The sequence below is a fragment of the Taurulus bubalis genome, assembly GCF_910589615.1.
Source record: "Taurulus bubalis genome assembly, chromosome: 16".
NCBI lineage: Eukaryota > Metazoa > Chordata > Actinopteri > Perciformes > Cottidae > Taurulus > Taurulus bubalis.
Genome location: NC_136604.1, coordinates 10,219,747 through 10,291,835, shown reverse-complemented (window position 1 = coordinate 10,291,835; position 72,089 = coordinate 10,219,747). Strand labels below are relative to the sequence as shown.

General features: G+C 40.8%; 1 protein-coding gene across 1 annotated transcript; it reads right to left on the bottom strand.

Moving 5' to 3' along the window:
• Positions 1–32,804: 32,804 nt before the first annotated feature.
• LOC306749062 (teashirt homolog 1-like) lies at positions 32,805–59,249 on the bottom strand (the record flags this gene model as incomplete). The annotated part of the gene is made up of 2 exons (XM_079232306.1): positions 32,805–36,148; positions 59,210–59,249. The coding sequence occupies 2 exons, from the start codon at positions 59,247–59,249 to the stop codon at positions 32,805–32,807; spliced, it is 3,384 nt and encodes a 1,127-aa protein (XP_079088432.1).
• Between the last annotated feature and the right edge of the window lie 12,840 nt (positions 59,250–72,089).

Below are 72,089 nucleotides of genomic sequence, written 5' to 3'. Positions count from 1 at the left end.
CTTTAACATGTTGTCACTGATGTGAATACGTTGCTTGATTGATGCCAACACATTCAACTTGTGAATGCGGAGATATTTACAGTTTTCTGTTCTGACATATTGAGGATCCATCAGAGAATAATGTCTGTTCCCTTAAATCAACAATATCATTTAGCATGTACAATGTGCTGGAGCATGAATGGAAATATGTTCATTTAGGCATTAATTCTCATGCGTTTATGCTACTTACGTAATCAATGAATTGTTCAAATATCCACTGGTATGATGCAGTGAAATAGACACATTTACAGTTGGCAGGAGAAGATCTTTCTGCTCTGCCGTTGACAAATGCTGATTGGCTTGTTGGCTTGCACCTGTTTTTCTGACATAGCCAATAATGTGAATTCAAAATTGAGCCCGGATAATGGAAGCAAAGTATGTATCATCATGCATCAACAGTTCAAGTCCAGTGGTGTCAAACTTTAGCTGGCATATTTTGCAGTAGTTGATGGAAAGAAAGAGCAGCCGTCTCCACAATCTTCCAAACAACTCCATCTGAGCTGCAGATCTCTCACCACTGCAGAGGGCAATAACATGCTGAAAATATTAGATTACATTATGTTTCTTTGGCAGATACTTCTGTATGGAGACAAACTCTGGGGACAATTTGGGATTTGGGGTATTTCTTAAAGACTCTTTGATACAAAAGGACACAATGGACACAGGAAGAGCCTTTCCAAACTGAGTTACAACCACCACAGTTTTATATTTAAAGTTTAAAGTAAGAGCCCAATGAAAGGAAACCAAGCTCAAGGATGAAAATATTCAATGAGTCACACATTTTGAACTGTAGATCATAACGTAAAATAACTTTCTAAAATTAAAATTGTCTCCTGTCGACTTTATCGTGGACAGAAAAGGTGTTTTGGTTGCTATCACGCCCATGTGGGTCACGTTGTTAGTTTGGTGTAGAGCTGAAAAGAATTGATGAAGGAAATGTAATTGGCAACGATTTGCTATACTTTCAATCATTTATATATATATTTTTTCTGTCAAGTAATATTTGATGATTTAGAGTTTGGAACTAGATCACATTATACATTTTACCATGGACTCTAGAAAACTGGGATAAACAAATTATTATATTTTCTGACATTTTATAGACTATGAATTGAGGAAATAACCTGCAGTTTAAAAGATAATGAACACAATTGTTGGTTGCTGCCTTAGTTTGTTGTGCTTTTATTTTGTCAGTCACACCTACAGAGAGTAGTAGGGTTTGGAACACACTTTGCTCTGAAAGTGTATTGAATCTTCCTTCTATAACTGGCATATCATATTTGACCTGGTAAGATGTCAGGCTGCTCTTCAAGGAGAACAGAGAGGCCTCCAGTATCCTGAACAATGAGGTTGGTAGAAGTTTTTAAATTATATAAACTCTATAAATAATATAGCTTTTTTGGCATGCATCTATGAAAACCCAAACACAGATTTTAAAAAGCCATTTACTGTAATAATGTTTTCAGCTACTTTATGTTCCAGTTATTAAATACATTGAAATGTTTAAAGTAAATGGTGCACGCCATACATCTTGTAGCAGGTATTCTGTTGGAATGTAGAGGAAAACCTAATACGACATGGACATCCCTGTGAGAAAATAAAATCAAGCTGTTTTCACAGTTTGTAGAAAAAAACACATCATGTGCCTGCAGATTGTAGCTCATTGCCTGAGCCACAAAACAAATCTATTTTCACCTCAGTTGTTTGGCTTAGTCGTATTCACATGAGAATCAAAAGCCAGGTGGTGATTGTGGTGGCGACTGACTCAACTGTGCAGAAAAGTGGAGAGTGAGAAATGGGGAAGATGAAAGGAAGTATTGTGGCAGTAAAGGAAATCCCTGGGGAATAACGCTAAGCAGACACAAATCAAAATGGACACTGAGACTGTGCATGATACTTGGGCCTCAGTAATATAAATATCACCTGAAAACTCCTGCTCGCTGCAATGTGAAATCTACCTAAAATGCAACACTTTCCCCCCAAACAACATTAAATTAAAAGTCTCCTCTCAAATCCGTCACTGCGACTGCTGTAAACCACCTTCTACTCTAAGAAATCAAATTCTACAGTTAACTGTGGGAGCCACACGGAGAGAAGTTGGCATTCAAGTGCAACATGCTCAGATGTGATTTTAAGTTGGCACACACTAAGCAGACGCACTGAGTCTGATTGAACTAATAAGCTCATGCCTGAAACCTTAAGTGACACTCTAAAATAGCAACAGTGTCAAGTCTCAAATGGGCGATGCCACACCAAGGCAATGATGACACGAGTATTGTATATAGGAGGTGAAAAGTATGGTAATGTTGTCAGTGCACCCCGAGGCCTTGGAGCCATCATACAGCAAAACAAGAAGCTCTGCGGTTCGCTGTCTCGTTACCGGCTGGCACATATTCTGTCAGTCTTCCTAATGCCAGACTGTTGCTCTGATTACTTCCTCTCCACTTCCTGCATCCCTCCCAGACTGCTCGACCTTTTGTAATTACGTAAAATTATATTTATTTTTTGCTCTTTCTGGAGGGTAAATCTCAAAAACATGGAAACTTGTGATCATGATAGCTGGAGTCTCATGTGATCATCCGAGCTACAGTCTCTCGTGAGTATGTTTGCTAGTGTGTTGATAGCTAAAGGCAGCTTGTTTTCTTGGAGATAACGGAGTCGGAGGAGTTTGATTCTCAGCCTGGAGGAGTGGACTTAAAGAGACAGGCGGCTATGCTGCCGTCTGCAAACCACAAGAAAATGTAAGATGGGGTCACATTACATCTTTTGTTTTTAGCTTTTGTGTCAATGACAAAATTGGGTTCTTTGGCAGAATATTTATTTTAAAGACAAAAAGAAATACATGATTTATAATGGCCCTCCAAAACGACACATTTTTCTGACCGGATACCTCCATTGGCAGGACGAAATCATGTGACCGTTCCTGAGAACATTCTTACAAATCATATGGAAAATGCAAAATGTATGATCGTATACAGCCAAGGTGCGTTTAGCTTTGGGCAAAAAAAAAAACCCCACCACTCTCTCTTAGTTCTAGAGAGTGAAATTGATCTCATAAATATTAAGCGATTTAAGCACATGTAAAATAGTTTTAAAAATGGACACATCAAAATTTGAATAAATATTAATATTTTAAAGACAGGTTTTTATATAAACTTCACAGATCTGATAATTTCCCCCTTCAAAAAGCTTCCTGTGTACACACATGTCTATGTATGTCTTCTCATCGAGAGGTGAGGCGTTATTCGCGCTCTCCTCTGGTTCTGGATCTGTCTGGAGCTGGAGACTGAAGGCCACATACAAATGAAACCTGATGCATGCATATCAAGCAATCCTTGCAAGTTTAGAAATCTGTACTAATTATAAAAAATGATGAAGTTAAAAATCTGTATGTCAAATATTTATATTTCTTCAGGTTGTAATGTGAGAATTTGCAAAACAAAAAAGTTCAAATTGCTTGATATCTGTGTGTAGATTTGAACATACATTTATGAATACCTAAAAATACACACTAATTGTTTGTAAATCTTATTTTTTTATTTGTAGATTATGTAATACACATCGGTCACCATTTTGAGATCAATTCACTCCATATAGTTTCTCCTTTCTTCCCCCATATTTGGTAACATTTGCAAACCAAGAGCAGCATTGTCACTTCTGGTTTCACAGTAAAGGCCTAACTGTAGCTTTCACTCATTACTGGTCAGTGACCCACCATGACATAACTAATATAACTTATGGTGGATACACATTGCTGCATTTTACAACACTGACACAAAAATCCCTGCATTCAGTGTGTGTCATATATTTTAGCCAATACCTGACCTGCTTAATAAGGTCAGAATCTGCATAGATACCGATCCCAACCTCATGCTAATCCACTATTTGATTAATGTACACTCAGTGGAGGAGATAATATTCAACATACAGAAAAATTCAGCTACTTCATCTCTCAGGCTCCCACTCACAAAAGCTGGATTTTCATTTTTAACTATCTGCTGTAATAAAGTAACATCTGTACATTTTCAGTCTCTAAAATAAATCCCTCCCACACACACACATGCAGGAACACAGAAGAAATCTGCCATGAAACTTAATCACAAAAGGTCATGTTGGCGAGTGAAGAACAGATTAAATTAGCATAGTATTAGATATGGAAAATGATTTCTGTCAAATCAAACTGTAGCACAATTATAATATGTTAATTACTTATTTCATTACGGAAGTTGATTGCAGTTCACAGATGAAATCATGCGGGCAGAGACACCTGGAAAGAGGTGATGAAGCTTGAAACCCGTCCCTCGTTTCCTCCCAGTGTCCTCGTCATCGTGTCTCATCTATTCTCGCTTTGGCTTTTCACGTACGCATTAATTGCCTGAGCGTGCTGCACAAAAATGCTTCAAAGGGCGCAGGACTTTTCATTTGTTCATCAAAGGGAAGATGATGAGTAGTGAGAGATCATATGACCTAACTGTAATATGCTCCTCAGGGGAACCGAGGAGTCAGGATCAAGTGTGTGAGGCAACCAGTAAAAACATGGAAAAAATGTTTGTTATAGCAGAAAATATGATCTGTGTTTGTGTGTCTATCTCTGAGAGTGAAGTTTAAAGCCTGCACTGCACATTTGTCTTTTGGGATGTCTAATCTCGGGATATGACCTGCCAACAATTCTTCACTTTTGTGACAACATTTAAACAGTTAACAGGCAGCTGCCAACTGCTTTTGTTTTCAAAAGATTGATGAAACATGTGAGGATTGTTGACGACTTCATTGTTTGGTTTGGTTTTTCGAGGCGACATACTGAACATTTAGTTCTTTGTGGTTAGAGTGGATGAGATTGATTGAACTGGCCATTCGCTATATAATTATACTGTAAAATTAAAGGAAGCAATACATCAGTGAAACACATACAGCTTCAATTTTACAGTTTGAGGCTGTTTTTCAACTCACATTGAACACATATTATGTCCAAAGTTTATATTTGCACATGTAATATTTCCCTCCTAACTCACTACAAATACAGCAAGCTCAGCACAGCAGGGATTGAAAGAGTGACCATAGTAAAGCACTGAATACCTCATTAAATACAGAGGCCAACATCAACTATTATACTACAGTATCTATCCAGCCGCCATGTGGCTATTATCCAACAAAGCACCGCCAACTATTGATGGGAATATATGTCTAGTAAATTGAGTAGGAAAAATCTTGACCTGGTACGCAGCAGCAGCTGAAGACATGTAAATAATGTAGCAGACAATTATGAACATAATAAATTCAAAATAAGCATCAGATGACCGGTATGCATGGATGTACTGTATGCTTAAACATTGGAAATGAGTGCAGCGGTGTTTAGCAGCAGCATGAAGCATACTGTAGATCAGGAACTCATCAGTTAGATGCATCTAAAAATAATAAAGCAAACTGACATATTACCCCATGCTTTGAGTTTAAATGTGTAATGCTTCACTGAACATGAGATTTGAGGAAATGGGTAAAGTATGGAAAGTGACAAAATAACAATAAAGTACTAGTTTCACATGAAACCAGTATCAGGGGAAAAAATGCTGCAAAAACATTATTTATATTTGCCACCAATTCAACCCATTAAATATGGATACTCAATTATGAAAACTCAAATGGGAGTTTTCATTTTTTCAGAATCTAGAGCATGGAGGCAACACATTGCAGGTAGCAAATAACAACCAGGAAAATAACCATAGATGCCAAGGGAAAAAATGCCAATGAAAATATTGCACAAACTGCAGCAGCCGCATAAGAGCAGAAATACACAGCAGAGACAACACAGTCACATGTTCAGGAGAGGACACCAGCTTCAAGTTACTGCATTCAAACAACTCATAATATGCATGTTAGTATGAGCAGTACACACGGACGAAGAGACACTGGAGCCTAAACAACCATTGGATGACGTATTGTAATCACAGGGCTGGAAAAACAAAGCTCCACTTCCGGTTTTAGGTGTTCAGGCAAACCTTCAGCCAATTTCAGAACCAGAAGTAAACAGGGACGTTTCCTTAACAAGGCCGTCCTGAAGTGACATGTTTACACTGTGTGCAGGAACGCGTCCCTTATAAACGCTGCAGCAAGATTTAGCACACCTGTTGTCCTGCAGGTGAACGAGTGGGCGGGGCTTCGGGGTTTAAATAGACCTCCTCCAGCAGAGGGTGCGCTGGATATTCAGTATGTTACAGCCAGGAGAGTTTGTCAATTGAGTGTTGAAGCGCATTGTGGTTGTCAGTCTGAACCTGTTCAAAAATATTCAAATTTCCATACACGTGCATGTTGTGTATCTCGGGACGATGTAGAGATGTTGAGATGTTTAACGAGATTTGTTTCACAATGTGCTCCCTGTTGTTATGCGTAGGTGAAGGTGTGGTGTTGGATGAGCATAACAAGGATTGTTCACAATCAGAGCAACAATCAGGGAATAGCTGACACAATAATCCCACCTCACGGTCCATTTAGTAGCTGTTCTGGTGCTTTCATACCACATCACATGGTCTTCATCAGCAGATCGTCCAAGTGGGCTTAAAAGTTGAGTTTCATTTTTTACCTTAAAACAAGAGATGACAGCGTGGTGATGCACATTGCTTTTTACAGTATAGCCCGGTGAGCACACAGGATGCTCAGTAGTATGCATGCTGCTTATTATATCTGTGTGGAGAAGTTCGTCGGTGCTTGAGGATGTGTAAACTATATATCCACAACTCTCGAGCTATAAATCATTCTACAAAGCCTTCATATTTTTGCCAAATTGGATACATTTCTGGCATAATTTATTATCTAATCAATGGCCAGAAAAGTTTAAGCTGATCTGAAACCTCTTTGCCTGATTGAAAGACTGACTCGTCTTCTATGAGTTACTGAAAGGCTGAAATACTGTGAGATGATGGCAACGCTAAATGACACTTGCCTCTGACAAGTGGCAAATGGAGAGGATTAACATGAGCCAATGAGCTACAGAATGAATATATGTTCAAACCTCATTTGAAGTGGCATCTGTGACATTGCCATGCCAATTTAGAGAGAATTCAATCTGCCGGCATCAACTCTCTAAAACTGTGATTGGACTTGTGAAGAGACCAATTTGTTTCTAAATGTGTGCAGCCAGGCCTCTTTGTGATTATGATACGATATCTGTATTTATTCTTGAGCTTCAGCTGTATTCTCAACTCCATCAGCACTCAAATTAGCCTTTCTTATCAAGTATTTGAGGGAAGATTAGAACATAATACAGCCTATCATTTTGAGAGGCAGGGTTAATGTTTGCTCGGATGTTTGAGAGGTTATCAGCTGTCAGAACAAATTGCTAGAAAGTTGATGAAGCCTGTGTTTCATTTGTGACCAGCAGTTAATCCAATGTACTAGATTTGTATTCTGGGATGAATTTTTTTTTATGGGCCGGCCATCCCTTTTCTTGTCATTTTCATGCATGTTTATACGGTCTATAAATGTAACTGTCACTGTCAGGGTTTTTGCCATTTTTTTTTCAATGTTGCCTATACCATCAAGTTTTGCTCTATAAATATACAGTATATGCATCTTTTACAAATACAATGGTACCTTGTTTTCACACAATGCAAACTCTCAGCAAGAAAGCAAATAAGATAATTTCCAAAAATGTCTCTAACAAATATGTCTTTACAATATGTTGTCTTCTTCCAAAGATAAGATAAGATAATCCTTTATTAGTCCCGCAGTGGGGAAATTACAGCATCGCTCACAAGTGAATAAAAGAATAATAAAAATAGAAAATCAAGTAAAATAAATAAACAGTAATAGAAACAGTAACAGTAAAGAAGAATATTAAATATACAGACTGAATAGAAAAAGTATATAAAAAAAGTACTTAAACTTACATATTTGTGAATGGTTGCGAACAGGCCATGCAAATGCTATGAAAGACAGAAGGAAAGAAAAGGTTACAAATAACAATATGTATCATTTTATTTGAAATTCCTCCACAATCAAACCACAGCTTTATGTTATGTACATTCTTAACCTATAAAAGTACTTTTTTTCTTTTAAGTCAGATGTTGCAGGAAGCTGCATGAAATCCGGAGTGTCTCATGGTTTGATTATTGTGATGAATGATTATCATCTTTCTTGCTCTCACAGGGCAGCAGAGTATAGGAATGACCAGTTTCTTAGACTATTATCTCTCATCTGTGTGTGCAAACGGCACTTTAATGCTTCAGAGGAGATGTGTCTGAATAAAATTAGAATAACTGGATGTGAAAGAGGAGGCTCACTCTGGTGGGGCCTGGTGTTAAAACAAATTGTGTGTGCTTGAGTGTGTGCGTATGTGTAGCGAGAGACATGAGTCCTGTGTGTGTGTGTGTGTGTGTGTGTGTGTGTGTGTGTGTGTGTGTGTGTGTGTGTGTGTGTGTGTGTGTGTGTGTGTGTGTGTGTGTGTGTGTGTGTGTGTGTGTGTGCAGGAGAGCTTGTGTATGCCTTGTCATATGATAAATGTTCTCTCTCTTATAATCTATGTGCTTCAAAATATGATGTATGTGAGGATGAACTTTGAATTATAACCTAAAGAGTGACTCATTAATCTTCTGACTTTGGTGGGGAGTGGACCGGTGGAATCCATTTTGCGTGTTTATGTTTTATGAATAATGCAATATTGCGACTGGCCAGCTGGATCTGGATGTTCAGATGTACAGAAGTCAACATACAAGCAAAGAGCTCTGTTTGCTGGAATGAAAAGGAAGTGAATACATGTTAGCATTCACAAGGAAGGTCTACAGACCTTTAGGGTTTCACTTTGTGCCACCAAACTTGAGCATTCTGAGACCAGAGTGATGCTTTATTTCCGGGTCTATTTTATCAGTTCAGAATACACTGAAGTGATAAAATAAAATAGGCTCACTTAGACAGCAGAGCAAAAGAAAGGTGTAGTTTCCTTATCTCCCCGAAATCGCTGCAGCCAAAAAAAGCTGCATTTAAGAGCCTGTATGTATAAAGTTGTTTACAGGCTTTCAAATGGGAACTGCAACTTCTTAAATCTCATTTAAGTAAAAATCAGTTAAGTCTCCATCACTGAAGGAGATAACACAATGGTGATTGAGCCCAATGATGAACGTATTGCCATATGTATATGTGTTTAGTCTTGCTATCTGGGTATCTGTGGCGACATTCCAGTGGAAATAAACCTGCAGTATAGTTTTTCTCCATTTTATACTCACAGAAAAATGGAGTTGTGTTGAAAACTTGAAGCTCATGTATCAAGAAAAAGATTCCTGAAGACTACTAAACGAAACGAAACTGCGACTCTGAACAAGCACCTATTGTTTTCTGTCAAATACATATTTAAAATACACCAGGATTGAAACCTTCAGTATTGGCACTCTATTGACCTGCCAGTTTATAAACTAATGGCGTTCCCATTGGCTTCAGTTCTACTTTGTGTTTTTCGCTCATTAGCAAATGTTTGCATGCTGACAAGCAAAAGCTGCTTTGCCGTCACCAAAGGCTCATCACCTGTAACCTAACCTGCCAGCAAGAGGCATCTGAAGAAAACATATTAAAGATGTGTACTTGAAATATAATGTTTGCCCTAATGTCATTTATTCAAAATCAACATATAGAAATATAAACACAGCCAATCTTATTTTATTGGAAATATTTTTTCTAATCAATTAATCTGCCAATTCATCTTGATTAATACATGTATCTAGATACATTGTGAGGACATAGTGAAATAGATAGATCTTCTTATACTATTAGCATTACTATTAGCATTTATAGCAATGTTTTTTTTGTATTCTTAATTATAATTCTAATCTTGTTTTTCTTCTTTTTTTTACCTTAAGTTTATTGTAATTCTGTGTGTAAGGAGGAAAATATAAAATAAGCAAAATAAGCTTTTCATCGTACAGTATGTACGTACAGTATGTACAGATAACTGTCTGTTATCTGTACATATGACAACAAAAGTATCATGAATCTTGAATCTTGAATAGAGGAATTTCCCAGAGGCTGAGGTGACGCCCAGCGAGAAGTCCAAAAATGTTTATCATGACAAAAGAGAAGCTGAAACCGGCAAAGTTTGAAATGTGACAATTAATTTTCGTTTGATCATCCGATGGATTAAAAGACTAATTATTTCAGCTCTGCCTCTTACAATAAGACTCAAGATTTAAAGATGTGTTTTATTTTGACACAGTGAAATACATTTGTACATCTGTTTAGATCATTAAAAAAAAAAATCCCTTGTAACAATTTTACAGTCATCTTCTGGTTTATTGTTTTCCAAAGGGAGTGCAAAAAAAGATGCACAATTGTCTGCGCTGCAATTTTAAATAGTCATTATGGGTCCCGAGGACCCAGTGGTGTCCTCAACCTGAGTGACAAAATCCTTTTCAAAGGGAAATGTAGAAACCTACCAAGTTATCAGGTGAGCCCAGACACAATGTAAGAGGTGATTTACTCTGAGCGGGCTACATGTCACCAGGGCTTTCTTTGTTTCCCTGAGGTCTGATTTGAACCTAAATTGCTTCTGTGAAGACTCGGCTTGGCTTCTCATTATTTTGCCCCTCCTTCTGCTCAAACATTAAGGAGCCTGATGCACTGTGCTGTACTGTATCCCCACATGGTAATGCCCTCATTCGTTACCACTATGCAACCATCTGTCAAACTGTTGAGAAGTCTTATACGTCTTATATCCCAGGTCACCTCAAAGAGATGCACAATGTTTTAAATTTTATAAAAATGTCTTCATTTAGGGAGGAAATACATTTTAAACATCATGTAGATGACATGATAATAAAATGTGATCATTCTCATTTCATGAACAAATAAACCTGCTGAAGAATCCTCCAAACTAGCATTGACACAGTAACAGGCTAACATTTTACATACATATTGAATGTCTGGTAAATTATATGAACTTGCAGATTCTATAATCTTTGCAGTAAGTGTCTGCAATCATTCTCTTGTTCAGCCATTCACTACGCCTACTCCCTATATTTAAAAGACACTCAGTGAGCATGAATTATGTGTTAACTTGTGAGCTTTGGAGATGCTGGTAAAAAAATGTCGTACCTTACAGAGCCAGGCTAGCTGCATATGCATATGAGCACAATGCACACATATGTCACTTGTTGTTTTCTCATTATTGATGTGCTGGAATTACAAAAAGAAATGTAAAATCTGGAACCTTCTTCACAATTTTAATTTCTATACATTTATTTTATTTCATTCATCATCCTCTGGTCATATGCCTACCCTGTCAAAGGACAAAAGTGACCATCAGACAGCTTCCATATTTATCATTATTAGTATTCCCAATATTCAGTTATTGGAGATGACACACACACATCTGTACACTCCCACTATCACAACCGTGCAGCTGGCCGACCAACCACGATCATCTCAAACAAGATAGAGAAGGATCTAGTAGGCAGGAAAGTATACATTAACAAACTTGTAACTGCTAGCCTCTCACCCTTCCTGTGTGCAGCCAGGCAGCCATAACCAGATGCATCAAGCACACATTACATCCCTATACCCTGAGTATTTACTCTGCCATCCAGCCAGAGAGATTAGTTTAGCTGGAGAGTTGATTTATGGACGACAGAAAGTAATCCCTTCTTGTCCTGCGTGCTGTAGTGGTGCCTCCTCCTTTGCCACCGCGGCGAGCTTACACAGTCTGAAAGCCCTTGATACCGTGTTCGCCCTAAGGTGTAATGTTTGATAATATAACTACTGCTTCTGTCACCAGGACCCCCCACCCCATCTGCACCCACAGCCCAGCCACCAGCCCCCACAAATACATTACAGCCCCACAATGCTTTGAGATTTATGAGGGAGTAGTGGCATAGGAAAGAGAGAGAGAGGGAGAATATGCATTGATTGAAAGCCCCAGATAGTCCCATCCAATCCCGCCCCGAAGAACATCAGTTATTTTGCATCCTGACACAGCGATTGATAACTCGTAAATGTGTGTGGGGATGACAAATGCAGATGGAAACTGACTCTGACAAAAATGATAACGGCATCGGTCTCGAGGGGGTGACGGAGGTGGAGGCGGTGGATGCTGCTTAAAATATTTAATAATTGATACGGAGGCAGTGAGATGTTGTTTGACCCTGGAGGAGTGTGAATGTCATCCGAAAATTGCCAAGACTTTGAAGTGAAATACATTAATGATGCGTGTTTGAGTGTGTGTGTGTGTGTGTGTCTGTGTGTGTGTGTGTGTGCATATGAGCATTTGTGTGTATTTGCAGAGGAGGCCAAGAGGTTATGGCCTCGGCTAATGGCTTCTAAATTATATCAGCACTACAGTCAGTATTTGTCTTCGGGATTTAACATATAATGTTTAACTTCTCAGGACAGGGAGTGTTGTAAAAATGTTGTATCGAGCAGTACAACAAATCAGTTGTGTTTTGAGGCTTTAGGGGAGATAGGGAAGGTTGGGAAAAGATCTTGTTCTTGGTTTAATACAGAAAAAGTATGCAGTACATTGAGACACAACATGTTTGTTACATCAAACTGAAACCACACTCTTTCCCCAACCTTCACCAAAGTACTTTTGTTGCCTAAACACTCAAAAATGTTGCCTCGGAAAAAAATACATGCAGCGATGATATCTTTCATCGCAACGCAATTGGGGAAACAATTTTGGACTGTATCAACATAATTCCTAAGTGACAGGTTTGCAGAATTTCCTGGGTAGTTTCCTGGAAAGATTTGGCACTAATAACTACTAAAATAGCAATGCATTTAAAAGAAAAGCTCCACTTACACCCAAGTAAATATGAATTAATTCAAATTTCTTTCTTTCTGTCTAGGATACGTCATGGAAAATAATAATAAAGTATTCCGAAATTCCTGCCCCATAAATGAAAGTGTTAGTGAGACTTACAAGAGGAGAGGTTTAGTAGTGTGGCTTTAATGGAGTTTCTTATACAGTACAAATTAAACGTGAATGAACCCAGGTTATCCTTGCAGCTATACTCTTAATACACTATGTGTATCTGGATGATACTGTGATGTACTTTGGATTAAAGCAGCATCCAAATGTCTCATGTTAAAACATCTGAACACCTCTCCATATGGTACGTTGTGCACCCCTGTGGTGGACACAGTGGGAGGCTGACAGTTCTAACCCCATAACCCCTCATACCTTCAGCTAGACAGCCCTCAACTCTTTCAGCTGTCTAGTGTGGTTTTAAGACAAATCAGTTTCAAAAGTACAGTATGTGAAGCCTTTCAATCCTCTTACACAAGTCTGATGTCTGAAAAGAAACAGACAACGAAGAAGCTCCAATTAACAAAGTGCATGAGATTAAGGTTCACTGTTTAATAAGTCCATTATGTCGCCTCGGGGAGGAAACAGAGACAGGTAAATAACGTTATAGTTCTATTTTAAAGCTTCATTAGTATTATAGAAAATTAAACCTTGAAATTGTTCTTTTGCAGAGTTTCATCATAGAGCAATCTAATCCTTTCCAAAGCTTCTTACTGCAATGAGTATTTCACGGAAGTATTATAACTGGAAACAGATAGAAGATTGTAATAGCCAAACAAAAGCCATTATTACACCCCTACACAATGAGCCTCAATCATGGAAATTGTGATACATCTTTGGCTGCATTGCATCAAAGCAATGCTAGGCCTACATCTAGAAATGATGCTGTGCGTCTCAAGCAGCAGGCCCATGGATGGATTTCTGAACCTACCAGGTACAAGCCTATGGGACCCAACGTGTCTGGCCCCCTGGCCTTTACCTGCAAAATGTCACTCGAAGAGACACATACAAACCAGGAAGAGAAGCAAAATGACCACAAAACATCATAAAAAGACTACAACTGAGAGACACAAAACAACTACAAAGCGACATGAAATGACCACATAGAGACACAAAATGACCACAAAGAGACAAAAACACAGTGATGTGTGATGCAAAATAACATACAAAAAAAGAGGCAAAGCATCACAAAGTCTGTGTCTTGCTTCTACAGTATGGAGGAGAGATGATGAGCCTTTTGCATGTCTGTGCCCAGAGGCCCATTGTCTCATTCAGCCCCATGCCTGGCTAAATGGATGTTAGCGGGATGGATACAATACTGTACGTGCCTGCTTCTTACAGATGAGGACTGGGAATGATTGGGTTTGTCCTCCTTGGGAATGCAAAAACAGGTGCAGAGCAGGATGTTACAAATGCCATCACTTTAATAAATGAACTTTGCTTAAAAAAGCTGCACTAAAATTCTGATTAAAGCTCGACTGATGTTCCTCAGAAGTTAGTTCAAACTTACTTTTTTTTAATATATATATATATATGTTTGATAACGCCTACCTCCAGAAAGAGGGATGAGCAGCCTGAAGAAGCAAAGTAGAGGGAGACGACAGGAGCCGAATGTGAAAAGACATTAAAACATTTCAAATGAAAGGTGCGTCAGAAGAGCTTGTCAGTGCATTACCGCCAAGATTAAAGGGGTCTCTGTGTCTTCTGTCGGGTTCAAGGGAGACTGCATGAGGATTTGGCTCAGACTCTTAAATACCTCTGTCGACTAAGATTCAAACAAACACTTCCACAATAATTACAAGTTGACTTTTCTTCATTGCTGGAGAAGAAGGTAAAGCATTTTCAAATGAAACCCCTACAATGTCAGCATAAGCACCCAGAGCTGTTTATTCAAGTTGATATATTTTTGTTGAGACTATTGTTCGCTGATTATGGCACATGGCATAGAAAACATAATGCTAGCACATTTACAAGCCTTTGGAGTTCAAGAGAAATGAGGTACTTAGTTCAGGTATTAGTTTGGAAATGAATGTGCCATTGGTTGTCAAAATTATTTCTTTAAGGTATCCTGCTTATAACGTTGACATTTTGTGCTCAATTGCAGTTTTTAGCTCTTTCGTGGGCTTAACACACACACACACACACACGCACACGCACACGCACACGCACACACACACACACACACACACACACACACACACACACACACACACACACACACACACACACACACACACAAATGCACTAAAAGTCACTTTTGACTGTACCATATCTGAAGCAGCTGGTGTTTCGCTTTCTTCTTCTTTTTCTTGCTGTTTGCTCTTTTAGCAAACAAAATTCCTCATCCAGCCATGACCTTTAACCTCGCTGCAGATAGGCAATTATTATTTGATTATTTCTGCACTCAAGTTTCATGTTTAAGACTTTAAAGCTGAGGAGTTTAGAAGGAAAACATACTCACAAAGTGTGTTCTTTAAACCAGTCAGTAGCACAGTGGGAAGCCGCAGACTGCTGGCGTCCTTAATAGCAGAAGCTGTCAACACTGTCAGGGTGGCTGAACTCTAGATGGGCCTGTCAGACGTCCAAGCAGCTGTGACCGGTGCTGCTGAATGCAAACATGAGTGGCCATTTGTATGAACTTGGCAGGCTGAGAGGTGACTGTCAAAACCTGGTTTGAGGAGAGAGAGACGCACATACGGTGGAGAAAAGTTCTTCAGGGGGAAAAAGCGGACAAATAGCGACATCAATTTGCAGTGTTTTGACATTATCTTGACTTCTGAAACAACGGTCTGACAAAACAATCTCAAAAGGTCCACTTCAGCCATATCACAAGATCTGAGCAAACTCCATCTGTTGATGAAAGCTCTAGAACTAGATCGTTAGGCCTTGAAATTGTCTGTAAAATAGCAGAGACTACTACTTCCTGTCACAAAAAATTAGCATTGCATGTAAATTACGAGATGTAATTCCAATACTGGACCGGTATTTTAGACAGTACAGAACCACAAATAATACTGATCGAGTTGCTTGCATTCAATGGTTGCACATTTTAACTGCTAAGATATATGAAAGCATGACTTATGTCCAAACAATTTGTGCATAATGCATCTACTGTATATGTAGAATTCAATGGTTGTTGGAACTGGATACTGTGACAGACAGCAAGGCTTATTTTTCTTCAAACATATCAGAATAATTAAGGAGATCCTCCAGTATAACCACATTAAAGCATTCTTGTCGACCCAATCATTCCTTCAGACATTTCCCAGAAAGACTTATGTAATTTGTTCCTAATTATGGGGAAAATACAGACACTGTTCAATTAAGTCAACCAAACACACAGAAATATGATAATAGGAATAACATTTTCATAAAGAATTTCCCTGAATTCATTGGACTTAGGGGATTCTTTCAAAGTAATTGAAAAAATGAAACATTTTTGATTTTCTTACTTGATCATTTAATTGCTGACACCATAATTCATAAGGAATACAAAAACAACAACATGCATTATGATTTTGAAGACAAATGTCCTCATGGATGCGTTGACAGTTTTGATCGGATCAACACTAAATCTTTTCGTCTGATATCTACAGTATGCATATTCATGCATTTCACATACTATATTTAAATAATTTACACACACACTAAAATATTATGCCTCAAACACATTTTTAGACAAAGCAATTCAATGGTTTGAGCAGATAATTTACAGTCCGTACAGTTTCAAAAATGTAAATTATTCCTCCACCACTAATAACAGATGGCATATTTCTGCCTCTAATGTATAGAGATGAGAGGCAATTGAATTATATCTGGTTTGACTTTCTTGTCAGCCACAAGTACACAACACACCCTGTTTTGTTTGAGGTTAATAAAGCAGAGTGCTTCATGTATACTCACCACAACATTTCACTGAAGAGGCATTAATTCAAATGCTTTAATAAGAAAGACAACTGAATATTCCACACGTCAATGTTTTGGAAAGCCATCCAAAACAAATGGACGTATCAGTAATGAAAAATGGCAGCATTTAATAACCCAGGGTGATGCTAAGCTACTTAATGTAAATTCTGCCCTGGAGAAGAAAACTGTGCTCTCTTTAGTTGACCGGTACAAGGACGTACACACACCACAACAATGAAGACAAAAAGAAGCTGCGCAGACTGAAACAGAAGTGGCTGAAAATTGATTTCAAGTTCTGTCAGTGATGGTGAACAAAACAACTGCACACACAAAAAAACAACATCTCTCACAGACTGCCTGGAGAAAACAAATCTGTGCCATTAAAAATATAATAGGATTATCGTTTCTGTTTGTTTGTCACGGTGGATCAAGAAAATTACAGTTAAGAGAAGAGCTTAGAGCCACATTGTTATCACCACTTCAGAAAACGAGGCGCAGACACAGGTCATTTGCATATTCATTTACTGCTTTTGAAATGCACCTTTTTAATTAGTCTGCATGTAACAATCACTTAATATCTGCAAACACCTTGACACCGAGAGCTGCCACAAACACGTCCTCAGCCGCCGCGCACTTAACACGGGTTCATTAAGCAGCGGGGAAGTTACACAACACTGCTGTGTGCGGGAGTGATGTCTGAGTGGGAGGAATAGGACGACAAAAAGAAACATGATGGAGGCTAACAGTCACTCACAAGGTTGTGGGAGCTCTGTTTGTTTGTTTGTTAGAGTAAGAGACAACAAAAAATAACAAGACAAAAGTTACAAAACAGGACGCTGCTGCAAGAAGCCCGGATTCAGATCATCTCATTGTTTTGTTTGTTGCTTTTTGTTTATTTTCTACTAGATGTTAGCTTCAGAGGGTGACAAGGAAGACTTTTGGTCCCCTCCTGCCACCGCACTGGACCGCCCCTCCCTTTCCCCGTGTTTTCCCCGTCATATTCATCCTGGAGGGATGGGGATGGGGGTCTGCGGATCAAACCGTGGGCCCAGGCAGGCTCGTGGCGCCGAGGAAAAGATGTTTCTAATTATGTGAAGTTAGCAGGAAGAATTCATTTTTCTTCCAACACCTTGATTTCAAGTGAACAGTACATTTTTCCACCATATAGCTGCAGCAGCTTGAAGAAACACATAGGAAACACATATTGTGCTATATTCCCATTACACTTCCACATACACTTACAGTATACTTGTTTAAAGTTATGTTATCTGTTTGTGCACTTTAGTTTATATTTTATATTCTATTGTAAATGTATTATGTTTCTATTTCTTGCACTGTGTCGACTGTTGTTTATTGTCTAATGTATGCAACACCCGCCAAGACAAATTCCTTGTATGTGAAACATACCTGGTAATAAACGATCTCTGATTCTGATATGTATGTGTCTGTGTGTGTGTGTGTGTGTGTGTGTGTGTGTGTGTGTGTGTGTGTGTGTGTGTGTGTGTGTGTGTGTGTGAATACTGTTTACATTTAGAATGTGATATGAGTGTATTCGGCCTAATGTTTCCTACATAAAAGATCCTACAATAACACTGATGAAACCGTCTGCAATAAACTACCAACAGAAACATGATGAGAGCTCTGATATTGCCTTTCCTCTCTGGTAAATGTCCCAACTTGTGTACTCCTTGGATGTTACTCCCTCTGACAAATCTGCACCTGTTCTTTCTGCAAAAAGTGCATCTCAGCTCAAACCAGCAGCAGTCCCGTGCAGTGCAGTTAGAAAAGTATACTGAAATAGTTGCTTTCCTTTTCCCTGTTATCCTCTAGTGGGAAATATGTGTTCTATTTAAACCCCATTAACTATTCCACATTTCATTGGATAAAGACTTTCAGAGTTCATAAAGGTCAATTTTAGATGTTGAACAAGGTGCAGATGATAATATCAGTGGGGTAATAATATAACATTGGCACAAAATAATAAGCTGACAGCAGAAATTGTGCCAGAAGGGCTGAATGAAAACTGTATGATATCAAAGGTTAAAGGAAATAAGAAAACAACTGTGTGTTCAAATGTTGTAAATAATGCGCTTTGTGTGTTTGTGATTGAGCATCATTTCTGTTTGAATCTCATTCATGTTACTCAAAGTTTACATCTTAAAATTGAAATAAAGGATTGCTTACAGGTTTAGTTTTGCTGTGTAGATTTGGCCATTTTTATTCAAAGGATTTTGATGTAGAAATGACCGCTTGATTCACTGGTGTTGACTGACAACACATGTTACATGAAAATAAGAAGTGAAAACTGACAATCTTGCTTCTGCTATCAGGTTTTATTACTGGTTTAACTTTTGTTTGAGGTTTTATGTATGATTAAATTTGATAAAAGATGTTATCTCTCCTTGCACTTGATTTTGTTACACACATATTTGGTATGCAGAATGCATTAAATTAGTACATTTTAAAAGATCAAATTAAATTGAATTGTCATTTCCACCATAAAACAAACGAATGTTGAGATTGAGGCACAGTGTGGATCCAATCATTAGATACTTCTGGTCTTTTATTCATTGACTAAACCACTTTACAGTGATGTGACTTGTGTGTTACGACCAGTCAGTATTATTCCACTTCAGGTGTCGTTTTGGGTTGACAGCTGTCACTCAGGCCTCTCTGATGTCTATCTGAGCTCCAGAGTCATTCTCCAGCTCCAGTGGCAGTTCCTGTTATAATGATCATCAGCAGTGACAGATGTGCAGCTAATGAACAGCAGCAGCTCACAAATACATATACAGCATGGAGCACGCTGGAGTATCTTTTGATGTCATCATTGGTTTCAATAAAGCGCCGCAGTGTGACGGTGGACACTTCACATGTTGATACCCACACACAAACAAGGACGGCAAATTATGTGAAGCTAGAGACTCAATGTTTTACAGCTGGTTGATGCTTCCTGTTGCTACCACCAGCACGTGAACACAGCGAAACCCAACAAATCTAACCAAACCTTTTCAGCACAACATACAGGACTAAATATGTTAGACACATGAATCAATATTTGTATCATGAGTTTGAGGACTATTGTAGAATCTTCTGTATTTACTAACCCTATTGAGTGAGTTTGTAATACATATCCATATAAATTAATAATCAAGTGAGCCTTGTTTTGGGTCCTTACCTAATTTTGCATACACAAAAATATTACATCTGTCAATTTGAAAAAGAAAATGTAGGTCACTTTATGTGCAGCAGCTGCTTAACATTAGATAAAATAAACTCAGATTAAAGCTTATCAAAAATAATATTACTTAAATATCCAAAATATTTGTATTAAGTGAGGCAATTTCCGACCACCAATATATATATATATATATATATATATATATATATATATATATATATATATATATACATATATATATATGTATATATATATATATATATATATATATATATATATATATATATATATATATATATATATATATATATATATATAAATAAATAATACTCGGCACCTCTGTTTGGACTGAGAACAATAATCGGATCCATTGAATTGAACTCCGTCAGACTTTCCTGTCTGTGTTCGCTCTATGTTGTAATCAAACTCCTGCAGCTTTTTAAGTTACTATTTGAATTGTTGGATTACACACTGTGTCCTAAACAGGGCACACGTACAAGTGTTTTAATGTGACTCACTTCAGTAAGAAAGCTGCACCTAAAGGATTCATGGGAGTTGATTTCTGGTCATAGTGGCACATAAATAATGCTCAACACCAAAAGGATTTTTTCAATTGCATTAAAAGTACTTTTCTTCAGTCTGCCTCTCTGGGCTTTTCTCGGGGGTATCCCTGCAGTATTGGCAGGATGCGCAGCCAATTCACTGTGCAACCAAACTTGTTTTATTCTTGGGGTTTGGTACGTAGCACCTTCTGACATGTTTGATGTGTTTGCGCGTCTCGGTGTGATTTGGTGTACATAAATAACACACCTCTGAATATCTGTGTGCGTGTGTGTACAGTAGGCTAAGGAGGGAGACATGCGAATGTTCTTTCTGCAGCGCTGTCTTGTTGCCGCATTTCTTGCTGACAGGTCTGATCAGAAAGTGATGACAGCCTATGATTGTCAAAATGCCTGTCGTTGAGTGGCAGCTCGGCTTTGGCGCTTCCTTATTTTCCACTTCTCTTCCCAGGGGTTTTGTCACATCTCTTTCCCAGCGGTGGGGTTGGCTTAGCTCGGAGTGAAGGTAAGAGGAGACGCGTAGAGGCGGAATGAGGAACTCAATCTCGGCGTGTTGTGTTAAGGCCATTGTAGATGTCACACGTTAATATTCTCTTGGCGGTGGAGAAGCGAGCCAGATAGTGACAGTGTGGGAGTTAAACCAGGAGTTGGAGAGCCGAGTTTGGTGAGTGTCTTGACAAACAAAGCAGAGCTTCTCCTTGCATTGTGTGCTGGACAGGTATGACAAGAGCAATATGTGTAGTTCCACTAGAAGGATGCTCCAACCAAAAGCCTCCAATGGTGCACCAACAGATACATTTCACAATAAAGTTCCTTTTGATTTAAAGGATCGAGTGTTTTTGAGACTATTAGATGTCCTATGAAGGATTTAAACAGATCTTACAGGTTTTAAGAGAAACCATGTATTTGTTACTGCAATTAGCATGTTTAGGACGTAGTCTTCTGAATAAATCATCTTCTATCCTTTCATCCAGCATAGTTTTAGAACAAAGTATGGAATTAAAGTGCATTTTTCAATGAACGTCCTGCCAAAGGTCAAGGAATTCATCCACTTTTGAGAAGATACATTAGGAATTTCAGAGTGTGGCTCTGAATTTGAGTGTCCCACGTTGCATTGAACAAAGTTGTCAAAAGAGCTTCAAATTACCTTTTCCTTTCATTCATCAAATTACATACGGCTGCAATGTCGGGGATATAAAGATCTGGGCAGGTCATGATTTAAGAAACTGACTAAACTTCACTGATTTTTTTTACAGTTTTACATCCAAATGTAGCACAAAGCAAAATCTTATTATTAGGAGTTTATAACAGTAGCAGTTTGTGGCACTAGATCTGCCCGCTGCATCTTTTGTCTCTCCAGTGAAGCATACACTTCAGTGGATGTTTCAGTCACATTCAGTATGTCAGTCATGATTTAACCGCTTAGTCTGTTTTCAATTTGTTTTTATCAATACCTCAACTCTACCTCAGCTAAGCATACAAACTTATTTGTGATATTTTACGCTTTGTAAAAACAGGTAAATGGAAATGAAATTGTTGCAGCTATGCCCAAGTGCACAGCTATGCAGTGAGATAAACACACGTCCAATAAAGCCTGGAGACAGGAGCTGTCCTTTAGGGAGTCTTCAATGGAAGCATTTGTGCAACACATTCACTGATATTGATTACATATCATAAAAAGACGAGATACCATGAACATGAGGTGCTTTACAATGAGTGCTGTCAAATTAGTAGCATTGTCTCTCATGCGAAGGAGAAAGAAATCACCAGTGAAAGATTAAGATGAATTTCCCATAGAAAGTACAACACAGCCATTAATCTGGTCCACATACACCCTCAGTTGTCACTTCTCATTCTGTAATAAAGCAGAGTTATTATTTTAAGTCACAAGATAAACATCTCAAATTCAGTCTCTTAGCTAAATTGTAATGGACTGAGATTAGATCTACCCAGATGCAAATGAAAATGAGATGAAAACATCTGTTTGGGTGTGTTTAGCTCATCAAACTAACTCATCATATTAATACGGTTTAGTACAAAGTGCACACTTGTCACCGTGCTGCCGCTCCTCCACCGCCCTCCTGTCATTGCTCTGTCACGCTATTCCGACTGTCATCGTGATTGTTGGATAACTGTTAATTAAAGAGATGACTAACTCCCTGCTAATGATAGTGACTTAATTTGGGGCTATAAAATAGTGCCTTTACGAGGCTGGCTTGACTTTGCGGGAAGTTGATTGTGCTGTGGATCCAGGACACAACTTACCCTCAGTGGAGATGTTAGGCAAGGCACAAGTGACAGGCCAACATCCATCCGCCTCCTCAAGTTGTCTATTTATATGTATATTCATATTCATGAGCTATTGGACCATGCGCTGTTGGCGATGCATTAAGCGTTATTGGAAAAACTGAATCTCAGTCCTTCCCCTTGGCAACTGACAGAGAAAGATTGCTGTGCCCAAGTGACAAAGGACTGGCAGGGCCTGGTACTAAATCATTGTACTGACGTGGGCAATGAAAGAAGAATCTCATCTATGGACTTGCAAAACTGACTCTACCCTTCACTTAGGGCATTAAAAGGAGTGTTGGTTCTTCTATTAACACATCTTTAAAGACGCATTGGGCGTCAGTTTGAAGCCAGGCGAAAGAGGAGCAGAGATGACGTGATAATTTGCCCCTCATTTGCTTCATAACTCTTTCAAACTTTTTCCTACGTAAGTATTTTGATGAGCATCATATGGGATGGCAGTTGACCTTAAAGTAAAACAACAAAGGTGAAGAGTCTTTGTAATTATGAGCGTCTACTGCAACAAAGGCAGCCTCACTTCTGTGACACTGAGCACATATTCAATGCTCTTTTACAAATGTACTCATTGGTCAGATTATATTTCAGAAAGCAATGCTCTTTGTGAGTCAACAGTAGGAAAATATCCAAATATAGTATGTATAGTATGTAGCAGCCTTAAACTGTACATTGAAATAGAAAGGAGCGTTTAAGGGACAGTGTTTGCACATTGTGCCGTGACATACAAAAGATGAAAACATATATATTCTTCTGTATATATGTGGATTAGTTGGAAATGGTGCATTTTGCAGTGCATAGTTTAAGACACTTAAGGTGCAGCACAGGGCACACTTTAATCAAAGTACCTTCTATTTCATTTTACTTCTGTTTCTCTGATCATAGGAAATCAATAGTTGGCCGTATTAGGGGTGGAAGAAGTATTCGGATATTTAATATTTAATTAAAAGTAAAAACACTACAGTGTAAAAAATACTCCGCCGTAAGTAAAAGTCTTGCGTTAAAAATGTCACTCAAGAGCAAAAGTATTTGCATCAAAACATACTCAAAGTACAAAAAGTAAAAGTACTAATTATGCAGATTGGTCCATTTGAGAATAATTGATATATTATATAACTGGTTTATAATTATTGATGGATGTATGTGTTCATGCAGCTGGTGAATGTGGAACACATTTTTAATCATACTGCTGGGGAAGCTATACCTAACACAATATATCATAATTTACATGTTGATTTATATTTTATATTTATAATACAAATCTGCAAAGTACCGCAGAACTAAATCTTTCAATGAAATAGTGGAGTTTAAATGGTCTTAAATGGAAACATTCAACTAAAGTACCATCAAACGTGACTTACGTACACTTTAGTAAATGTACATTCCACAACTTTCATACGCAATGATATTAGAAACTATTCAAAGGAAAACTCAAATTGATGGTGGTAAATATTAATAAGTCACAACCACATATGTTTAGATTTGCAGTAAGAAAGGTAATATTTATCTGCTGAAGAGATAGATACGTATCAAAGAAGACCACAGTGTGTACTGGAAGCAGTTCAATAAGATTTCTCAGTATCAAACACTAAAGCCACAAAATACCAAATCCACACACTTTGGTGAGAGCATCAGGCGCCCTGTAGTCCGATGCTAATGTTGCTGCTGCACTGCAGCACTAGATCATCACTGACACGTGTCCTACTGTGCCTCTAACTTGAACACAGTCCAATTCAGAGTGAGTCATCAAACTGCCAGTAGGCACAGGTGAGAAAAAAACTAAACCTATTGTCATGATAAAAATGCCACAAACGCCTCTCACTGCGACATCATAAAACCTCAGACTAATATTGAGTTAAAACATCTTGTGTTCTCTAAAACAGCAATATATTTGAGACAATGAGGATAGCTAAATCCATGTGCAGTTTAAATAAATATAATTCCAGAATAAATTGTCATTTTTGTTTCAGGGAATTCAAGGATAATTATGTTATGTATATACATATATATATATATATATATATATATATATATATATATATATATATATATATATATATTAGAATTAGAAACAAGTGCAATGATCTCTGCCGATTTTTCATTTATTTAAAAAATATGACTTTGCAGCGCCTAATTATTACTTAAAACAGATTCCTTCACTTCTCTCATTGATTTCTAGCTTCCCTCTCTCCATGTCTGTTCCTCCCGCCCCTCTCTCTCCCCCCAGGCCCCTGCACTTCCTTCCTCAGTTCTTCCTTCAAGCCTCTGACAGTAGTGCTGCACATAAAGACACTGCTACCTTTGCATAATGCGGATGCACCTTCTGTAGGTCGAATGAAGCTCCTTCGACATGTGTCAGAAGCTTGCCGTGTAGGCTTGGACTAATGATGGCACAACGGCCAGCCCACTGCCCCTCAGCATATGCCCACTCTCACAGATGAGTGTGAGTGTGAGAGTTTGTGTGTGTGTGTGCGCAGGGGGTGGCAGGGTTCGTCATGCTGATTAAAAGCAACCCCCCCTCACAAAGCCCCTCAGAAAAAGACAGCAGGGAACATGAACCACTGTCAGGTTGGCCCAGATGAGGACACAGGATCCGTGTCACCTGAATTTACCGGCCTAATATGACAGCCAAGTTGTGATCCCTTGTCTGGGACGTGTCACGTTTGCAGAGTTTGGGCTTATTCTCATGCAAATGATGTCAGGTTTGGACAGAATGTGAATGAGACTCGTCACACTGTCCAAGGGTCTAAACCCAACCACATGACAGTGGTTTCTCCCACAGCTCAAGATGAAATAAATACGACATTTGACATTCAAACCTGGCAACCAATACCAGGAATAGTTCAAAATAATGAGGGATTTGTGAGAGGAAGCACAGCACCACGAACGTAACCTATTTACCGTTTCTTAGGTACTAAATAGCACATATCCAAAGTTTAAAATGAACATGCAGAGTCTGTATTTAAATACCAACGCATATACACACACACACACACACACACACACACACACACACACACACACACTGCTATTGGTGGCAAACTATTTGTTTTCCAGTTTAGAGTCACTCCTACATTAAATTTAAAAAATTTGTATGGTATGATCCAATTGTATGGATATGCGTAATATAACACTGACAGGGACCAATCAGCATAATGAGTACTTTTACTTTGATACTTTAAGTACATTGTGTTGCTAAGATTCTGGACATTAACATTCTAATGGAATACTTCAACTTCAGTAAACTACTTGAATGCTCTTTTCTCAAGCGCCTTCTTATTGTGTGCTAATTTTTTTTGCAGTAGACCCACTCCCCATCGATTGAATAAATGAAATAATATAATGGTGAACTCATTGTTTATATTTACATCTACTTATTTATATATGAATGTCTTCAAACATATTTCAGATACCTGACGGCTCTTCACATCACACCTGTGGGCTTTCCAGCCATGGAGAAGGGCTTTGATAGATCCTGAAAGACTCTCCATCCATTCAGCAGGCTGGCAGCCGTCATTATTCTCGAAAGAATCGACTTTGTCACTTCTCCATTCTTCAAGAGCCTCTCCCTCGGCCTGATGAATTATGTCATCTGTATCTTCCAAAACAAGGCTCATTCCTGACAGGTACACAACACTTAACAAGATGGTTTTGACTGCCTGCAGATCTCAACGGGGACAAACGTGGCAGCAAACAATAGGATTGAACTCTCTGTCCATGATGAGATGTCTCGGGTGATTTTAAACCTTCAGCTTCTCTTCAAATCCTGCGTTGAGGCTTAATGTTTTTACAAACATTTAAGGTGCTATATTGTTTCGCTGTCAGAGCGGCTGCAGCAGAAAGAAATGAGTCTGCCACTTCACTTTCACTTTATTTGTTCTGCGAGAAACAAGTGAGTTCACTTCTGATTGATGTCTTACAACTTCCGACACCATCAAGGTGGAGTCATCATCTGGGATGAGGTGCTTCATACTCATAATCAAAGATGTGAACAGTCAAAAACACCTGCATATTCTTTAGCATCTGACTATTTTTAGGGAAGCAACCAACCCAAGTAAGAACAATGAACACTCACAATACATTATTGGATACAAATTTATTCAGAATGAAATGTGGAAAGAATTGTTGTAGCTGAATGGAGTTGAGTCATGTTTCAGACTGTTGTCATTCACTCTTCGTTCTTCTACCAAGAAGAGTCCATGTGGGGGAAGCTAGGAGTAGATGAATATAATAATAAGGTCATATAGGTGGCTTTTGATTATTACCGTACACTTATAGCAATACGCCTTATTACAGCAGTGACCAGGGAGCCTTGTCTTATCTGCTAGGGCCATCGGCAGCTTGAAATCTTCTCTGCATGGTTTTTACATTGTATAAAATATATATTTATGTATTGATTCAAAGGTAATATTTTCCTTAGAATACAGTCATTGACATATGATTTCTGTTTTCCGTCCCCCTGCTTTTGAAATTAAACCGACCTAAAATGAACTAGAAGAACAGAAATGTGGTTCCAGTAACTGTTCTACATCCAAAGCTGCTTTCATGAATGCATGTTATTCAGCAGCATGTTCTCCACATCCCCAAAGAGGAGAGGGCTTTTTCTAGAGATTCTTCTCTCCAGAGAGAAAACGTGTTTTGAAAGCGATTTCTTGTCGTACAGAGCTGTGATCAACAGAAGGTTGCCCAGAAAGCAGCGAGGGGAGACAAGAGAGCACAAGGTTAATTCACCAAATCCTTGCTGTCGGCATGAGTACGCATGATATGCATGTCACAAGGATTCACTGCTCCCACCATCGTGTGCATCCTGCTGACGCGTAATACTTCATGCATGTACAGATGTTAGCACTCAGTTGCAGAGCAGCTTATACTGCGACTCAAAGCTCTCCATTGTAATTATTATAAATGGATAACAGGCTGCATCACGACACCGCTTGTCATAAACACCCTTTTGTTTAACATCAGATTTGTGCTGCTGTCTCGTGAGATCTCTGCTCACCTGGTAATGGTGATGACACGAAGACAATATATTTTGTGTTTGCTTGAAAGAAAACAAGAGTCACGAGAGAACAAACAAAGCATTGACTGCCTGACAAAGTCATACGTGGAGCTTTTGTATTTGCTGTGACAAGACAAAGACGGCTTATTTTAGAGACCATGTATGAGACATCGACAACATCTTAACAAATGCAATGATCCTGAATGTGGATACTCTCTTTTTGTGCCTTATTATAAAGGCAAAATAGACTTACCGCCTCACGGTTGTAGGCCTTCACCAACCAGTCAAGTTGCAGTTTACATCCATGTCCACCAACATCAGATCAGTACATCCTTGAGTCCAGTTGGACGTCTGAACTCAATTAGAAGAAATTTGTGTTCACAACAATGGGACTGACCAACGGACAACCCAAAAACATAACACCTGTGGCTGACGGCCGCGTGGAGACAATAAAAAGAGGTGTCAATTCATGATTCTTTTGAAAAATGATTAATCAATGACTTTCATGACACAGTAAATTCCTTAGTTTAAAGATAGAAATTGTGACGACTTTCTGTACATTAGCTCCTGCATGCTGCCGTCTATTCTATTGTATGTCACTCTCAGTATTTCTCACTCCTGCTTCTTATGTTTCCCCGCCACACAGAGCACGCAGCGAGGAACTGGAACTCTATTGTTTCTTGGGGAAAATGCCTCAGGCTAGTGTTCAAGAGCTGCGTGGGGTGGGAGCATGTCGACTTAAATACCTTCAGTGGAGACATGCCATGGCCTCTTTTATCAGGTGTCTCACTAGCTGAACTATAAAGCTTAGCTCAATGTTAAACCACAAAGTCAAATCCTGTTTTTTTTATGACTGTTTTATTCACTTTTTCCCCCTAAAAGGGATTATGTCTCTATTTGAAATAGCTCATACGCATTTCCTGATTTGGGCTCATCGAGGCGTCTGAATTGAAAAACCTCACACTCATTCATCGCAAAATGAAATGTTTCATGCTAACAAGATGCCATGTAGCTAAATAAATATGCAAAAGACACTCAAAGTTGTGCTCACAAGCCACCAGACTTCATTCGAAAATGTGTGCTGAATTTTAACTCGGTAAACAGGGAATATTTTACCATCATCCTACCAGCCAGTTGAACCAGACCTTTTGCTCTACCCTTAAATAGAAAAGCCAAAATTGAAACATTTTGCTTATTTATTACTGCTACAAGCAATGACTGCTTCATAAACTTGCAACATTGGCTTTCTTCTCGTAACACCTTTCTCGTACATTACTGTAACTGGATCCGGTTAACATAAAGCAGCTACCAAAGACATTTTGAGAAATACATTTATTAGCTTTCTTTCTGACAGTTAGATAAGAAGATGGATACCACTCATGTATACACGGTAAGTATGAACCTACAGCTTCTGGTTAGCTTTGCTTTGTATAAACACTGGAATTCCTGGCTCTGTCCGATAACAAAAAATCCAAAGCTTCCTAATTAACACATTAATCTGCACAAAAACTCTGGTGCACTGCAAGTTGTAGTTTTACAAGGTGTTATGTGACGGACTACTTCTTAGCTGGCCCGGCATACACTGTAACAACAGGACTCCAGGAAGTTCCCGTGTCTCGACAAATAAAAGGTCAGCACACACTTTCATTAAAACCGCTTCTTTCCGCCTTATTTTAGGTGTAAGTTACGTTTGTTTTTTAAAAGTAAAGGTTATGCATATTTAAAGTGTTAAAGTTGAATTACCCAGCAAACCAACCCATTCTCATTCCCTCTTTCAACCTGTTCTCATTCCCAACTCGTCACATACGGACACTTGGTTAGGACACCTTGGTGTCACTCAAAAAAAATAATTGGTTAGATTTTGTAAATCAGCGTGGGTTGGGTTCAAATAAGCGTGATTTTTACGTAGCCTACATTACTTACATGACTTTAGTTAAGTACATGACTTTCGTTAAGTACATACTTTAACATACTTGCATAGCTTGAAATAACTTGACATCTCCTGCGTGAAATTGATGCTTTTTTGACCCATCCAAACATCCTAACCTCCACCCGACATGACTTTGTCGCTCTAACACGCCACTTGACTTCAGGAGTATTTGCTCTTTGCATTATGTTCCATGAGTGTCGGTAGCAGACGCAGAGGGCGGTAACACAACTGTATGTCTGGTAAATTACTTGGAAAGTTAACTGGAAGATAGTTCCTGTAAGCTTCTCAAAAAAAAAATCGAGGCCTAAGATAAATGGATCTGTGTCAAATTTTGGTCAAGATTTAAACACTACATAATTATGGATAAGGCCTCTTCTAGTGTTGTTAATTGTATCTGTCCAAAGGACGAGGAACATTCTTTGGAGCTCTGAGCTGGCTCACCTTTCTCCCTCCTCAGCTTTGAGTCAACGACACAGCAGCGGACCTAAACCCTGCAAACTGTTTCCCCTGTTCAGCCTCCTGCTATTCCTTAAAAAGTAATGAGGGAGTGCAGTCTGGAAGGATCTACCATCATCCTCACCCAAGAGACTCAAGCTCTGTCTGGTACCTGAGGAGAATGACCTTGAAGCCATGTCAGTCAGAGAGGGTGATCTTTGAATCTTGTTGCAGGGCACACACACTTTCAAACACACTTCAGTTATTATGGAAGATCCTCAGAGTAAGAAGAGCTGTGGCTCACAGTGGGAAAGCTGCTGTTCCCTCAGTGTGACCTGGAGATGGTCCAGCGAGTGCTGCAGCAAACCCCCTTTGTAGGACAAAAAATATGAGGATTTGATATGACTGTCTCTGTGTTTGTCTGAATAAAGCCAGCCAAGAAGGAGGCTTGGTTGGTAAAACCTGCCACAAAAATGGGAGGGGCTGAATGCCGGATTTGAACCGAGTGTTCTTCCCTTGAAGTGCCCCGAGTTGTTCAAACCTGACGCCCTTTGAGCCCTCTAGAACAGTTCATTTATACATACATCCAGAAAAGTGACAGCTGACTGTCTGCTTAAAGCCGGAGCTCCGTGTCTGCAAGAGCGCTGTCAAAATCCAGGCTGTCACACTGCGTTGTATTTATGATCTTGAGTAGATGATTGGATGGACATTTCACTGCGATCTGAAATAGGGGAACGCTCTACCTGTAGTGTGGTGACCATCTAAGTGAAATACAGGATTCACTTTATTCTGTCCAGCAGCTGGCATCCTCAAATCAGAGCTTAGTCAGTTTCAAAAATAGAAGCTCCACACATCCATATTATAGTGAACTGGAGGGTATTTCCCGAAATTTGTGTTTTGTCATCCACTGTAACTAATGCAAAACTATCCTTTAATCAAAGAATATCTGGGTTAGGAGGTTAAGTAACAACTTATATATTAATAAACTTCAGCTTCACATCATTTACTTTCGAGAAAGAGGTGGCTGAAGCTCAAGAGGTAGAGCGGGTCATCCTTTAATCTCAAGGTTGCCGGTTGGCTCCTCCTGTATGCATGTTTAAATGTCATTGAGCAAGACATTGAACAGAGTTGCTCCAAACAGCCTTGTATGGCAGCTGTATTGGCATATGAGTGTGTGTGTGTGTGTGTGTGTGAATAGGTGAATGAAAGGCAAATTGTAATGCACTTCATCCGATAAGGTAGAAAAATACACTATATGAATGTTGTCTATCTACCGTAAAGTTTTTCTTAAAATATATAAATGCAGCAGATAAAGACCGTTAAATGTCATTATAAAGAAGGACAACACAATACACATTATTTAAAAAAAGAGTTAGCGGTCAGATTTTTTGTTTCAGGTTCAGTCTGTCTGGATTTCACACTCTCCCAAAAACAATCAAGCAACACCACAATTTAATCCATGACATGGAGTTTATTTTACAACTGAGGATAAAAGAATGCCATTCTGAATAATCGGGGTGATGATAAAACCTGAAAATCTATCATTGGGTGAGAATTTATTTCTTCAATGTTATGTACAGGAACATGCATCAGAGCAGATGCCAGTACAAGTTATTTTATGTAAACCTCATCAAAGGACCTACTTTTCACTGAAAAAGGACATTGTGGTGAGACAATATTCTGTAGTTTTATACATTTCCCCCCATATTTGTCTAGAAAAAAACATTATAAAAATGCACACAGTACAAATAATGTTGAACTGTAAAAAGCAAGATATGCTGACATACATGTATACATACTTGCTGATTATTCATACAATAACTTTTAACTTCATTAATTTTACAACTGTAGCTTCACTATAATAAAATTGGTAGCCTACTAATGCAAATACTGTACATGTTGAAACAACCAGGAAATCATATTTTACTAGAGAAACCAATATTCTAAATATTTTTGTAAGAATTTCTGTGATTTAATGACAAATAAAAAACAATATTATAGTTAGTCCCTCACATTGCAATGTTGTTAAAAATGAAAAGGGTGATGTGTTGTCATTTTTACCCACATTTCTTCATCAATTTACACTTCCTTAAAGTGCTGAAATCAAATTTCAAAACATCACCTTTCACATGGCTACTTTCATAACCCTTTACCTTCATTTAAATGCCTGCAATTCGAAGAAAAACAGGGGTATCAGTTTTGTAATCATGGTTTAAATTTCATTAGACATAATATGCTCACTGTTTTACATAAAAACATGCACAAACTGTCTCATAAATAATATGCAAGTTATGTTGAAATATATTCATCTTGAAAAAATCATTCAAAATCAGTGATCAAAATAAAAGCGTGGTCCAGTTTTAAATCAACAGATGGACTTTTTCCAAAGGCTCAGATTAGATGCAGTGCATTAGGAAAGCAACAATCAGTCAGTGACTATATAGTGCCATGGCTGCTGCACCAATTTGGTACATTTGTCACCAAAAAATGCTACTTTTACAATTTAGCTTTGAGCCTCTGCAGCGCAAGGTCCTGTCATTTATGGAAAACTGAATAACTATCAACCATGTTGTCAGTACGATATGTGTCAATACAGTTGTGGCACCATCTGTTATGACAGATTGTAGTTTAGAGTTATAGTGCAACAGTAATCTGTCATGCTATCAGCTTCTTCATTGTTTATCAAACTTGTCCAACTCTTTCACAAAGATAAGATGGTCCTCAGGCGACTTTCCATGCGTTTTGCAAAGGTGCAATTTGATTGCATGTTTGCTCGCAAATGTCCGATTGCACAGTTTGCACTGATATATTGAGCCAGTGTCTTCTTCTGTAAGTCCAGAGGTACTAAAAGTCTTGTCCTCTATTCTGCTGACTGCTTGCTGCTCGAGTAAATCTATGGAAAGCTTGGAGAGGTCCTTCAGGGTAAACCCGAGGTGGGACTCCAAATGGTGAATGTAGGAGGAGGGAGTCCTGAACTGGGAAGCACAGTCACCGCACAAAAACATAGGTTGGCCAGAGTCCATATTTTTAAGGAACTTTGTGCCCCCTGTCCGCTTTAACTGGTATTTCACATTGGCCAGCCAATGTGAGATAGTAGTCATGGAGAGACCAGTAAATTTACAGATGGCGACGCGTTCCTGGGGTCCCAAGTCACTGACCACCAACTTTCCGTCAGCGGTCTCTCTTAGACTAGAGACAAACTGCGCCTGGAGAATCAGGAGGTGCTGGGGATTCCAGTTTGACTGTCGGCCCTTCCGTCTTTGGATGGGAGACAACTCCTCCAAACTGTCCTCGAAAGTACAGCCATCGAGGTCTGATTTCTCAGAGATGGAAGAAGGGGTTGTGGACTTTGGTGTCAAACGGCCCGTCAGGTTTTTTACCATGTCTGAAATATCCATCAAAGCATTCTCCCGAAGGAGCGGAGATGAGGACTGTGAGAAATCTTTGAAAGCTGGTTTGCTGTTGTTTACGCTGCCGTTGTTTGGTGTAGAAGTACCCGTAGGTGTACTTCCATTGGTGTTTTTGGATTTGGTTAAGTCAATGGGCTGCTCATCATCATCACAGTACTGACTCACAGGCTCTGCTGACTTAATCTGAGCAGAGCTGCTGTTGATTTTATAAAGCATTGCAAAGGGGTCTACGAAGGGGGTGGCCACCTTTGCAGCTTTTCCCAAGTGGTTGTTCATGATGGATTGCAAAGCACTGAGAGGATTGACTAGTGGTTGTTCATCTGAGTGATCAGTAATGATGCTCAGGTTATTACAGCCATTGCTTACAGGCTTTTTTGGTGAATCAACTTCACTTTTTATCTGCGTCTCTATTTTACTTGCTGTCTGCTCGCCTTCTTTGCCTCTCAACTCAGTCTGGTCCTCTGCTACAGTGTTTTTCACTGCCCTTGAGCTGCTTTCTGGATTGGGTGACACCTGTTTGTCCTTAGGATTTGGCAATGGAGACTTTAGAGACCGGCACTTACTCTTTACAGGTCTTTCCTCTTTTTCACTTTTTACTGTAGTTTTCCCTGTCACTTTCTCAACTAGCTCCTCCATGGCCAACACATTGCTCTTGTGACTTGGTGGTGGAGAGGGGCTATTTGGTGAATGGATCAGAGAGCTTAATTCAGAAGACAGTACCTTCAAACTCTTGCTGCTGAATAGAGGTTGAACTTGTGCACATGACGGAAAGGTAGACTTCAAGGATCCATGGAGTTGGTAGGCGGCATGAATGCTGGGGTATCCACCCCAGGTTGGTGTGCCTGTTTGGGCTTTGTTGATTGCACTTGAAACTGTATTCTCTAAAGACTTTAGGATGTCCAAGCCACCTTTAGGTGCCTCTTCCAAGTCTTCTTCTCTCAGATATTGGTAAGATCTGGCCTTTCTAGGTTTGTCAGCTTTTTCAGGAGGATCTTCTTTCTCCTCTTTTATTTTTTTTTCTGGTTCCATCCCTTCCATTTGCTCCTCCTCTGCCTCTTCAACTTTCATTTCTTCATTTTTCTCCTCGGGGCTAGTGGATTGCAATGGGGAGTCAGTTTGTGACTTCCCATTGGGTGGTGGGAGTCGTGTTGTAGTCGGCGGCAGAGGAATTGACTGAAATTTCTCCTCAATGACAGAATCAAAAACTAACTGCTTACCCTTTTTAGAGGCTGAATTGGTTACTTTCAGAAAGTGCCCTGTGACCATCATATGGGCTGTCAGCTGTTGCAAGGTGTCATGTGAACTACCACATTCCATGCATTTGAGAATTTGTGCCTTGCGTGCCTCAAATTGCCAAGTATAACTGGCACCATTTTGGTAACCGTATCGATTGTTTGGAGTGACATAAGGGTTGGCCACTTTTTGGTCTTTGGGAGACTCTCCCAAGCGTATGCCAGATGAGACTGACTCTGGCGAGCTCGGGGACATCAAGTCTTGAAATGCTCTTTTTTTGGTTGGGGGTACCAGCTTTGAGGTGAGGGCTGGCATTGGTTCTTTTAGAGGCACTTTCTGATAGTGTTTTGTTTTGATCATATGAACACTGAGATCTTGCAAAGATTCAAAAGAATGGCCACAGTACATGCATTTAAGAACTTTTTGGGCATCTTCTTTGCCTTCCATCTCCAGCAGAGAACGCTTACGTGGTTTGGACCACCTCCTGCTGCGATCATCCTCGGTATCCTTATTGTCATCACGATAGTGGCCCGATTCGTTCATGTGCACTGTCAGGCCAACCAAAGTGTCATATGCACCACTACAGTCCTTGCACCTGAACTTGCTGGCACCCGTAAACACAGGCCCATATAGCTTATTGTTTTGCCTGTAAAGCTGCACGGTGCTGAAAAGGCTTGGCTCAGGAAGCAGTTGGTATGGGGTATGCTGAAAGGTTTTGGCCAACGCTGCCTGGTGCCAGTCATAAGCTAATCCTCCTGTGCTTCCAGAGCTTACACTGGTGCCACTGTTGCTTGACACTGCTCTGGTGGTGGTACTGCTGATGCTAATATTAGTGGTGGCTGAGGCATTGCTAGTGCTACATCTACTCTTCAGATGGATGTTGCCTGGGCTGTGACTGTTCAGGAACCCATTGCTCCCTTTGTGATTGCTTCCATTGTCATTGCTGGCTGCGTACTTGTTCCCTTGTTTACTTTTCAGCATGTCCAGAGCAATGCTGGACCAGGAGGCATCCGAGATCAGGTTTGCATAGACAGTTTTCATTTTGGCCAGACTGTCCTGTAGCGAGAGGCCATTGATGGGCTCTGTGCTCTCCTCTTGCATCTCCTCTACCTTGTCCTGATCAATGAGGGGGGACGTGGTCTTAAGGTCCACCAGATGCTCGCTGGTGGTGCTGAGTGGAGAGGCGTACCCAGCGTCTGGGTTAGTGCCATTGCTAAGTGGAGAGTTTTGGCAGCTATAACGATCACCTGCGTCTTCGTCATCATTGAACAGATAGTCTGCGTCTTCTTGACCATCCAGGGAAAGGCCGTCATCCTGCAGATGTTCCTCTTCACCAATCTTATCCACATTAAACTCGTCCTCAGATCCATAAACTAGAAAACACAAAAAGAGCGCAAAGTGCCATTAGATATTGTTTATACACATATTTTTAATTCACTAGAATAACACACATTATGCATCTACCACCGTTACTATACAAAGGTATCTGCAATAATCCTAAAGACATTTTTGTCAATTTTCACAGCAATAATAAAGTGGCAAACATCCATATTGTGACAATGACAAATAGTCCTCTTCACTGCGCTGCCTAATGAAGCTATTGAACACTACAGCTCAGCAAGGGTAGAGAGCAGAGATGAGCCACAGAAATGCTTCTGCTTAGTTTTAAAAGTGTACACAAGCAAAAATGTAAATCATACAAAGAATAAATCCTCAGCGGAGATGATACTTATTAATCATGTGGTGAGATCTGTTACTTCCCAATACAAATGCAGACATTTTTGTCTCTTCACACTTGAAAAAATAAAGAGGAAAATCTGTCTCTCTAATTACTCTGTTAAACACTCACTTTGATGTTTCCTTCCAAACATACGCTGTTTCCTTCCAAACATACGCTGAATGCTCACAATGGATTAATAAGCATATGCATATGTGCAAACATTTCAGTATATTCATCAACTCTATAAAAAAATTTAAATCTGAATCAGCAAATTGAAAAGCCAGAGCAGCTGTATTTCATTGTCTATTTTGTTGCTGTATAGTGACCACAGATCTGTGTCTAACATTGATTTGCTCTATTCTTCCAACATGCCACACATACTATGGATTCCCAAGTAAGAGATAGTGGAGCAAAATGCCAGCTGCATCAGCCTTGCCAAGCCATGGTTGGCTGGAGTCAACTTGGCATCGGCTGTGGAAGTCCTCACAGCGTGATGCAAGGAAACGGCCAGTGGACATGACAAGCCGTGTTGTTACTGTCTATGCTCCCAGAGTACTCACAGCTTCAAGTGTGCCATTTTAAAAGAAGAGATAGAGAGTTATAGTATCAGTGGAAAATGGCTGCCCACTCTCAGTAACTGTCAACAATTCTTACAAATCATTTGTTTCTAAAATGATAAAATCTGCATTATAAAAATCAGATGAGCAGAATCCCTCAAAATAAGACATTTGCAGGTATAATTCTCTCTAATTGTAGAGAGATGAAAAGGTTTACATATGATCCTGGAGAGAGAAACATTACAGAGAATAAGGGAGAGGGAGGAATGGAGGGTTAAATATGCTAAGGCAGCTCCCCCAATCCATTCCCTCGTAAGATGCTTGTCTGAGGTGCCAGAATCAGTCTCCAGTGAGGAGGCAGATGTGCCGTCAGCTTCAAACAGCATGTAGCTCTCTATCCCATAATCGGAATGGACATAATACCTGATGTTTGTGAGGTTCCAGTTACTGCTGCCTGGGAAAAGCTGGAGGTCCAACAGCTGCAACTCTCAGCGTTGTACGTGTGTGAAACTGTGTGTGTGTGTGAGAGAGAATGTACACGCTGAAATGTACAGCCTTCCTATTCTTAATTAAACTATTCCTGTGCCAGTTCTTCTCTTAACTGCAAGCTTGTAATTACATACAAGCTCCACTTTCACTTGAGTTGGTCACTAAATTAGAAGATTTTAACCTTTGCAAATGCAGCTGCACAGCTTTCTTTCAACCTGTCTGGTCCTCCCCGTCAAGATGCAGCCCACAGTATTGAAATAAATGCAAAACCGAACCTATTCAAAATCAATGTGGTGAGAGTAGTTAAAGACAAAGCCGCCAAGCTGACAAAGTGAGAGAAACCTGACAGCAGTACAAACACACACATGTACACACTGAGAGCACACTGACACTAAATTCTAGTCTTTCCCTGCCATCCGCCGTATGTTGCCTTGACAGGCATCAGTGTCGGGAGTGTGTCAGTGTCAGCCTGAGGTGTCAGTGTCCACGCAAACAAGCCAGAGAAGAGGTGGGAGGGGAAAGTAACAACAACAAACACAAGTCAGCCATTTTTTTTTTCAACCCCTTGCACAAAGCCTCCTCCTTCACCATCTGTGTCAGAAAAGCTGCGGGTGCCACCGCCGGCTAATAAGGCAATCAGAGATGGAAAAGATGCTGACATGGCGGCTTTCGAGCGTCACTCAGAACAAAAGAGGAAGAGGAGAGGGAGGGAGCGAGGGATAGGGGGGGGGGGATTAAAACGGGGGTGGTGGGGAGGAGTGGGGGAAGGTGTCTGTTGTGGTTGTCAGTCAAATACGTAAGCCCACTTTGTGCTGTCAGGGAGGATAGGGAAGAGAGGGGAAGTTTTGAAAAGAGAGGAGAAAAGATATGTTTAGGCCAGTGAACAAGAGGTGTGTGTGTGTGTGTGTGTGTGTGTGTGTGTGTGCATATTTAACTGGAAAAAACAAGACAGGGAAACAAGTTATACTGCATCCAACTAACTATGAACAAGATCAGGAGAAAGAAGTAGTGAAATGTATGCTATGTGCACAAGTTTATGGGTGTGTGTAAGATATTTGTGTAGCTGATCACTTGTCTGTGTGTGTCAAGTGTTACAGTGTGTCAGGTGCATGCAGGGATGCAATGTTGCTGGCGGGGGGAGTCAAAGCCATCTGGGATTGGAGAGAAGCCTGTCATTGTTGTGCCCTGAGTCCAGGATGCCAGGATCTCTAGCTCCTGGCAGGTGACACCACAGTAGGACACCCCCCCAGTCACACCCACACACACCTGTCCCCCAAACGGCAACCCTCCCCCAAGGCAGGAAGCTGCATGAGGTCCACACACACACACACACACACACACACACTTGAAAGAACAAATGCAACCGAGGTTGAGAAAACAATTTCCTTGCTCCTGAAGCACATGTAACACACATGCCTGGATCATGCAAACATGTACACGTGCTTGGACGATGCCTTGCTATAGAACCTCAATACGTTCTAACTGAAAATGTGTCCATAGCAATGAGTACCAAAAGTTGGCATTGAATATATGGTCAGATTCATAAGCTTATTTTTACATTCTCTAATCGGATATTTATTGATTTAAATCATTCTGCCAATTTGGCACTGAGCTTTATTGAGGTTCAGTTATTGTGTGGCTGGTTTTGTTAAGAAATGCAACATTTGAGTCAAGTTTTAATTTTTTTAATAAATAAATAACTCCTCAAAGTAAGGTATCAAATAAAGTAAAAAAAGACAATTTCTGTATTTCATTACCAACAGAACTTGCCTGGACACACATGTTCATTTCAAATGTGCCAATTAGTTGAAAGAATTTGTAAAACAGGGAATTCATTTTCAATTTAAAGCTACATTAAGTATGACTTTGATTGCCCAATAACACAAAATGGTTAAATAAGTTTTTATTATAGTGACAAATCCAGCAGCACTTGATTGGTGTCAGTTCTCAGAGATTAAATGAGACTGGGATAGATAACTGGTATGCCTCTTTTTCATACACACCCACACAAAACGCACACTTTCCCCTCTAAACCTTCTTCATTTATTCATGTTGTCTCGGAGAAGAGGGCAATCCTGGCTCTCATTTGCAGTGCTAATGTCCAATTCCGCCAGCTTTCACCCTGCTGATTTACCCCGCGTAACCGGGCGCTGCATTCAGAGCGGGGCGGCCAGCGAGGCTCACACCGTTTAGTGGCCCTTCAAAATGGGAGCTCTGGTGTGGCAGTCTTATTTCTCTCTCCCGTTTCGCTTTGTCACCGGCCCCTCCATTCCCTGCCACTCACCTCTGATGGCTTTGGACAGGCCTGATCAGTGTGTGTCATTGACCTGTACGACGTGCATGAGTGTGTGTGTGTTTCAGCAGAGAGAAGGCTGTAAATAAAATGACATTATTATTTCCTCTGTCCTATCATGTAGAAAAGCCAATTATGGTAATGCTTAGTATGTCAGGCAATCTCTGTCTCTCTCTGCTCTCCCCAGTCCTCTTCATTCTTGCTCTTTTTTCTCTCCTCTCTTTCTCCAGAATAGTGGAGGCTGTGGTTTCATAGGACCTGACAGTCTTTGGACTACTCTGCCGACAATGTACACTGAGGCAAACTGGCACAGACCAACAGTCTCCTCTCAGCTGCAAGACAACTCACACTAATAGAGCTTTTCATATGATTCTGCATAACCAGTTGCCGTCAGAAGGATTCGTTTGAGATCTACATTGTCAAAATGATTAGGAAGTTGGTTAAATTATAACCTGGGGACTGGATATTACTTTGCCACTTAAATTGAGGAGGTAACCGCTCCCTAACACAGTGCAGAGTTACCATGTATTAGCCATGATTTAACCCTCCGCTTGCTTGCCCAGACATGAAAAAGCCTACCTAACAGTTCCCCTCCACGGCCCCACCCTCCGCTAACCCACATGGAATAGTCCACCATATGGCACAATAGCTCCGGGGCTTCTAATAGCTTGTGTGTCGTACAAATCCACCTTCTCAGCTTCCACGACTCTTCCGGTTGGGAGAAGGGGAAAAAAAACAGCCAGTAAAGTCTGCTCTTCCTGCTCGTAGCTATCTGCAGACACCATTTTGAATTTGATTATTTTTTAACTGTTACTGCAAACTTTGCATCACCGCTTTGGATTCTTTATAAAATATGAATTACAAAAAAATGACCTTTTCTGAATCTTTTGCCTGTCCTAAGGGCTTTCACATATGTTTCCAAGTAATTTGCAATTACTTGAACTCATATTATGCTAATAGCCTTTTTAAATGGGTCACATAGACAGTGCATTTTACCTCTGGCTCAGCTTCATTAGACCACTACGAGTACAATATGTGAAGATACGCTCAGTGGGACTGAGTAAAGAGCAAATGATGCTCACAGAAGAGATCAGTGATGAAAGAAAACAATAAATCTGGAGAACTGCAGACTTTTTCTTTGAAAGAAAATTATTTCCAGTTCTTTCTTGAATTGTTTTGCAAGTTTCTCCTCCTCTTTTTTTCCCTCTTTCTTTCTTTCCGCCCCTGTTTGTTCAGATCTCCCGCGAGCCAGTTTCGACACGCCATGACAGTGACTGTGGTCTATAAATCACCTTTTCCCTGAACTGTCAATGCCTGCTTGCTCTGAGATGAAACAACAGCCATTAGATCATCGGCGCGGCAGATTCCAGCCTTTTCCGCTCTGCTCTTCAGCCAAAACCCCCCACGCCCAACAATCGAACGTTTCTCTGGTGCTGCACACACCATCTGGTTTGTTTTCAGGCAAAGTACAGATTCAGATAATGCATTACTAATGCTAATTAAAGATGATGCGAAGTGAGATTTACACAACCCAATGCCAAGCGTTGACTCAATGTAGGCTTTATACGACAGATGCCATTTGTTAAACAGATTCTTTTAGAGAAAATATTATCAGTTTCTTTACCATCCATAAGGAGTTAACCTTGTCAAAATTAGGATTTCAATATCAGTATTGTTATCTTCTGGGATGGTTTCACACTTTTGCCGAACGACACACATCTTTAATTATATACGGTGTTCTATTTTGGATCAATCAAGGGTGGCCGTTACATGACAGAAATGTGTTCTGTTTAAATTGGAAGAGAATGAATCACAAAACTAACCAGCTACCGACACAGAATCACCCATTCTTCAGAGATGCCGTCTTGAATTCACCTGCATTGCCCCTGACGGTGGAGCTTCCCCCGACTAAACAACAGCTGCTCCCATCGCCTAGCAACAACCAGTTGATGAATGACCCCAAAGATGGATAATTACCATAAATCACTATGGTTGTGTGGAGAATAGAAGCAGAAAATCATTGTCGGAAAAACAGGCTGAACCGCAGTTTAAGCGAGTGTGCCTGGTGTTTAGGCTAACTTTGTCTCTCATGAATTTGTTGAATTGTAGATGTCAGTAGATTCCCCGGTTGGCAAGAACGGGTCGGTGAGCCACATCCAAAGTGGCACTGGATTTGTCTACTAGGGTCATTTTGAGCTTTTCTTGAGAGTGGCCAGTGTTTCAGACTGTATGAATAGAGTCTGTAAAATGAAACCTGATGAAATGACTCACGGGATAAAACCTGTCCTGAAGGAGTAGGGACAAATAAAACAAAGTGGGCAGAGGAAGGAAGAAAGGAAACGGCGAAGAATGAATGATGGCAACAATGATGCGTTTAGCGCTGCAAAGAAGACGAGGAGGGGGGGATGGGAAGAGAAGAAAGCACAAAGAGGAAGTGTGTTTACAGTCTGAACATACGTGTTTATTTATGCACTGTGTGTGAGGGAGTGTGTTGGGGGGGCAGAGGTAGACGGTCAAATACAGGGTAAGGGAGAGAATTTAAAATAAAGGAGAAAATGAGAGGGCACGGGGCCAACACAGGGTCACAACCCAACCAGTTCGGTCTAGCCGAGTCCGGTTGCACAATAAGCCATCAATCAACCTTCTTCACGCTGTCAGACCTCCCCTCAATTCACAGAGGCCATCCACTTTGTACACTGCTGAGGCACAAAACACAGAGAAGGAAAAAAGACGGAGGGAGAGGGAAAAAAGTACATACACACACGTGTCGACACACACACACTTTTGTACAAATCTGATCCTTTACTCTCTGTGGGAAGGAGGCACCTTAATGACCCACTCGCACCAGAAAATGACACGGTGAAATTCATCCGTGTCTTTGCAAAATGTGTGGTTCTCGGGGGTTTCTAGAACTAAACACTTACAGGGTTAGCTAGTGATCTGCCATAACCGTAACCTCTCACAAGCTAGCCAGACACAGGAAGTGCTAATGCTAGTCACTAACAATAGCTCTCAGGGCTTCTTTCTACTTTCTCTACAATGGGCCGTTTTCCCTCTGGTATTTAAAAAAATAATTGTATTCAATAAAGAATAGTCTAAAGAGGGAGAAAGCTTTCTGACCTAGACAGCTTACTAACTCAAGAAAATAAAATCCTCTTTTGAGGATCAAATTTAAAGACGAATGGGGGCAACAAAGCTAGGCTACGTTAGCTTAGTAAGGTTAGCTAAAGTTGAACTTGAATTTGAGCAGATTCATTTTGCAACTCTTTTAACGTAGTGTGACTACTGGGCAGTCTGACACATGGGTGGTGCGCGCACGCACACACACACACACACACACACACACACACACACACACACACACACACACACACACACACACACACACACACACACACACACACACACACACACACACAATTTTGTATTTCTGGATCAAAACATTTCATCAGCTCCTCTCGACCCTTATCTACTTCTCGGTAAGACATTCAAAACAAACCGCGGACCAGATAAGCAACACTGAACACAAGAATGCAGAGGACTACGTGAGAACATGACCTCAGAGACAGACAAAGAAATCAGAACTTTAAAAACCATAAAGTCACTTCAGGGAAATTAAATAGAACTGCAAACCCTAAGGGCAGGAAGCTGCTCAGGACAACCAAATGTCCTCAAACATTTTAGTGCTTTTAACCGCACGTGTCACCAGGGAAATTTCAGAAATTGTGCACCATCAAAACTGTTATCCTTTATGCATCGCCACATTTTCTTTTTTATTCTTAGTTAGTACCGAAGCATGGTGCTCCATTAAACAAAGTTCTCCTGTTCCGTTTCAACACTAGTTTAGGATTTAAAGCACAGGGGTGTAACAAAAAAAAAGAAAAAAACAACAAAAGCATAAGCTGAACCACACAACAGTTTGGAGTGTGTGTGCTTTGTGTAGAGCTTTTTTTCTCCCTTTCCTGATGACCATGGCAATAAAGTGACAAAAGAAGAAATGATGGGCGGCAGCAGGGATTAGGAGCTGAGAAAAGGTCCCTGGAGAAAGTCAGTAAATTATGTACTGGGCTCTCAAAGTGGACTAGTATCAGTAGCCATCTCAGCCTGATTGCGTCTGTGTGTGCGACTATGCATGCCTGTGTGTGTGTGTGTGTGTGTGTGTGTGTGTGTGTGTGTGTGTGTGTGTGTGTGTGCGAACAATGGCTATGAACAGCTTCACAGTCAGAGAGAGAGAGGCAGGAAGAGAGGAAGCAATCCTTCAACAGAGCACAATATCAGACTGCGGACAGACAACGAACGGCTGGAAGGTTCTGGAAAACGAGAGAAGCCTGCCTCCCTCACATTTCAGCTCCAAACGTCGCCTCCCAAAGTGCCCTCCATCTAACACTAACACGCACACACTCACACACACACATAAATGGCACCATAACTCTATATCTGCAATCAATCTGGGCTATGAAGACACATCCATCTCCAGTAATGTTAATGGGAGGGTTTCGGTGGTTGGAGGGGGTGGAGGACAGGGGCAAAACAGAGGGTATGCGACTGCAAGGCTGACCTCAGAGCCGTGTGAGGTAATATAGGCTGTGTATGTGTGTAATAGAGACAGAGTAAATGAATAAAAAGCGAGAAAAGAGCTGCGCGCATTTGTGCGTACAGTTGTGTATTTGTCTGCATGTCAGGGGGTCAGGTGTGTGTGCGTCAGTGTGTGTGGGAGAGAGACTGATGGCTGTCAGCTTGCATCTGGCAGAGAAAATAAATTAGGCTTATGAAGACAAATGAACAGGCTATGGAAAGAGTAAACGGGGGTGGAGGGGGATCATGACAGAGAGAGCGTCGAGCGAAGGGAAGGAATGAAGAGGAGGTAGACATAATGAAGGAGAAAAGAAGGATATTGAGAGTATGTGGTGGCATGGATATGAAAGGAAGGAGATGGAGGGGCGTTGCCAACTAAGAGAGTTCCTTTCGGCAGCCAGTGACCGTTCATTAAGAAGGACGGGCACACAGACGGGCCTGCTGCTGGCAACAGGAGAAGCTTTGGCATGCGGCTTCCATTCCTGCAAGGGAAACATATATGTGGGTGTATGTGTGGGTATGTGTGTTTGTAAGGGTCCACTGCCAGCACGTTAAAAATCACGAAAATATATTTCTTTGCTTTAGTTGAGCATTTTGGAAGACTCTTCTTTCTGTAAAGACAGACAAGCAAAAAATAAAGCACAATGCACCTTAGATATAATGAGTTATCACTGGGGTTGTATCTGTGCTGGAAGGGCCTCTCAGTGTGCGTTTCCTCTGCTTGTGTGTTGGTGTCAGCGTGTATCCATGTGTGCTCTATCTCCGCAGATTTGTCAGTGTCTATCCCTTGACACACTCCCCTCGTTGCGAGTGGAGGAGAGCTCTCGGGGGGTTTTGTCACGCGGCGGTCTGTTCTTTTCCTGAGGCCTGGCGCCCCTCGTTTGATAAATGACACATGTCATTCTGTCAGCCCCTGCCATCCGGGCTGGGAGGCCCCAAGCTGATGTATGGCCGCCCAGGCTAAAGGAAATCAGAGTGTTTTGGCAGCGCCCTGAGAACATGGCCTCTTATAAGGGGTATGTGTCTGTGTGTTTGTGCCTGTCTGTCTGTGATACTGAGTGCATGTTTAATTGTGTGTGTGTGTGCGTGTGTGTGTGTGCCTATTAGTGAATGTATGTGTGCATGTGTGCGTGCGTGCGCTTGCTCTCAACCTGTCAGGCGGACGGGTAGAGAGAGACAAATCATCGTCATGGCCGCCCCAGCTGTTCCCCAAATTTGGTGCGAGAAGGAGAGCGAGGGATAAAATCCTGCCATTTGAGTTTTAAACGACTGATGGTTCCCAGAAACGGGACTGAGTGAGAGGACAAGCGGAGCTGAGCACACACAACACACACACACACACACACACACACGTATACACACACGTATACACACACAAGCTGCATCAAAACCCCAATAGGAATCAAGCCAATCCCAGAAGGAAGCAACAGACAGCCGGAGTGGATTTCTTGAAAACAAACATGCGCATACACACACATAAACACACATGCTTCAGACGTACGCATATGTAAACACATGAACACAAACTTTGGACATGGCATTTGCACCTTAACCAACATAAAAAAACGCTAACAGGCACGCAATACAAAACCATGGCCATGTTTAAAGAAATGACAGACATAAAAATACAAATAAACTGCATATTTCATCGTTCTACCAAACCTCGCCATTATTGTTGGTCAGAGATTCTCAAAACATCCTCACTAAACTATCTCAAGGTCCAGGCGATCCTCACAGCTACACACCAAACATATGCACAGACATTTCCCTGGTGGAGGACATTCCCACCTGGAGGTTGTGAACTCTGTATGACCCTGCTTGATTGGGCCGAACTCCCCCCCCCCTCCTCTCCCACGGAAAAGAAGCAGAGCGTCATTAAGCTGTGAGTGATGAGTGGCAGCCATGGGTGACATCCTCCCCTCTCTCTTTCTCTCTCCTCCACTATCCAACTGCTTTCACGGTCTCTCTCTCTCTCTCGCCTTTTTTTTCTTCTCCATTGCCTTGATACTTTTCTCTCTCGCTTTATTCACCTCTCTCTCCATCCCTCAACCCCTCAAGTAATTTCTCTTTCACTCCTCTGTTGCTTTGCCTCCTCTTTTTCCACTCCCTCATCCCTCCCTCCTTAGCCCCCCTCTTCTCTCCCTGGTTCTTTTTTGTCTGCTGTCACTCTCTTTTTCTCCCCTTTTTTTCACCCCTTAAAGCCCCTCCCCTCTCTCTCTCTCTCTCTCTCTCTCTCTCTCTCTCTCTCTCTCTCTCTCTCACACACACACACACACACACACACACACACACACACACACACACACACACACACACACACACACACACACACACACACACACAATAGGGCCTCACTCAGTCTTGTCTAGCTCTCTGGCCCCGGTCATGTAGACACTCAGCTCCTCCATACATAATAGATCCCAAATATCCAGAGGAGGGGGTTCACATTATCACCCGCTCAGGATTGTGCCATCAGCACTGCTTCCACAGTAGCTACACTGTCTGGCACCGCGAGGCCGACTGTAGTTTTAAAATAGTTTTAATGAATATGTGAAAATGTCTTTTTTAACCAACTTCTATTCATACAGGCTTGTCCAGCCGTGTGTGTGTTAATTTCCTGTCCCAAGGAGGGCACTTTCAAAGGCTTAGCACAAGTTTTCAGGCTTTTACAGTAGGTGTTTGAAACTTTTATAATTGAACCTCAAAGTGTAATGTCACATCTTGTCTTTTTGGAAATGGAAGTAAGCTGCTAGTGTCCTGGATTGACCAAAAATGCAGCCTTGTAATACTTGTAACACTGTCCCTCAGAAAAAGAAATACACAAAAAAGGTTCCTTTTTGTATTTAATTCAGATTACTATAAATATTATTTGGCTGTTGTACATTGTGGTGAAGTTACTGGAGGAGAAAGTGGAAGGAGATAATTGACTGAACTTGATGTTAATCAGCGCGAGTCATTCTGCTCCTTGATCTTGTTTAGTTAGACCGAGTTTAATTAACCAATCCTGACATGCACATTCTCCCGACTGACAAACGCTTCACCCTGTGCACACAAAAGGAACTTAACGTTACGGATCGTGTTCGGTGCTTGTTGGGTAAATAAAGTAACTAGACAAATTAACATATTTGTTAATTATGTTGTTGTCATTTAACAGCCGGTACAAACGTTTCTTGGTCTCTAACACTGACACGTATTATTTCTTTTAAGGTCCAGATAAAACCCAAAGCTCTTCTTATTCAGACTAAACCCTCACAAACAACCTGTTGCTGGCTATATCAGAGAACCCCTCAAGCATGTTCTGTTGCTGGGTGGAAGAATGATTGACCTCGTGTTGACATGTAACGTAAACTTTCACCAATCAGTTTGTATACTTCTGCTGTTTTAATAAATGATGATGAAAGTGCCTTCATCTGACCTTTTTCACAATGGATGTTGTTTATGCTGTTATAAATGTGTTTCATGTGCACATAAATCAAACATTATTTATGATGTATCATGCCTCTAAGATGTAATATATTGTTTTGAATATAACAATTCCAAACATTCACAAGTTCCTGCTTCTCAATTGTGAGGATTTGCCAGTTTCATAATCTTTTATGAAAGCAAACAGAATAATTCAGGGTTTTGGGCTGTTGGTCTGACAAAACAGGCAACATTTGGGAGGTTGTGATTGAAACTATACAATCACTCTTAGCATATTTTTGGAAAACGTAAAGAATATTTCTAGCTGTTTCTGCCCAGTTCAATGTAAATATTGTGAACCGAGTCATAACTTTAAACTTCCAGTTTAATGTGTACGGTGTAACGTTCTCTCGGTTAATTTTCTGTTTCCTAAATCAGCAGGTATTGTTAAAACAGAGAAGTTTAAGTGTGAGGCTCCAACTATGAGGCAAGGCAGAGAAGGAATGAAGTGACAAACTGAGAAGATGGAGAGGAAAAACAGAGCAGTTAAGTAAAAAGTAAAAGTACGTCACACTCGCACCTAGAAATGAGTCATACACACTGGGAATGTGTCTTTGAATGTAAGAACAGATGAATTACAAATATACTGTCTGTAATTACCACGTTGACAAAAATATTGCACAGACCTTCACATAGTTCAAACAGCAAGCGGTACCCAAATTAGAAGGCACAGACCCAAAATGAATAGACAAAAATGGACCAGTTAGACAAGATCCAGAAGCCTGAGGGAGCAAACACATCCATACAAATGCACGTAGTGGCTATACAGGCAAGTGGTGGAGGAATGTATTCTTTGCAATTTTCTAATAAAAGTCAATAGTAAAATTAGTACCTACTGCCTAATGCCAAATTTCTGCATTACAATAATAATCCATTACATCATTCAAAGTACTGCATTTAAAAATTCACTTCAATCAAAGTACAAAAAAGAAACATTTACTCAAGTTAAAAAATAAAAGTACCCCATCAGTGGTAAATATGGATTATAATATATATATCATCACTGATGTGTAAGCATACTTTTAATAGTTCAACCAATCATATGACATCCATCCATCAATCTGCAGCTTCTAGCTACAAGGGAGGTATGTGTGGAGCCTCAGTTCTCTGTAACTCCTCATCCTGCGACGCTCTAATCCCGCCCATTTTTTAGCAGTCCAATCAAATGCATTTAAAATCCCTCTTGTACCTGTGCAGCATTCAAATATTCCATTTCACGGGGGAATACTCACAGTACAGAAGTATTAAAACGCTCTAACTTCCATTTCATTGCCACTTTAAAAAGGTCACATGTCTTTACAGTAAATATTAAGTGACTGCCAGCAAGTGGTTAGCTAGCTTAATTTAGCATTAAGTCTAGAAACAGCTAGCATTGCTCCGTTCAATGGTAACAAAATCCATCTACGAGCACCTTTCAAGCTCAATAATTAACACATTAAACCTTGTTAGTTTTATCTGTAAAAAAGTGTAAAGATGATGCGACAGAGGCGGATGGACCAGAGATAGGCAAGCAAACAGGACAACAGTCGCAGACAGGCAGAGACAGGTGATCACAAACAGATGCTCAGGTGGACAGCGAGTTCCACAGGAAGAGCCGGTCTGCTGAGTGACGTTTGGGTGTACAAGAGCCCTCCCACTGTTCTCTCTGAGACAGACGACTTAGAGGGACAGAGCTGAGCTTATACCCCCCTATGATTGTCACCGTCTGAGACAACACGGCGGCTCAGGAAAGATTTGGGAGGAACTTTTGGAGGCAGCATGTGGTGTTGTTGAATCGACTGGGATCCAGAGACGTTACATCCCTTATCCACCGCCCGTCAAGCCGAACACTGTTAAGTAATTACTCTGTGTAACCCCCGAGAAAATTGTGGTCGACGGGTTTCTTTTAAATGTAAGAGTCAAATACAACTAAATAGCACACAATGTGCTTTGATTCCTTTCCTGTCACATATTTTACGAGAATGGAAATAGTCTTGGAAAATATGTGACAGTCATGTGTTTAGACTTCAAAGAAGATGACACAAGATTTAACTGCCCTGTGACCGTTCACATTTTTACAACAACAAGAAGTGTGACTGCTGAAATCAAACTATTGCAAAAGGAGGCTCTTGAAATGTGAGAACGAGGCCAGCGGGCCTGTAAGGGTATATATTACGCTCTCCTTTTCAGATGTCGAGTTCATGTTCTTGTAACCAGTTCACTGACTCTTGAGCATCCGGCGAAAGAGAGAGAGAGATAAAGAGAGAGAGAGAGAGATAGATGAGGGGGAGAGACAGGGAGGAAGATGAAAGAAAATATGAGCAGGGTAGAGGAGAATTGAGTCAGTAAGATAGAGATTGATGACAGATAGGAAGATGAGAAAAGGCTTACAGGGAGAGAGAGAGAGAGAGAGAGAGAGAGAGAGAGAGAGAGAGAGAAAAGAGGCCAGTAATCCCCAAAAAATCGAGGCGTAGGCTGATATAAAGATGAAGAGGGTGAGTGGAGGATGGCAGTGACACTAGACCGGGCTGCAGCGTGACCTTCCTCAGCGTCCGCTCTCAAGGACAAAGTGTCATCTGTGAACTGTATCCACTCCCAGATGGCTTATCTGCAGCAAAATAGTGACTAAAAATGATATTCATTGCTTTTAAACCCACTTTATCAGTTAAATAAACACTCCTTTGGGAATAAAAATGACCTCTGACTTTTGTCCACTTGCAGCAACTGTTGTTTATCCTGAGGCCTTTAATACATGTAATAAAAACAAGTATCTTTATTTTCATGATATATAATACTGACTGGTTTTCGCCAACATGCTCCACATGCAAAAAAAGGCTCTCTTTAAAGCTATGGAGGGGAAAACAATCTTTACCACTACCTGCTGCTTAGTTTGCATACGTTTGATCAATGTTTATGTACTCCTAATGTTTAAAGAGGGAATATATTCAAAACACCATCAGCGTACAGCTATCAAGTACATACGTATTCAAGCCCATATCCAGCTTTTGCCTTGGCAACCACAACAAAATAAAAAAATACACAAATTATATGTGTAAGCCTCCAGCCTTTTGAGGGTTGCTTTATAATTTGGTGTGAAGAATTGATGCAACTCACCATTACAAAGTTTTAATTTTCCCATTCTGAACTTTAATGGAATTTCTGCTGAAATACCATATTTAGCCAAAAGGCACTGCAGTAGTCCCTTAAAATGACATATTCCTCTTTACAAGATAGTTTCCGCAGTTGTTTCAACCATTACTGCATATTTGGCAAACAGTTGTTTGCTGCTGTGTTGACATTGTTAAAACTAGAGATGCTCTGATCCAACTTTTTCTCTGCTGATGCCACTGATAAGGAAACTGTGTATAATGTGGATTTGCCACATCTGGCCGATAACCGATCTGCTAATTTAGGTCAATATAGTCGGTTCCAATACCGATTGGATTGATGCCTCTGCAGCTAAAGCACTACGTGTCCTTTTATTCTGGGACCTATGAAGTCATCTTTAAGCAACAAGCTGACAAGCAGCTGGTGTCTAAATTAAAAAAAATTGTCAGCAGGTTCGAAAGCATGAATTACAAATTCAATACTTTCAGGCAGAGAGCTACACTTTGAGACATCAATTCTGTATTACTGTGGCAGTCACATGACACTTTAGTGGTGAAAGTGGTTTCTGTAACCAGACTTGATACAACTTAAAACACATAATTTAATTGTCGATAAATCAAATTAATTACATTGTTCTTCATGGTATAATATATAATAAAGAAGAACATATGTGTTTTTGTCTCTACATGTGCACCAAGGATAAAACATATCTAATAATAATATATATATATATATATATACCTGGCAACAGCAATGGAAGTGCGATGTTGGCGTGCGTGTCTGCTGTATAACGCAGGCGCATGTAATCAGCGGCTAATAACACGATGGGAGTCGCTGCCCCACCGTAAATCAATGGGCAAAATAATTGCTAATACACTGGTTATCGATTAGCGTGCCCGCCATGCTCTCATTTTCTGGGGCGACCGTGGCTAAGCGCTAAAGCAGTGACAAGGGTAAAGTGTTATTTCTCAAAAAGGCGCAGAGACAGACAGCTGGGCAGGAAAGAAATGACTGCAGGGCCTCGGCAGTAATTCTTAATTGACACCTGTCAGAGCAATGGCAGCAGTCACAGCTGCTGCAAGAGAACGTCTACCCAAGTCCTGTTCATCTGTCACTTTTAATACCTTTTCTTCACAGCCCTTCTTTCGCTCCCTTTGTTGTCTTCTTCCCTCTCACCCACACCCTCTCGTAACCATCCAGGCTTCAACCCAGATGTTCAAGGCCGGTTAACAGAAGCAGCACAACTTCCAGACAGGGTCGTGGACGGCCTCCGGCGGCAACTTACTCTTTTTATTGTGTACTTTGTGGATCAAAGGCAGGTTTTCAGACTTAGTTTAACTGGCTGAGCTCTTGACCCAAGTATCAGCAATACGATGGAGCAAGAGGCTCAATATGAAGGAGTACTAAGTGAGTACTAAGAGTAATTCAAACCTCAATGTGCCTGCTATGTGGACAAGTATCTCCAGCCTTATCTCGAGTATGATCACCACGATTACTGCAGCAGGCGCCACCTCAGTGGCAATTTCTAATACATCAAGTGTAGCACACAAAAAAAAGCCGATGGCGAGAAATTTCTGAGATCATTTAGGGAAAATACAGAGTCCTTTTGGCTTTGGACGAATTAGATCACAGCAACCAACAATGGCTAACTCTGTCTCTCCATGGTGGCGTCTGTCTGGCGTATAAAGCATCCATCATGCAGGGACACACACGATACATACAAATACACTGGTGTAACATTACACTGGAATTCATGACTAAAACCATAAAGTGGATTTATGCGAAAGTACTTAGATGACAGACATATAAAACGGCTGTATTGCAAAGGAAACATGGGGAAACAACCGAAAACACACTGTAGACTGCAGGCTTCCCCGAGGACACACTGACCTCTGAGTGTACCCTGGACCTCCCGTCTTCTAGTCTTAAATCATCGCTTCCCATATTTATCTTTCTTTTCTGCATTCTTTTTTCTCCCTTTTTCCACACTTAGCCTAATTCCCTTTGTCTTCCCTTGTCTGAGTCTCAAACAGCTTGAATCATCAGGAAACGTTCAGATAAAAGTTTGAGGGAAGAAGCAAATGTTTGGTTGCCCACAATCCCTTGCTGCTTTGCCGGAGCCGACAGACATAGTGAAAATATTGCAACCAGCTGGAACTTTAATTTTCTTAACATGTGAAAATTAATCGGCAACTATTTTGATCATTACATCATTTAATCAGTAACTTTTGAAGATGCCAAATGTTTGTTGTTTTCAGCCTCTCAAGAATCAGGATGGCCGTCTACATCGTACATGAAATAAACTAAATATGTGTACAAGACATCTAAATATGTCACCTCTGGCTTCGTGAAATGATAACATTAATACTATCTTCTGACATTCTATGGACAAAGCAATTATCTATTAATCAGGAAAGTAATTGTCAGATTAATTGATTGTGAAAAGAGTTGAAGCCTCATCCATGAATCCTGATGAACCAGATGTAAGCACACAGCCACACATGGTTGGATACAAAAGTGAATAAGTTTCAGCTAGCGTAAACGTATGAAGAATAAATAAACAAATGTATTTCATAAACCCTCCCTGGGATTTCACCTCTTTTCTTTTCACCCAACTGAATTTTACTCAAAAACTTTGTGTGGATGCTTTGCAATAAGCAACCGGTGGCCTAATCCCCTCAAGGATTAATTTTGTGGATGATGTCATTCCTGTTTTTATTTTCCATCCCCATTGTGGCTTTTGTTGTGCAGCTGTTTTGAATCAACGCCAAGCTATCTTTGTGAATGGAAAACATACTCACTGAAAAAGAAAAACAATAAAAACACACAGGATGTGTTTAAAAGTGAGGGTGCTACGGAGTTTTATTCATTGTTTTCTTTACTTCTTGTGTCGCGTTTGAGTGAAAATCCAGGTTTTCCTGCTTCCTCTGAACCTCATTAAGCTCCGGGATAGTTTTACCTCACTGCTGCAGCGCTGAGAGCCTTTACATCGTCACCCGGCTGCCGAGCCTAATTCCCACATATTTTCAATCCGACCCTCTCTTTTCCATAAGAGCAGTCATCGATCTTCATTTGTCACTTAACCTCCACGAAGATGAGGACATAGAGTGTAGTTGTGCGAGTGTGCGCATTAGTGTGTGTCTTTGATTTCCTGAAGGCCTACTGGCTGTGACACCACATGCAAATGAAACTGCGGGTGTAGCGGAGTGTGGGATAGCAAATATATCCACTGACTCCTTCAGTCAATGTCACCGGTTAATGACACTTTACATACACTGCCTTATCACGGGATCAGAATATTTCACGTTCATACACACACGCAGGGTTGCACAAACTCCTCGTCTTGCTCAGTGACTCGTACACACACACACACACACACACACACACACACACACACACGCTCTGTTTTCATCTCCAGACTTTTCACTTCAAATAAAAAAAATACTAAATCTCACAGCGTAGCTTCAGCTTCTGATGTCATTAAATACTTTATCAGAAAAATCCAGATAAAACCAACACAATGTTCCAAGGCGATGGCTTATTAGTTGTCAGGTGCCGTGAGCTAAATTTCTGCAGAGCAAATACAATGCAAAGTAACAACAACAACAACAACAACAACAAAATATACAAATTCTGCTTGGCTTAGAACTTTGTTGCTTTTCTATCAAACAAGCCCAAAAGCTGTTCGCAGAAAGATCAGAGGAGAAGTATTGAGAACATATCTCACATTCAATGGAAGCCACACATTTTCAGCTAGTCTTCAACTGTGAAGAACTAGCTACGCTGCACTATACGCTCCGTCTACAGTGCCAGTTCATGTACAAAAACACAAGTGTCCATCCAGACTCGAGGCTCCGCCCACTCATAACCTCATTACAGGCGTGTCGGTGTCCAGCTCGATGTCAGCTTCACAAGCCACACGTGTTGATGCGTCACGTCACCTCTCCTGTTCGCCGTACACTGGGAGTACTGGGGGTGGGTGCAGGAGAAGCGGCGAACGCCGAGTTGATTACATCAAGGCAGCTTGCCGACTTGACACCTTGCTGAATTTGTAAGCATTAATCGGTGGGGCCCTGTCACTGATCCGTCAGCTACCTGGATAATTAGGGAGCATGGCTAACGATGCCGTCGGGAAGAAGGGAAGCTCAACTTCTCCCCCACTCACAAGTCATAATTAAGAGACTCCTTTTTTGCATTGAGGTAGCAATCGCGGCAGTAAAGGGGGATCTCTTTTTAGCAGCCGCTGATGTCAGTGGAGAGGCTCGTGAGGCGAGACACTGTTCCGTGCGTACCTCATTGTGGCTTCAATCTGGACAAACGTTGCAGAGCGCTTTAATTAAACATGCTGAGCTAAGCTATACAGACAGATCATTAAAATGTAGCGCTGAAGTCCGTTTATTAGAGACACTGAATCACGCGTATTAAAGAAATTAACAGCATCCACGGCCCCTGACTGTAACCAGAACACTTGATTTATGTTTAGAGCGCTAAACTTTTTAATTAGTGGCATCAGTGTGTGAGTGGCCGAGCCCAGCCAGTTGCCTAACATTTCTATCAAGAGAGGAGACAAAGGCAAACTAATTACAGTCTTCAGCTGGGAAGGAACACATTTCCACATGGTCATGTTGAACAGTATCACAGCATGTCACTTTCTCTGCCTTCGTGACCTGCACTAATTCTGCCAGTGGAGAAGCTGCTCTCTCTGCTGTCAGTGGAGATAAGAATCCAGCACAGGATCAAACATTGCCAAACCTAAACATCCAAGAGTGAAAAAAAAACTGAGTGGATTTCAGATCGCCGGCCTAATTCAACCGAACAACGACGAGTACAAAGACGTCCATCCCATACTCTTATGGATCGGTATGCTGATCCATCCCCTTGTGGATTGGTCACCCACAGTTGGCCCCGCCTCTTCGTCTGTCTCAGTAAAACTAAATGTTGCGCAGGATAGGTCATAAAGAAATGTATTTTTTTTGCAGGCAGACCTTTTTAACTCGCCTGGAATAAATTCAACACAAACTCACACTGTAATCACACTGACGTGTTGAATGATTAGTTGACAGATTCATTACTTAGAGTGACGGTGTTTGATTTAGGAGATTGTAGCAGGAAAACTAAAAACGACAGTAGATGTGCAGCAATACACATTTTTTCCCCAACAGAAATCAAAACTGTGACCTCAGTATCAAGGCAAATATAGGATTTAACTTATTTGTATATCTTGTATATAAGATAGTAACCTAATTACTAGTTATCTCGCTGTAGTATGGACAGCATGTTGGCATTAATGCTACTGATGCAAGCAGCCCAATATGCACAGTTTTCTTAGAACAGCAGTAAAAACAGGTGCTGATTACAGCAGTTACAACTGTTTATTATTATTAATAGATTAGCCTATAAAACGCCAGACATTTTAGAAAAATTACTTATTAAAGTTTCCATAGCCCAAGGTAACGTCTCAAAATTGTTTATTTTGTCCAATCAACGTTCCAAAAAACTAAAATATAAAATTTCCCGCTGACATTAAAGCTCCATAACCCTCACATCTGAGAAGCGAGAACCAGATAATGTATTTGCGGGTTCATGTGATGTAAACAATACATGTATAATCAAAACTGTTGCAGATACATCTAAACCATCTACACTTTGTTGTTGTCTTAACCTGGAACGGTCAACACGAGTTAAACGAAGAAAATTCATCACAGGGAGAGAAACAAAACTCACTAGAAGCCACAGTCACAACACTGTTCGCGTCTTTTTATACTTCACCTCCCACTACATTCTCATTCTCATCATAATTAGCTTCCAAGATTTTACTGCATTGTTTACCTTGAGGTCCTATGAGAAATACCATGCAACACAACAGCACTTCAGTGAGAGGAGACACAGAGAAAAAACCCCGGAAAATGACAACAAATGACTGCAGCAAAAGTCTCTGCTGCTCAAATTGCACTGCACTGAACTCAACTGCCAAAACTAACAGACGCAGTAATGTGGTTCCACATGAAAGAACACTGATGTATTGTCACTGGTCATAAACTAGATAGGGTACAGCGCCATTACAGGGTCTAAAATCATCACTGTGACTGATGAAACAGAGCCCATTTAAAATGGCATACAAAGAGCCATTGAAACCTCTATCTCTCTCTCGCTCTCTTTCTTTCTCTCTCTCTCTCTCTCCTTCTCTCTCTCTCTCTGAGGAGCGTTTGCAACATTTTGTTTTAGTGCAACTCCAAAGTGACAAATCCAGGTTGTGGAAATATCTGGTAATGCATTGTAAAAATAGCCTGTGTTTAAAAGGTGCGTACACAATTTCACAGAGGGAACAGTCTCTCTCTCTTTCACACACACACACACACACACACACACACACACACACACACACACACACACACACACACACACACACACACACACACACACACACACACACTTCAGGAGAGGTTTTAAAGTTTTTTGGATTGACCATATGTCAGGCACTGGAAATAATGTAGAGACACAGGCTGCCAAGTTGGGATTAACCATTACTGCCTGTGATGTATGCGTCTGTCACAGAAGCAGACAATAAAATCAATATTCAAAAGCTGAGCCTGAATGGGGCCACTTCAGAGCTCGGCTGAGTGACCAAGAGAGGCTGCAAAAGCAGGAAAACACTTTCTGTTTCATGCTCTCTTTTGGGGATTTCACCAGTGTTTGTAGCAGAGGTATAAACCAACACTATTCACTCTCAGGCTTGTTCTTCAAACACATTTTCCTCTATCCATCACTAAAGCCTGGCGTCAATTAGAAATTACAGCCCCACCGAGTTCAAAGTCTTTCTGTCACAACCTTGATTAAGTCTGCTTAACCTCACATTTCCACCGCCTGCTTAACATTCTACAGCTGTTTTATTCGGCTTTGGTCATTACTGCGCCAACTTCAAAGGCTCCTCTTTTCCCCCGTCATTTGGAAATGCATGTCAATCACACACATCGCCCAGGGACATCAAATGGATTCAGGCAAACATGTGATTCTCTCTCAGAACAGTTCATGTCTGGTCAACTTAACGACGACATGGAGACACGACTGTTGGCGGGCGGGCAATATGTGGGAGCTGAAAAAAAGAGAGATCGTGGCATTGGATTGCTTTGAAAATGTGTAATTATTTACTCTGGTTTAGGTCTTTTTTCGGAAAGAAAAAAAAAGCCAGTTAAATACAAATTAGTACCTAACTTGTAACTCCCTATGTGCCTATTATTACACATGCTCATCCCCAAACACAGTTAAAAACATTGTATTTAATATCAAGCAAGTGTGTGGTACCACATAGTGATTTTAAGCTCATTCATGTTTAGATAAGGTTGCTGTTGCATCCTCCTCCTAAACATTTACGGCACATTTACAACACTTCCTTTCCCGAAGAGATGAACACGGAGGTCAGGTCAGGAGCTTGAAGTGACCATTAGAGGTAACCTCCCCACTTCACCCTGCCGTGTTTTGGGGCTATTTCTGTCCGAGAGCCTCCCTGTGATCTCGCTACGGCCCAGCACCCCTCATCCCTCCTCCCCCGTTCCCTCCCCCCTTGGGTATTAATCGCAAAGTATTTATCCCGCTTGAGAACTTTTCTTTCAATTTGTCTTTTCTTTGCTCCTCGGCGGGGGCAAAAAGTTATCCTTTGAGTGAGTCCAGCTGCCGGGGCGCATGCGTGTCCCTCTGGTGAATGATTTACTGATGTTGATCAGGAATGAATAGATCAAAGGCGGTCGCATGACAGGCGATCAATCAAGCATCAAATCAAGGATGGCAATCCCACAGCGGAACTGAAAATACGCCACTTTTCTTTTTTTTTTTTCTTTCCTTTTCGTTTTTTTTTCTTTTTTTTTACTGGCATCAACACGTCACAACACGTTAGCCTGTAAAAACGAGATAAGATGAGCTTTGTTTGTTTGGAGAACTTGGGATGCTGCTGGCAACCTGGAGTGCTGCTGAGCGCGTTCATATCTCAAGAGGCAGAATAGTCATCGAGGCATATGGCTGCGTAAATGAAACAATACTGTTCGCCGGTCAAACACGCCTTAGATTAGGAGAAATACACCTATTATGGGCTGTTGAGGGGTGTGGGCTCGAGCCTGCTAGCCTCGCATCGTGTCCCGCACCGCTGTGTAAACTTGTCCGCACACTGAGCGGGATTCTCGCTGTTCGTCGTGATTGTGGAGAATAAAGTGCGTTTGTGCCGAATGGGGGGGTGTTCGTTTAGAGAGCCGGGGCTTACCTGCTGACCGCCGCGGTGCTTGCTGCTTTCTCCTCGGCATACTGCTGCAGGACTTTCCGTTGGACTTTTCATGCAGAGATAAAAACAAATAAAAAAAAACAGCGGACAAGCTGGAGAGGAAACCAAAGTGAGGAAATCAAAGAGCCAGCAGCGCTTCCTCGGTTCTTCAGCGGGATGTTAGAAATAAAGTGTAGATCCCTCGCCGGGCGCAGAAGTCTCTTTTTTTGTTTTGTAATGGAGGTTTAATCTCTACTGATCAGTTTGTAATATGTATGTCCGAAGATTACAAATCTGTTAAAGCAAAAGGGAGCACGTCCGTTAACTTCTGCCGAAACTCATCGCCGGCTGTGGGGTCGGTGGACAAAAAAAAAAAAAAAGCTGTCGGAAAAGCTCCGTGCGGATTCTCAGTCTATCGAGGGCGGATATGGACAGCTACCGGAGCTCCTCGACTCGTTTCCATCAAAAGAGGTTTACACCCCTTCGCCGGACTAATTCGTACCTCTGTTCACGGCAAAAGTGAGGAAAAACGGAGCTCCCCTTCTGGCGTTTTAACTGGAGAGCAAGCTGCGCTGTAGTGTTCCGCTCCGTCCAGGTGCAGCTCCGAGCTCCTCCACAACCTCCGCCACAGTCTTCGGGAGGAAATCGGGGGGAAAGGAGAGGAAAGAGTGACACGTTAGCCGGTCTGCGTGTCAATCAGTCAAGTACAGTGTGTGTGTGTGCGTGTGTGTGTGTGTGGGGGGGAGAAAAGCCTGCAGCAGCAATCAGCTCACACACACCGTCTCCCTGAAAACAGCCTCTGGATAATGAAATACTCACATATACGCGTGTCCGTCCGATTGTCAACATGGACACTTGACGAATTTCTCAGAAAGTCATCCCCAAACACAACGAGCGGGCCCGCCCTCCGAGCCGCGGACTGCTGCGGTTGTTTGGTTGCTTTTTGTATGTATTGTTATTTGTTGTAAAGAGCGCATGCAGCGAGCGTCCCCGGGTATTCTCCGCAGTGAAGTGTGCGCACATTTGGTGATGCGCGGTGCGTTCAGACAGCTCCCACTGATAGACAAGACACATCCAGCTGCCTTTCCGGCCTCTCCGTTACTCCACCCCTCCACCAGCGTCACCCTGACAGGCAGAGCCCACCTGTCAATCCAAGGCTCTAATTGTTCACTGGGATGGATTTCAGTCCAACGCCTTTCCGTCTCCACACACACACACACACACACACACACACACACACACACACACACGCACACACACGAGGGGCGCGTCCCGTTTGTTATCATGTGATGATTTGTAAACTTGCACTTTAACAATGAGAGCCTTAGAATGAGAGCTGCCTCAAACAAGTTGACGTGTGTGTGTGTGTGTGTGTGTGTGTGTGTGTGTGTGTGTGTGTGTGTGTGTGTGTGTGTGTGTGTGTGTGTGTGTGTGTGTGTGTGTGTGTGTGTGTGTGTGTGTGTGTGTGTGAGAAGGATTCCTAAAAACCAGATTTGGTTTAATAGTCACTGCTGCTACAGTATGTATATACAGTATGTAGTATTAGCTGAGGACTGCAATCTTATCCTCGACAATGCAAATCCATCTTTTTAATATGCAAATACCAATAAAATCTCCATATGAAATCGCTAAAAGCACCAATAAACCTATTAGACATTGTTGATCCGACACAAGGAGGATAATCTTTCTACAAGCACAGCAGAATCAGGCCTGACTGATTATTGGGATTATACCCTGAAACATCAATCACTAATAATTCATGGAAACAGTAGGCATTGGAATTTGTGGCAAAACATGTATTATACTAACTTATAACTTCCGCAAAATTACATTATATCAAGTTATTCTTTGAATAAAACATATACTTGTACGACCTTTTCCTCTCTCTCGACCACACAATGTAAGAAAAAACACACTTTTACTTTTCCCAGACAGCTTTAAGTGTGCAGTGCAGATCGGCTCTCAGCTCTGCCCCCAAAGTTTGCTTAAAAAATGTGGAGATTTCCAGTGACCTCTTTAGCGGGACAAAGGAGGCTGCGGATCGATTCGTTACACCTTTTTCTAGTGAGGCTTGCAGTGAAGGGGAGGGGCTCTGAATTCACAAGAGGCTCCATTAATAGCATACACTCCGTCCTAACTATTATCCACCATAAAGTGTTTATAAAGGGCACACAAGTAGGCTAATGTTATCTCCAATGAGACAGCCATGATTTACTGCATGACGAGGGTGGAGAAGAAGAAGAAGAAGAACAAGAAGAAGAAGAACAAGAACAAGAACAAGAACAAGAACAAGAACAAGAACAAGAACAAGAAGAGGGAAGGGGAACAAAGTATAAAGTTTGAGTGATAGAATCACAAATAACGTGGATGGCACATGAGAGCGGGCTCTGTTCAGACTGGATGCGCTCCTCTTCCGTCTCTAGGACTCTACCACACCCGGCTGCAAAGCCTCCAGTCCGGGCTGCGACCAGAGCTTTGGACCGGATCGTTTACAAGACCCTGGATTACGAACTCTCCTAAACCGTCCTGGTGTGACTGATTCTGGTGAGTTTCTGGTGATTTACCCCTCACGTTTTATCTTCTTTTTTTTCCTTCTCTCTCTCTCCAGTGAACAGGTAATAAACAGCCGGATGTCTCCTCCTCATTACGCACAGCAGTGAGACTCCTCTCTGCGTCCGCGCGCTCGCTATTTTTGAGCACTGCATGTCTGCGAAAAGTGATCATCTGCGCAGAGAAGATGTCTGAGGTCGCCTATTATGTGGTAAAAGAAATACCAAGTACCGCCCCAACATCTGTCTATCCCTGTCTGTCAAAGCGACCTGCCCGCTGATTGATCGAAGCGACTTACGTCACTATATTTTCACCCTGAAGTCTGCAGACAGACAGGCAGACAGACAGGTAGGCAGGAGAGCGGCAGTTCACACATTATTGTTATTTTTCGTGGGGATGTTTTACACAAATTAAAAATGTGTGTCCACTTATTCAGACTGATCACATTTAGGATTCAATTACAAACACAAATCACATTGAAAACCGGATCAAATATATAGAGAAAAAATGCTTCATTTTGCAGCCAATGCTGGCTCACTTATTAAAACAATTATTGTTGGATATGTAAAATGCTTGAATGTGCTTTTCTCCGAGTTGAGTGCAGGACTGTGTTATTACTGCAGTATACCTCATCTTAAACAAAAACATTAAAGGGTGGCTGCAAATACATCAGCGATGGATGTAAACTGCTTCACGGCCCCTGGGTGAGGTTTTTCATTACACTATTTATTTGACTAGTTTTAGTGATACTGAGAGCTGTTAAAATAGAATAAGAAAAACAAGATGTTGGATCCTTCATTTAAATAAAAACTATTCTTTGCTTTTAAGCTATTTTCAACCTTGAGTCCTTATTAAGATACAATGTATCATTATTTATAAAATGTTCAGGTCAGGGACTAAAAACTGGGGATGAAATGAACCCACCTACGGCCACAATAAACAATAAAAGCTCGACTACACAGTTATTTGTTTGTAATAGTGAGTGAGGTATCCCTGATGCTCTCGGGATCAGAGGCACAGCAGAGAAGCTTGTGCATGATCTGATCGTGGGCCAGCAGGGGGGGACATGTAGTTCAAGAGGCAGGAACCGGCTCTGCATTGAAATGTCTGTCCATGTGCAGGACTCAAATGTTCATGCTACAATCACAATGTTTTTCTCTGTCTCTGTATTACATTTCTTTCACACCATCCTTCTCTTTCTTTGATGGTTTCTTGCTTATCTTTGTGCACTTTCTTTCTGTCTCTCCCGTCTCTTTAGACGGCATATGCACAACTACCGTGAAAGTACTCTTTTTTGTTTTGTTACATCAGTCATTTTATGTGAATTTGTGGTAATTAGTTGGGCTTTTAGTGTATAACAATGTCCATCAAATTGCACCGCTTCTCCCTGAAAGTCACAGATAATATTTTAACTTAACAGCTGAGATAAAAAATGAAATAAAGAATTTGCACCACTCTCTTTATACCCTTTGACATAACATTTACAACGGTACAGTTACTTCAGATATTCACATTTCTTCCACAACAGAAAGCCACACACGATCAGGAAATCATGATCCAAATTGCCTGCTACAGTATAGTTATTCTACTCGTGATGCTTAGACACAGGGGGGGGGGGGGGGGGGGGTTCCATGAGCATGAATGACAAAAGCCGAACGCACAAACAGTTGTTTCCCACCACCCCCAACTTGTATACATGAAGCCCCTCTTCCACACACTGTGGCACGGTGACAGCGCGATGACATGTCGTCCTGTTTCCTTCTCTTCCGTATGATGAAACCCCCTCAGAACTGGTGAGAACATCCGAGTAGTTGTCATGTATATTTTACATACATTATTCTTTACTTTCTTTTCTTCTTCTTTTTGTAGGTCTGACGTGACCATCGGCGAAGCTGTTTATGAGATCTAGTGGATCATGCTGCAAAGGAGTCCTGCTGGTTGTCAAATGAGGTGAGGGACCTTGTTTGAAAAAAGTTGATGCTCTTAAATTGAGACAAAAACACTTTTTTTCCTAATGGAAATACTGTAACTTTGAAAAACAGTGTGGTTCCCAAAAAAAGATGGGAATGAAATGCCACCAATATACATTTACTCAAAGACGTGACTAAATAACATCCAAAGTTTTTAGTGTGAGAAACATCATTAATAATACATATGTGTCAAATAAAAATGTTGTCGACTGTAACGCACCTTTCAACACATTTTTCATATGAACTCCCAGAAAGAAAATTCCTACTGAGCTATGATTTCATTTCTTTTTCGTATGCCACCGAACAATTCTGAAAATTATTTGTAAAATCGAATGATTAGTTTAGAAAAACAGTAAAACCAATAAAACCAAAGTCATGCCTTGATGTTTGTGTGTTGACATTTTTTTGCCGGTCAAACATGCGCAATTTCAATCAAATACAATTTTTTTTTAAATGTTCAGAATCAATACAACTGTAAATATTACTTTATTTCTTCCTCTTTTCTATTCTTCATCATCCTTATTAGAATCTCTATCCTTGTTTTCATCACTGCCACAGAGAGCATAACATGACCCATGAATGAAAAATAACTCAAAAGATATAAAAGGTCGGAGACACACACTGTAGCATGATTTTATTATTTTGACACCAGTCAACAAGCTGGAAACAGTTTCAGTGGAACCGTTTGATATGCAGCAAAGGGATATTCTTGTATTGACAAAGTATAGGGCATGGAGATCACTGTATGAATACCATCTTTTAAATTGTTCATTCCTCAGCAGGTTTTATTTGGTGAAAGCGAAGCATTTCAGTTCACCTCAAAGATGTTTATCTGAATTATCTTGGCAATCGCAAGCATCAACAAAAATCCTCATGACATTAACCAAGAATTCAATGCCCACCTCTTAATGTAACATTAATAATGTATGTTGTATTTCAGATTTTGGCCTGTGGCTAGCTATTTTGCAGCCATAAACCTCTGATGTCAAAAGGTTTGGGTTCCTCTGCCATGCAAGTACCGCAAATTGGCTGTCAGGGATGTAACGTGGTATTTAACGTCTTTGTGATATGTGTTCTGACGAAGCTCTTATATTTCAATGTTAGTTGTATAGAGATCTGCCACAGTGCCGGACGTCTAAACTTATTCTTGGTGGACTGAAATAGAGTGTAATCCTTTCCCTTGATGTCATTCAAATAAGTTAACATTTGGAACGACGAAGGCTTACAGCTTATGAGAATGCCTCTCTTTATAATCTTGAGTAATCTTCAATCAATGATGGGTCCTATCAGATTCCAGACACTCATTGACAGGCCGAATATAAGAATATATAATAAAAAATTAATAAAGAAGAGGCTCTAACTTTGACATGAGCTATATCTCCACATCTATCTGATAAGACTGCATAATTAAAATGCCAAGTGTGAGTATGGAGAGAGAGAGAGAGAGAGACAGAGGTTTTGATATTTTATAGAGATTTACTTTTCCACGACTTGTTTAATGTGTAGACTTAAAAAACGATATGTTGCTGTAGTTTTGACAATGCAATTAAAGGTTTGTAATCCTTGCCTGAGCTTTTTTTTCCTGATTTTGTCAGTTTGGACGAGGAATGTGATGAAATGCTGCGTGGCGGTGACAGATGCAGGTTTATTAAAGGATCCCAGTCTCACAGGGATTCGAGCTGTTACTTTACAGCAACAAGAAAGCTGAAATGAGAGGAAGCAACTTCAGCTTGTTTACATGAACTATGAAATAATTGTTCAGCAGAATAAATACAGAGCGTCAGAAAGCAGCTATTAGTTTCTTCTTTTAAACACAAGCTACATTACAATCACAGGCACAACTTTATCTGAGATGTCCTTCTTCCTGGAAACAACTCTGCTAAAAAAATCCTTCCCGACTCGGCGAAATAAAGTGACATATTCCACGTTTCAAAATACCAGCGTCTCTGACACGCACACTCCTTCCCTCTCCTCCTCCCTTCCCTTTTGTTTTCTTTGACACATGCTCTCCAATTAGCATTTTTCAGCCATTACGGAAGGAAAGAGAAGAGCAGCCAAATGTTTGTCTCACCGAGCTCCTTTTCCCGACAAGACTTATTTGAGCCCTTGTGAAAAAAAACACACACAACAACGTTCAGACAGACTCAATATGATCCTCAATGTTAACATGATCTTCTTCACATAACAATTACCAATATCTTTGTCTGGGGAAACGAATGTGACAATGCAACCACCAGCGTTTATGAGAGCAGTTGTCAGTCTGCATTTGGAGCAATTAAAATGATTACAATTACTTTTGATTAGAGAACACAAGCGATAAGGATTATTTTCTTTCTCTGTGACATCCTTTAATCAGTAAAACATTCTGTAAATATTTCCACGTTTTACTGGAGATAGAGGCGTCGTCTCCATGCTCAGACTTCTCAATAGAGTCTCCTGAGGATTACATGCAAAAACTGTATCATAATGTTCAGTCACACAGGGGAGACTATGGTTGGAAATCAAGCTATTTTCTTTTCACTCCTCTTACATGTCAAATCCTGCCTCCTAATCTTCAGCTTTACTCCAAAATGTATAAATGAGAATCTCAAATTGCACAGATATCTTGCTGCAGGCGTTGGCTGCAGAATCTGCCATTGCAGGCTACACCAGTACATTGCTGTACATTAAGGGAGAAAACGCTCTTACAAAAGGTGCTTTTCTGACATTAAAATGACTTGTGTGCACAGCGCCTGTCGATCCGTGCAGTTTGAGGCATATATTTATGAATAGGAACCTTTAATTAGGGCTTGTGTTTCCTCCCTAGTCACATTGAGGGATGGTCCTCGCCGACATTCATTAATGATAATCACCAAGAGCGATGGCATAGCTACAGGCCAAGTCTCAGGGGACCCGACACTTGAAAAGAAGCATTAAATTACACAGAGGGACTCTTTAATTGCAAAAAGGAAAATATATAGCCATCATTGTTAAATATGATCTTTTGTAAGCCTTTACTGGTTCAAGGATTTGTCTAAGGGTTTCTTATCCTCAAACTCTTTCAAAGGAATCTGGAGCCACAGTTCTGCGATAATACACCAGCTTTAAAAAAGAAAAAAAACACATATTTTTTACCACTCTCGGTTTTCTTTTTTACAAACCAAGCAGAAACTGTGAATTTATGACCGTTTTAGGCATTTGCATTTTGTTGTAAATTCCGATTTGACGTGGAATTCAAACGTGAGTCGCATATCAAACTGTACAAAATTGTCCATCGGCTTCATTGATGCAAAAAGCAGGATTGCGTGAGATTCGAGCAGACCCACATGGGACTAATGCAGACAGCGTGTTGGAAATGCATCTCCAACACTTTCTCAAAAGGATACAAAAACAACAGCCACGGCACTGTGTGGGGTTTCCCCGTGGGATGTTCACACGTGTGGGGCTCCGACCGACGTCTGGCCAACTTTGGTTTGGAGGAATCTCGTCCTCATGGAGAGGGACAGGAAGCAAAAATATGAAAAAACAGTTTTTACAGCTGTTGTATACCGCTTGCATACTTAGTAAATGAAAGGTTCTTTATAATAATACAACAAAAGTTGTGCATGAACACACATTGACATATGCATACACACATTTGTACTCATGCACACCGCAAACTCCTGACCTAATTGCTCAGTTTCACTCAACTAATTAATCACAGCTGACTTAACATGGTGACAAGGTTAGGTAGGTGACATTCTCCAAAAATCTCTTTCTGCCTCCCCTTTCTCTCTTGCCTTCCTTGTTCCTTTCTTTGGTTTGTTCTCTTTGCTTTTTTATATTTCTATTTGTTTTGTGTTTTTTCTGAATTATGTCTTTCTTTCCACTTCTCTGCTTCCTCATTCATTCTCCCTTTCTTCCTTCCTTCCTTCCTCCCTTCCTTCGGTTCCTATCTTTTTTCCTATCAAATCACGTCTTGTTCGAATTCAAATGGAGAGCATAACTTGGCCCACATCTATTTTTACCTGATATTGGGGGTAGTGTGTGTGTGTGTGTGTGTGTGTGTGTGTGTGTGTGTGTGTGTGTGTGTGTGTGTGTGTGTGTGTGTGTGTGTGTGTGTAGGGGGGGCTTTGCAGAGGTGAGACTGGGCATGCTGGGAAAGAAGGAGGGTTAGGGGCGGGGTCACAATGCTCCATTAATCAAAAAGAATGACACTCATGTCGTCCCTGACAACCATCCTGCCACCCGTACGTCTGTTCCCCTCCTCCTCCATCCCACTCAAACAGGACAACTTTAGTGATGGGGAGGGTGACGACAGAGAGAATGAGAGGAGAAGAGAGGGAGAGAGAGAGAGGGGAGAGGGGGTGAGCGAACTTTATTAATCAAGCATCTCAGATTAATTGTTATGAAGTGTCACCCGTAAATTCTCCATTTGGATTTAATAATCTTGGAGGTAGACTTAACAATCTCTGTCGTGATTTGAGTTTTATTGAAGAGGCTGCAGAGAGAGAGAGAGAGAGAGAGAGAGAGAGAGGGGGAGAGAGATGCAGTGACACAAATAGCTTCTCAACGGACAGTCCCTCTCCGCATGACAGTTATGAAATACAATTATCAGCCAGATCTGCTTAAGAATTCATCAACTGCACCCCTGCCTTCCAAGGAGAGAATGGAAAAAAAATCCTACATAAAAAGCAAGTCTTAACTGATAAGACTTCTCTTTTCCCCGCAGCCCTTAAACTATCATTTCAATTTTTCTCTGTCTCCCACATGTTAAGTCACTGTAAAGGTGCGGTACGCATATTGCTTTGAAAGGCCTCTGTGCATTATATTAAAGCATAAATCATTAGGTAATCAGGGGATATGGTAAATGACACACCACATGCAAATCACCCAGATTGTGAGTAGTTTGTTTGAAATGTATTACCCGTTGGTTTGCATCAGGGTCAATAATAGCAGTTAATCTCCGTGTGCAGAGAAAATATACTGTCAGTGAATCGTACAACACCCTGTCAGCTCTCAAAAGTAACAGAATCATAAAACGCAAATTATTTCAATCAATTGTCGTCTAATTGCAGTCATGTCTTTTGAAATGACCGAAGAACAGCCACTATGTAGGTTGACAGTATGCATAACATTAGCATAGCTTTGCATATTGCAATGCCATTAATGTTAGTTTTATTGGAGGCTTGGGTTTCCTGCACGTTGGCATTGTCTTAAAGGAACAAGGGTAAGACAGTCCAAATCATAGTTAGAGAAACGGTTTAACTCGACTATCATTAGGACACTTTAACAAAATGGGGCTAATTTTCTACCTCAAAGTGCAGCATCTGGCCTTGTTTCTATCTGAGAACAATACAGTGTCTGATCCGGGAAAGCTATTTCCTAAGCAAAGTAATCTGTCCAGCGAGGATGGGTTGACAAAAGACAGATCTGAGGGATAGAAAACGGCTCTGTCTTTGTTCAGAATAATAATGGAAAGTCTTTATGTGACAATTTTTGGGAGAAGCTTGTTAAACATGTGCCTTTAACTACACGCTCCCCTCCGCCAGATATCATCCTGATCAATGGTGCCCCGGCTCTGTGAAAAATGACGATAGCCGCAGCCGCGGTAAATGTTTTAGCGATCAACACCGCTTCATCCCCCGTCACCAAACACCACGGCCAATCCTTCACTGACACTGCACCGGGGCCTCGGCCCGGCTAAACCCAAGCCCATCTTCTCCCATCAGTAATTGCAGTTGTCTGCTCATGATGTGTGACTTCTAAACGACTCCTTCACTTCAAGCTCATCTGTTTTAGTGAGTCTGGAGCACTAATTCAATGAGAGGGTAGAGAAATGTTCAAATAATGCGGTGACACTTGAGCACTGCGGGAGGCTGGACCACGGGCAACCCCTCGGTGTGTTTACATGCACTGTAATAATGTGATGGGGCCAGAGGAAAGCCACACATTACTGCAACTCATGTTAACGCTTTAGTTGTCTTTCATGCATTAGGTCGTAATCAAGAGTATGCGAAACTCGATAAACAGAGCATTATTACATAACCCTCTTACAAATTACTCTTGTCATTTAAACTCTTTGTCAGCAGGGTGAATGCAAAGTGGTTTGTTTGAAGTGATGCGTTTGAAAGAAGAACTAATACTGCAATTAATACATTGCATTAGGGAGTTCTTTAAATTTCTCAGCAAAGTCTCTGCTTTTTTTCTTTTATATTGGTTTTCTTGTAGCCTTCCTCACATCCTGCTGGACATTAACTATCAAGCAGCTAATATAAACTTGTGTTATTATATAAACAAGCTTTGTACCTGCCTGGAAGAAACTACAACCTCAGTCTGGGTCTTCCCGGTAATTGGATCATTAATGTATGATTGCTTGAATCAGTAGATAAGACACCTGTTTTTATATTGTAAATATAATGCTACGCTCTGTTGAGGTTGAAAAGTTGACGAATTGGAAAAGAAAAAATACAATAAAAAGTGATGGGAACAATTTAACTCTAATACATTAGAAGTTGCTTCAGCACTAAAACTAAAGCATACAAACATACATACTCTCTGGTTTAAGGCCCTTGTTGCACGTTGCCTCCGTTTTATATGACAGGGGATGATGTAATAACACAGGATGCTTGTCTATCAGAAGAGACACATTTCCTCTTTAAAACAATCCAATTTGGAAAACACCAATGAATGAAGCACGGTGACATATCTGAATTTCTGGTGCTCAATTCATTGTGTATTGTACTTTGCTAACAGAAAATTCTGGTACTTGTATGAACACTGCATGTTTTATTGTTTATTGTGTATTGTATTGTTTTCTTTTGCCTGTGTCGTATGAAATCATGTTTTTCAGGAAGTGCCCCAATGTTGACGTTGAAGTCACAAAGCCCTCTCGGGGCAAAGGAGGAAATCAGGTGACGTCATTATTGAGCAGCAAAGTCACATTTCCTACCGCCAGTCAACATTTGTTTCTTTTAAGCATAACCACGATCATTACACAAACTTAACCACCGCTATTACTGTAACCATGATGATGATGCTCCCATAACTGTAGCGAAGTAGTCACTTTAACCCGAACCAGGCGACTTTTGTTCCTAAACCTAGTTGTCACAAAACATAAAACAGATTTATTTTCCAACAGTGATTTGTAACAACGGGGGCTTTCTCTAAAGGGAAGTGAACAAACAACGCATTTCATGTAGAGGACTTGTTGTTCATGGAGGTTTTCTTTTATTATTTTTCTGGAGTATGTTTTTAATTTTATGCCCACACTGGGAAACAATCCTTTCCTTTTGGGATTTTAATGTTTAACAGCGTAACTATTTTAGATTTTTCTCCCTCATCACTCCGGCAAATCGAGCACTTTAACATTTATTTGATCGTTATGATACATTGTTTCTACTGATTAAAAAGAAGATCCAACCCTGCACCCCACTACCCCCTCCGTTCATTGCGTCTGCCCCAGTGGTCAAGGACACCGGTATCAGTGGACGTCAGGGTAGGCCCATCCATCAGAGGGATGCGGGTAATGGAATCAACCGGTGACAATGATCATCAGCACTGCAAACAATGGCCCATAAACATCCCTTGACAAGTGGTCAAATGCGAGAAAGGCGAGGCAGGGGGTTGGGTGAGGGTTTGAGGGATTGTATGTGAGCATGTATGTGTGTGCGTGTTTATGTGTGTGCGTTTACACATGTGTGAGCCAGTCAGACAGACAGAGAGAAAGAGAGCTAGAGAGTGAGAGAGAGAGAGAGAGAGAGAGAGAGAGAGAGAGAGAGGCTGTAACACAAGGTGAGGAAGATATCTCCCCCCGGGGATGATGTAGTGGGCCAACACGCTACCTCTGAAAACAAATGTCCCCTGTGGGTCGCAGTTCAGACATGCATCAGCTCATTTTAAGAGTTTGCTTCCCTTACTTTCTCTCTATCTTCCTTTTTCTCGTTCTTTTAATCTGAGTTTTGCTTTATCAGATCACAAGCGGCAGCGAGGGCCAGGGATAACTGCTGGAAAAAGATTCATATATACTCCGTTGGCTGCCTTTTAATGAAAATTCTCATTTAATATAGGACACTGGAAAAAAAGAGTTTAAAATGTGTCCAATCAACGTTTACTATTCCTTTTCAGTCAGCACTGAATGAAAGCCAATTAGAGAAAAGTTGAGTATTTCAAGAAAGTCGTTTTCTCTTCATGTTAAGTTTGCTTTTGTCAAGCTGGTTGTTTCGTCACTCCATTTTTTAGTCAGCTGGTTCCTGTCTGTGCAACACTCTCTCTCTGTCCCTCTCTCACACACACACACACACACGCACACACACACACACACACACACACACACACACACACACACACACACACACACACACACACACACACACACACACACACACACACACACACAGTTTAAT